At 34.3% G+C, this 72,089-nt stretch overlaps 3 protein-coding genes across 8 annotated transcripts in view; 2 read left to right on the plus strand and 1 right to left on the minus strand.

The window, feature by feature from the left end:
* Positions 1 to 12,374: 12,374 nt before the first annotated feature.
* LOC143257284 (uncharacterized) lies at positions 12,375 to 41,282 on the plus strand. The gene is made up of 2 exons (XM_076515725.1): positions 12,375 to 13,876; positions 37,243 to 41,282. The coding sequence occupies exons 1-2, from the start codon at positions 13,720 to 13,722 to the stop codon at positions 37,929 to 37,931; spliced, it is 846 nt and encodes a 281-aa protein (XP_076371840.1). The 5' UTR covers positions 12,375 to 13,719; the 3' UTR covers positions 37,932 to 41,282.
* Positions 38,041 to 41,282, plus strand: LOC143257292 (uncharacterized). The gene has a single exon (XM_076515739.1). The coding sequence runs from the start codon at positions 38,183 to 38,185 to the stop codon at positions 38,483 to 38,485; it is 303 nt and encodes a 100-aa protein (XP_076371854.1). The 5' UTR covers positions 38,041 to 38,182; the 3' UTR covers positions 38,486 to 41,282.
* A 25,093-nt stretch (positions 41,283 to 66,375) lies between these two features.
* The window catches only part of LOC143257287 (uncharacterized), a 10,312-nt gene continuing 4,598 nt past the window's right edge, over positions 66,376 to 72,089 (minus strand). For 3 of the 6 annotated variants that reach the window (XM_076515733.1, XM_076515731.1, XM_076515729.1), the window contains exon 2: positions 66,376 to 67,468. In XM_076515733.1, coding sequence (XP_076371848.1) covers positions 66,811 to 67,437 — 627 coding nt within the window. In that variant the 5' untranslated portion in view covers positions 67,438 to 67,468 and the 3' untranslated portion in view covers positions 66,376 to 66,810. Of the gene's footprint in view, positions 67,469 to 68,420; positions 68,574 to 68,617; positions 68,817 to 72,089 lie in introns of those variants that run through there. The other 3 variants (XM_076515730.1, XM_076515734.1, XM_076515732.1) reach the window with 3 other exon arrangements.

Consider the following 72,089-nt stretch of genomic DNA (forward strand, 5'->3'; position numbering starts at 1 on the left):
TTTTTGAATTGAAAAATTACAATGTACTTTGATCCGTTATCTAAGGATGACATAAATTTAACTTATTAAATAAGTTGTACAGTTAATAAGTGAAGTTCATACTTATATATATATAAATGCATCGACAAATTAAACGCTTCAAACCGTTTCAAAGATGAATATTTGTAAAAAAAGACAATCTTCATATTTTTCTTCAACTTGAAACAAGATCACAGTGCGCTAAGCTGCAACCGATAATTCGTCTCACTTGTTTGACCGCCAGAGGGCAACAAGGTGTGTCAGTTAAAATGAGGCGATTTCGTTTGTTTTTGTTTTTCTAGTGTTGTGACGTATCTTAGTTCGTGAAACAGAACATCTGTCAAAAATAAAACTTTTCAGCCCATAGAAACATGAAAAAAAATCTAAAGTGTCTCTCTTTCCACGTCCTGATCTAGTTAGACATCTGCACAATGACTTGTTTGTTTTTAAGTGGAAGAAAACACTACTTAACTTTCACAGGTGGAAGGGAATGTGAAGTAGCAATAACCCTAAATAACCACAACTTAATCACCATCAGGCCATCTTAAATGTCGTTAAGTTTAAACTGAGACAAGACTCTTAGAACAATATGTGGCTAACAAAAATGAAAAACAATATGGCTCTCTTGTATAGGCCTGCTAAAAAGAATGGCCCGAAATGAATCCCTGAAAGTTAGAAGTTAGGGCTAACCTTGCAAATGGAATAACGAAAGCAAAACTACTGATATATGACGTATATATACATATTACGTTAAAGAGTGAGTTTAGAAACAAAACAGTTCATTAAGTACGTGGTTCTAAAAATGAGAAATAAAAATGTTTTATTGTTCTGAGTCAACAATCTTTATAGATTTTTAGAATCGCCCTTATGGAGGACATTATTCCAGTTGTTTGTTTCTAAGAGAAAACTGTACAATTACATTTCTGCTCTGCCTCCACCGTAAGGTATCGAACCATGAATCTTAACTAACTATGAGTCATTGGAAGATTTTTTAAATTATACAATTATAATTTTAAACAGAACTGCCTCATGAATTTTAAAATGGGATAATTATAAAGACGTAAATGTTTTGTAACTCGAAAGATAACTTCGCATTATGAAGGAACTTCTAATTTAGTTTGTTGTGTGATTTTAGTGCTTTTTTATTTTTAAATACTAAAACTTTTTGTTACAACTCTCCATCAGTCATAAGAGTAAAACCGTGTCACGGTTAATCTTACCTCACTTTTTCTATAGATCTATGTACGTGTCAAAATAAAGAACTAGTTAACAGGCTAATATCATACAATCTCAACAAGTCTCCACCTCTAGATAAGAGAGGCGAGTCTATTTGGTTACAAGGCGGTATTCAACTTGTTTCGCATAATTGTGCGCCAAATATGGTGACGAAAGAATGACGTCACAAATACAGGTGACATACCCGGGCAAGGCACCCAAACTGGAAAATTAAATCTGACATCTTCCGATACCTTACAAAGGTAGGGTTGAAGATTTGGCAAAATGCCAACACATGTTCAAATTAACATGTTTAATGTTACTACAGATAAAACCTTGGAGGTGTTTTTTTTTCACACAGCTTTTATATTAATATCCTGCTTTGATTGGTTTGAAACAAAGAAATTGTTACACTGTATCACATTCATATGGATAAAACAGCAAAATATCTCACGATTAGAACTTTTTATAAACAGATTTCTACAGTAACGAAACATCTGTTGATGGGTCACGAAAAGTACTGATTGTTTCTAATCAGGTTTATACTGAACCTACTACATGTGTTGGTACTGAACCTACTATACATGGTAATACTGAACCTATTACACATGGTTGTATGAAACCTACTATATATGGTTGTACTGAACCTACTATACATGGTTCTACTAACCGTATTACACATGGTTATACTGAACCTACTACACATGGTTGTGCTGAACCTACTACACATGGTTGTACTGAACCTGCCACACATGGTTATATTGAATCTATTACTTATCGTTTGTAAACTGGATATTTGAATATAGGTTTAAGGCTTCGCTTGTACGAGAAAAACCAAACAATGGTGTTAGAGGTATCATGATATAAACTGTTTTAAACACCTGGTATCATGATATAAATTGTTTTGAACGTCTGGTATCATGATACAAACTATTTTAAACACCTTGTATCATGATATAAACTGTTTTAAACACCTGGTATCGTGATATAAACTGTTTTAAACACCTGGTATCATGATATAAACTGTTTTAAGCACCTTGACCACTAACGCGGTTAATATGACCAGTGTTATACATATCTGAATCTTTACAATAGAAACTTTTAGTAATACTTGAAAGAAAATAGAAAAAAACAACAACACATTATACAACGTATTATATATGGACAACTTATGGGTAAAGGTTAGAGGTCAAGGTAAAGTAAGTTCAAGTTATTTATAAAATTACTGTGTCTGACCAAAGTCCAGCATTTCACCAGGGTGATCATTGTTTTTTCTTCTATAGATAGACTTGGCGTAACTTGCAGATTTATGTTTCGAGGATTTGAAAGTAGGTGGCAATAAATTTAATTTTTCGGATGGTCTTATCCATGCGTGAATGAAAAGGACTATAATCAAACATTCTGTTGGCCAAGGGAAGAAATCACGATTCATCTTTCATCGCTGTTCGTTTGCTGGTACACTCATCTTTATTAAAGCCATCTTCCATGTTTTACTTTTTAGGTGTGTACATTTTGTTGAATACAAAGAAAAAAACATAACTTATCAGCCATGATTTCGATGAACAGTTCAACCGCAGTAGTGACGAATAAGGAGATATCTGATGAACGTTTGGAATAATCTCTCTAGCTTAAAAAAAACAAACTTATCTTGTTTTAATTCTTTCTCATTGGCTGTGCAGATACATTTACTACTGTCCTTATAAATATTTATGTTAGTACATTAACTTCTGTTTACCTTGTCTGTAATTCTAATTTTGTGTTTACTATATAGATTTGTTGAAGATAGAATGTGTATATTCCGTAACTTTGGTGGCAGTATTGAATACCATTAGACGAGGTTTCCGCCTTACGAATCTGTCGTTAGTGTATTATACAATAGTATTTAGGGTAGTGTTACACAATGGTGGTATTTAGGGTACTGTTATACAGTGGTATTTAAGGTACGTTATACAATGGTATTTAGGGTACTGTTATGTAATGGTATTTAGGGAACTGTTATACAATAACATTAAACCTACTTTTCTAATATTTTTCGGTATTCCCATTAGATGTTACATCAGTTTTCGAGTATGTGTTTCTTTTAGTAAAACCACACTGGGCTGTTTACTCTTGCCACTGAGGGGAATCGAACCTCTGATTAGAAATCTGTAAAGTTACCGCTATGTTGGAAATGAATATGTTATTGTTGTTATTACATATAACTTTGAAAAAGTACTCATGTAGGTTAATGTGCCATATAATGAATGATAACAAAGCAGGTGATAAACATATTTTACACCTAACCAGAAATACTAAACAAAGATCCCCCGTGGGATTTGTTGCACTTAGCCAACTGCCGTTACATAATATTTTTTTTTCCTTATGGTAAGACTGATTTGTAGTTTTTATTATTCAATCTACAGTTGAACGAAGATTTCCAGTTTCTTATTATTTATGTGTTGTTGGTGTTTTTCTTGTATGGCGTACAGTTTTCCTTAATTTTGAGCTGACAATGTGTGTGGATGTGTTTTCCTATCGAAAAGTCACTTAGAGATCTCTGCTGTGTCCACCGATGGGAATCAAACCCTCTAAAGACTTGCCGCTGTCTCACGAGGGAACAAAGCTAACCGACTAGTCATCTCCACCCATCACCATCTATTATTGTCTGACTGAATAAGAGGGTTTGACAGTTACTCTTATAACACACCTACAGACCCAAAGTGTGAAGTACGTTCATGCGTTGCTCCTCGAATTCACACTGGATTAATTAATTTATAATTGTTGTGATCGGAATTAATTTTATTATGCCTGGTGTTGGTGTGACTTCGGTCTTTACATTCAGTATTTATAATGTTGAATGAAGTTGTTTTTATTATAAACTTAGTTATTGTGTCTAGCACATTTTCATCTTTACAACTGAATCATAGGAATATTTTAAAAACATGTATATTTTTGATTGTTTCTTGAATTTCGCGCAAAGCTACATGATGGCTATCTGTGTTAGCCACCCTAATTTAACATTGTAAGACTAGAGTGAAGGCAGCTAGTCATCACCACCCACCGCCAACTCTTGGGCTACTTTTTACCAACGAATAGTGGGATTGACTGTAACATTATAACGCCCCCACAGCTGAAAGGGCGAACATGTTTGGTGTGACGGGGATTCGAATCTGCGACCATCAAATTGCGAGTCGAGTGGCTTAACCACCTGGTCATACCGAAGCCTGATATTTTGAGAAAAATAAGTCACTAAATAAGTATTGCTACAACATATGACAGTTTCTGTTTGATAACTACAACAGAAAAGATATAGTTGGAATATTTAAAAACACAATAAAAAGAACTGTTTATATTCATATAGGAAGAAAGATTTAGTAAGAAAACCATATTTTAAATCACAAGGTTTGTTAGGTCATCCATTAATCTTTCATCGACTTCTTTACTAACATATTCCTCTAATTTCGATAAATAAAATCCGTTCAGTTTCTTAAAGGTCAGCGGTTTAATTTATTAGTCATGACTGTTTAAGATCGTTTGACCTCTTGAAATTTGCTGCCCGTGCCATTGCAGTCAAACGCTCATGTAATATCCATTATTATTTTATTTTTGAACTTGTCTCACTAAAGTTAAATATCGTTAAAAGTCTTACCTGTAGCTATTTCTCAAATAGCAAATTTCTAAAACTTCCGCTGTGCGCGTGCCTCCCTCCTCGCGCGTCACCCACGCGTTGCACACAAGCCTGACGTTACACGCTCGTTGAATGGAAGCTACCTTCACGCTTCTCCCACACCAACGCAAATGCCGCGCGCGCACATCTCAAATTATTAAGTAGCTCAGTCGATCATTTGTTCAGTGGTCTATACCTGGTATGAGTTCATCAAGACATTTTTCATCTTACGCTTGCCGAACACTTATAGATTTCGTTTCACCAGCTAGAGCTAACCTGACTCGACCCGCGTGCTTATTACCATAAGTGTGATCTCAACGATGTTCATCACCGTCTCGAGTGACGAAAGTCTCTAGCATGGCCTTGAAAGCCTCACAACCAATGAAACAAGCTTTTTTTAAAGCGCTGTTTATTGCGCGGGACAGCTATCAACATACTACTGACAACCTAACACATGCCTTTTGCCCTTTTCCACACCGTTTCGAAGAATCTACCCACGTGCCCTCGTGCTGTCAAGTCGACACATTAAGACCTCGGTAAGTTACCTTTCGTGAGGAGTGAAACAGGTCAAATGGCACTAATGTAATAAACTTTGACCAAAACCTACTGTTAGATGTTCATAGGTTTGAAATGAACGAAACGAGTGATTTACAGCGAAACAGGAAACACATGACAGTATCTTTGTCAAATATTGTTAGGAACGTTTCGTTATTTCCTAACAGACAGACATTAGTGCCTTTGTAAAAATACAGTAACGAACGTTCCATTATTTCCCAATAAGCAGACAATATATTCTTAAAATACAGTAATGAACGTTCCATTATTTCCTAACAAACAGACAATAGATTTGTAAAATGCAGTAACGAACGTTCCATTATTTCCGAACATACAGACAATATATTCGTAAAATACAGTAACGAACGTTCCATTATTTCCCAATAGGCAGACAATATATTCTTAAAATACAGTAATGAACGTTCCATTATTTCCTAACAAACAGACAATAGATTTGTAAAATACAGTAACGAACGTTCCATTATTTCCGAACATACAGACAATATATTCGTAAAATACAGTAACGAACGTTCCATTATTTCCCAATAGGCAGACAATATATTCTTAAAATACAGTAATGAACGTTCCATTATTTCCGAACAGACAGACAATAGGCTTGTAAAATACAGAAACGAACGTTCCATTATTTCCGAACATACAGACAATATATTCGTAAAATATAGTAATGAACGTTCTATTATTTCCGAACAGACAGAGAGTGGTTGTAATTCAGATGTTAAGTAAATCTAATGTATAAACTACTAATTTGTGTACATGTAAAATACTAGTTTAATTGTTGTTAAACACTTCTCAGTAAACAGTGTGTAAACTTCACACTATAAAGATTGTTGTGCTTATTGGATTAGATGTCGAGCTGTCAATTCGAGGGATAACGGTAAACTTCCCGTTGATAAAAAGCGCGTTCCGAACTTTGTGGCCTAAGGTGCGTTACAAGACTGACAGTCAGGTTTCAATATTCGACCAGGGTGGCTAGACTCAGACCAGTTATATCTCTATCACTTTAAAAATGGTTAACACACTAGGCCTTGTGAACAAACATCATTGTTGACTCGATAGAATTCTTTCTTTATTTATATGTCCGCCTATAAAATATGATTAAATTTGTCTTACTACTATTAAATATAAATTATCATATTATATACAGCGATTAAAATGTGATAACGACATTTGTAATACCTTCTGTTATTTCAACTTGTCCAGGAACTTTCTTCGAAGTAAACCTCTTGATTTTTATATTTTCCATGGAAAATGTGTCCAACCTGAGCGTGACCAACACGTGAGCGCACCTGAGACATAAAATACTTCATATAGATTCTAAATAATTCGAAATAAACTCCTTACAACAGAATAACTGGAAAAGTTTGACTTGGTTAAAATCCAGCAGCGACCAAAATCATCAACGAACGGCCTTACTGGTCATCAGAACTGTCTTTAATATAACTCCTTTATGACTATACTAATTATATAAGTCTAAGAATTTTTTATAACCAAGTTCGTATCACCAACACACCTTTCTCTTCATTTATAATCCTATCATTATATGACAACAACATTGTGATTGTTCCGTAGATATATCGAACTTTGCTGATCTATATAAAACTTACTAGAAAACTGTAGTCTTTCGTTTACTTTTCAAAAACCAATAAATATTTGCTTTGTCTTATACGTATCTTATCATATTTGTTTTTAGGTTCTACACTTTGTAATACTCTAAATTCCAAATGATTTAGTCTTTAGTTAAACTTGAATTGGATGTGCCTTAGTGATTGCGTGTAAATTTGTGAATCCGAGAGTTCACGGTTCGCGTCCCGTGTCATAAAATTGCGCTCATAAAATTTGAGTTGTGGATAGATGTCAGTGCCAGTATTGGACTAAACTAACCTAAGAGGTGGAGGTAAGTGCTGGTTACATCTCCTCTAGCTTATGAGATATTAAGAAGGAAAAACTAGCGCGAATAACCTTCGTGTTGTATCAAAACTCATTTCGAGTTTTCAGCACAACGCCGTATTCCGAAACGAATGAGTCTTTGTCATCACGATTAGTAGCCTATATGATCACAAAAGTGTAATCAGTAAGTTAATGATTAATTCAAACGGACTAATGATTAGTAGTTAAAGAGACAGATATTACTAATTAGGTTTAATAACTATACCGATTAATATAGTACATTTTATAGTGAACACTTAAAGGATATTTCTTTGTTTGTTTTACTTCAAAGCTACATAATGTATTGTCTGAATTCTGTTCTCCACGAGTTTCACCACCAGAATTAAACATTTATACCTGACCACACTAGTGGACATTCACTTTAGAAGTTAGAAAAGTGTTTTTTAGATATTCAGTGATTTTCATAAATGATCGTTTAGTAACTTAGTATTTTGAGAGTATTTTTCATGCCCTCGTAATTGTATAAATCATTTCTCTGACTTAGCAATTTTTTGAAATATTATAAAAGATGCTATTGCTCAACAAAATAATCAAATACTCAGTAATGATAAAAATAATTTTACTGCCCTAATATTTTTAAAAAGTAATCTTCAATGATCAGCTACCTTATCCTCTTTTTAAGGGACTCGATGTTTATAAAAAAGTGATATAATAACTTGAGATAAATTTATTTGGCGACTTCTATATATTATATTCAAAGGAACGTAACTTTGGTGTCAATTAGGGTTAAGATTAAAAGTACAGTTATCTGAACAACCAGGATATGTTAAGTGTCACGTTAATACGTATGCCAGCCAATAAAAAAGAACATCGTTCTGAGTACACTTTATTAAATCTGTCATCTTAACGACAACACGTGATCGTTTCTTTAAACAACGAAATAGATGATTCTAGATTCGTGAGGACCGACGGGTCCAGAATGTTTTTCCTGGCCTTTGAATGGTCCAAGCACGCCGTGTAATTCATTGTGTGCCAACATATCGATTAAACAATATTTACTTATTCTAGAAATATTAGCTGTCGAACATAAATATGTTAGAAACTCCAAAGACAATAGAATAATTTCCTGAAAGATTAAAAATATATAATGTTTATCAAGAGCATTGTTCAAATGTTTTACAAAAGTACGAACCGTAAAAAAATTACAAACTACCACAGAGGTTAAACTTAACCATTATGTCTCACTTGGATACGGACACTAATAGCTGCTGTCGTGGCCTTAAACTACCATGGCAACAACACTAAAATTAATTGGAATAACGGATTGGATTCATCTTCTGCAAGTGTAAAGCTCCGGAACTTCGTGTTAACGATGACATCCGAAGATCGTTCGGCAGCGCTCGCCTCAAAAAGGTACTGGCGTAGTTCGAGCACATGACGACATCATGACGTTTTACTTTCGGAAGACTTCGGTTCTCTCGCTACCATATATGGGCAATGCGTAGCGTGAAGTTTATAGTTTGTTAAAACGACGTGTTTCTGGAGTTTTAATTGCAGTGGTAAATATTAACTAAATTCTCCACATTGATGGTTTCTAATTTATAGAACAGATGGTTTAAGTTTTGGACTACTTTTCTCATTAAATCCAGCGATATCCTAAGCATGTGCAGTGTAGATGTGAAAGACGGCGTGCACTTAGCAAATAAAAAAAAAAAGGAAAGAAACGACGACTAATCAACGGCAGTTATCTTTTTTAGTTTCAACGTCATTTTGACGTCGACCAAACGTAGGCAGGCTGAAACTGGTATGATTGGCTGAGTGATAGGTTCCGGTTCCCAAATATGGAAGAGACCACGCAGCGACCTTCATTCATGTGGTTTGTTTCATTGATTTGACGTTTAACAAAGTACAACTAGAAACGAGGACAGAAGCAGACAGAGTCGGGCTTTCCACATGGTAACAGTTGAAATGGTGAATCCTCTTCTAGAGTCGATTGTCAAACAGCCTATTGACAAGTAAACAGCCGTTTCGGAAAGATAGGGGCACGTGCTGGTGTTTTTTTTACTAGTCCGGCTGTGGAGGTTTCCACGGAAACCCCTTGAGAAACTTAGCATGATTATGAACGTTTTGGATAGCCTCTCTCGTACAGTTGTGGACAGTCACTGTTTCCCTCACACTTACTTCTTAAAGCTGAATACTCCGAAGTCCGTAGCGGGTACAGACTCTCCCTGGAGATCTCCCGGCTCTTCTAGTGAGGCGATGCCGGATATTTTCAAAACTCCGATATCTACCGGAAACAGTTTCTTTCATCCCGAAGAACTAGCTCTCTACGCTCTTTCTACTCAGGTAAGATCACACTTAGAGTACTTCCTAACCCATTGGAGGTCATCAAATAACTGACCCAGAACAACCCGCAATTCTTCTCAGTTCAAGTTTTCTATTCGCTAGAAATTAAGTTTTCGTCTCAAAAAACGTAATACAACGGCAAGTTATAGTTGAAGAAGCCGTATACTGAACAGGTGGCAATTAGGATAGCATCAGTATTGCTCACTTCGTCCCACAGACTTTAGCGGAAAGTGAGGTTGGGCTGGGCTGCACTGAAACATAAGTGACCTACATTGTTTTGTCATTATCACTGAGTGACCATTCAGATGAAAAAAGTCTCAATTAAATTTACATTAACCTTGTCTCGATCGAGAAAATAAAGACGCGGATACGCCCTTAGGACTCCGGCATTGCCACGCGCAGTTCACGATCGCGTTAAAAGCGATGACGTAGAATCTGATGACGTTTCTGCGCAAATTAAATGCGCATGCTGGACAGAAATATTTTTCTCTTTATATATGACTGTATTTTATAAAAAAATATTAAACCATTAACAGTCCTATAATGAAATAAATTTTTAAATTTAAAAGTAAATCACCAGATTTTATTGTAGCAGTAAATCTATGATTCGATTCTCAACACTTTCCCTACAGCCCTGGTGTTTAGGCTTGGAACTAGTGTGCTACTAACCATTCTTGATTAAGGGGTGGAGATATAAAAGGATAGAAATGGAGGGAACGACATGCCCTAAGGATAGATAGCTTTCAACGTTACTGCTCCTAATTCTACAAAGGAGCTAGCTGTTTTTATAATCGAATTACTTTTCTCAAATGGTTTTACGTCTAAACATCCTTCGCGCCAGATGTTTTCTCTGTCGGCGTGTAAATTCTCTGAAGAAGAGATCACCATCGGTTTATCATATCTTAAAGCTGATGATACTAGTCATGTAATCTATCAGTTGATAATACTAGTCATGTAATCTTTCAGTTGATGATACTAGTCATGTAATCTATCAGTTGATATTACTAGTCATGTAATTTTTCAGTTGATGATACTAGTCATGTAATATACCAGTTGATGATTTTAGTCATGTCGATCTTCCAGTAAAAATTTCATCAGTTTTATTTATCCAAAGGATGTTTTTTTTTTTACGTTTTTCCAGTTCTCTAACATATCTAAACTATCAGAACACTACATTAATTATTTGTCTTTGATTGATATATTTACACGTTTATTATAAACTATCGATCATGCGTTTCTTTATTATCTTGTCGAAAGACAGGGCGGCAATGACCCTAGGGCTGAAATGAAGTAAAAGAGAAAAGATCTTAACATAAGTTTCTGTTTCTTTGTATAAATTAATGTTTTAGAGTTTTGTATTTAAAACTATGTTAATACGACACATCTTGATATAAGTATGTATTAAACTACTAACTGTGGACACGTACCCTGGACAGAAGTTATGTAAATTGATGACTAATGAACGATTATATTAGAACATGAAAAGTTGTTTCCTTTATATATAATTTAAAAAAACAAACCGTAAATTTACAAGCAATTTTGGTGAAGATCCATCCATACCTTCCGAAGTATTTACATGAACATGCAACAGACAGTACTATTATATTTATATTGGTGGCGCAAGTGTACTAGATACACGTGTGATGCATTCATGACGTCATATGCGTTTGTTTGTTTTGAATTTTGAGCAAAGCTACTTGAGGGCCATCTGCGCTAACCGTCCCTAATTTAGCAGTGTAAGACTAGAGGGAAGGCAGCTAGTCATCACCACTCACCGCCAATTCTTGGGATACTCTTTTACCAACGAATAGTGGGATTGACTGTAACATTATAACGCCCCCGTAGCTGAAAGGGCGAGCATGTTTGGTGTGACGAGGATTCGAACACACAACCCTCAGATTGCGAGTCGAGTGCCTTAACCACCTAGCCATGCCGAGCCCGTCATATGTGCATATGAATGGAGGAAAATAAAGTTCTCTTTGAAAAAAATGGAGGAGAAACAGGAAAATTGTGACCCCTATTGCAAATCTACATGCACACAGGATAAACATTTTGTAAAGTTGGGGGTTGCATATTGCATAATAAAAATGTTTTTCGAGTAGCATAAAAGCAAAAATTCCACGATTGCGTGATGTCAAAAAATAACAGCACAAGACTTATAAATATAAAGCTACGTTAAATCAGAAAATATAGTGACATTATGTGTATAAAATTACATTGAGAGACACTAAATTTATCCATTTAGGGCACTTAATTATCTTATAGTACGTTGAAGAGGCACTCACTATTATGGTTGATTATTTGAAGAGTTAAAAACCCGCACCCATCCATTCACCCACTCAACCACCTACCCACACCCACACACAGTGGCTCATTGCTATATATATCGACTTACAGCACTAAAAACTGGATTTAGAAACTCGTAGTGGCCGCAGCACAGATAGCTTCTTGGGTTATTTTGTGCTTAACAATAAAACAAATCGCGGAATAGTTTTACAACTACAGTGGAATCCCTCTAAGCGGCCACCCCTCAGATTCGGTCACCCCTTGAAGGCGGTCATTCAATCACAGTCCCTTTTTTTGTTTACATAATCCCTAATTATGTACAGTGGAACCCTCTAATCAGGCCAGTTTGTCTCAGTCCCGAAGGTGGCCGCTTCAGAGGGTTCCACTGTAATATACAATATTCGCTCTCTGTTTGGAGGTTGAAAGGCCACCCTTTTGGTTTCAAAGGCTTTAATTTATTTATCGAGCTCTTTCAATGTCCTCTTTACATCTAAAGGCTCCCCAAGATGCGGAAGGAGGCGAACGTGAAAAATAAAAAAAATGTTAATCCGAGATATCCGATTTCTCATGCCAAGTTTGATCCTACTAGTTCTATGAATATAATTTTTAAAATGGCGCCTCCAATATCATGAGGACATAAAATCCAATGCCAAATTCGAGTACATGGAGCCAGTAACTTACTGCTTTACTCCCTTTGAGCTCATGGCTCCTGGTAGCAGGTATGTCATACACGTAAATATTTATCTCTGATGTCCGCCTGTAAAGTTTGGTACTGCTAGCTGGTAACAGGGCGTGGGAATACAGTTTCAAAAATGGCACCTCCGAGATCATGAAATATGGAAAGAAACACATACTAGATCTTCAGTTTGCCTGGATAAATTTTCGGGATCGTTGTAGCTCCCTTGGTAATGAACATTGTTTTATAGATAAGGAGTCCCCTTGACCATCTGGAGTCCTGTGAAATTTGGCTCTAGAACCATCAACGAAGTTCGTGGATAAGCGTGCGTTGCTAAAGGATAAGACAGCAGGTTTACCTCATAGCCACAGCCGACAGGTGTCGCGGCGAGTTTACAGTGTAGCGTAACGTTAAAGTAGAATTCTTGAAATAAATTATTTCTAAAAGTTGGTTGATTGTTTGAATTATAGTAATAAATGTTCTCAGTCGCCCTTAAAGAACAACTCGCCAAGAAATTGGCGGCTTCGGAAGGTTGGCGATAACAATAATTATAATAACTTTAAATATTGTAAATAATTTAAGTTTACCGATTTTGACCAAACGTAGCGGAGTTAATAATGTACTTCGTGAGCTACAATCAACCTCTAAACAGTGGAAATCTGGTAGTGGAAACTACAGTTTTATGGCCATTTCGCGTGGCGATTATCATGTGAGGGCCTGACACGCAACATAAAGTTTAGTGTTAGTGCGTTACCAAACTAACAATGATCGAGTTTTGGTGTTTTCACTGCGATATGTGAAGAAACCATATTACCTTAATATTCTGGTTCATGTCTGTGTGTGACTGATTCAAAACAAGAGGCCACACTTTATAGAGTGACACTGTCGGGGAGGGGCCGCTGAGGAGTGAGGTGAACCACACGTAGTCCAGATATGTCAGTAATTATGTAACACGAGCTAGTGATTGGTTCGCGCAAACTTTTGGTTGACTTCACGAGGGATAGATTCTCAGTTGGACGTTGACTCCCACTGCTTCCGGCACATATTACTTTCACGGCCGGTCTACCGTATGCCTTACCTACGTCGTCCCACTCCTCCGACCCGAGAGGGGGCAATGTTTCCCCGTCCTGACTGTGTCTGGGAATCGCGCCGACAGTGTACCTGCAGGATGCGACCCTCAGCTGACTACTGGCTCCCGTTTCGGAACCGTTTTCGCAGGCATTATGGTAGGTTCAGAGAGTAAATGGTATTGATGTGTATCAAAACTATTAGGGCGCCACCTAGTAAATGAGTTCCATTAAACGTATTTTGTAAGTATGTGTGTATAGCTGACAACGATAGATAGCGGTACCAATGAACAAGTAGTAAGAATTATTTTGAATAACAAATCACAAAATTATCCAAATTTATTTTTTTATACCCCAAACATCCATAGGATTTTGTTTCATAAAACATCCAAAAAGTAAAGCTTTGATTTCACATCCTAAGGTGTTTTATTTTCTCTCAAAAATGTTTTATTTCAGTAAACTATTATGATAACTTCTCTCTCAGCTTTCATAAAAACTCTACATATTTTTTTATTGATGTTTGTTATAACACTCGATCTGTGTTTGTTATAACGCTTGATCTGTGTTTGTTATAACACTCGATCTGTGTTTGTTATAACGTTCGATCTAATAGCTAGATATTACTTTAACAGTTGCCCCAATTCTTCTACGTGATTCTACATTAAATGTGTGTTTGTTATAAAACTGGATCTGACAGCTAGATACTACTCTAGCAGTTGCTCCAATATCTCTACGTGATTCTATATTTATTGTGTGTTGGGATCTGATAGCCAGATACTACTCCAACTGATTGATGCTCTAGTACTTCCACATGACTCTAGATATGATATAATCTACATGAAATATCAAAGTAAAAATGAACTTGAAGCATAAATCAGAAGAGCCACAGAATAATAAAAAAATAATTACCTGAGATTTCGGATGAGTGATTATTCAGGGTGGACTGGTAGTAAGAAACGTATTTGTCGTTTAGCACATGAAGGTTCTGTTTTTACCGACATTAATACATTGTTTTTGTGTCGAACAATTCTTGAGATTATTTTACCAGCAACAATATTGTTTCACTAATAACATCATTGTTTTAATAAGAATAACATTATTTTATTAATAACAGCATTGTTTTAAGAATAATGACATTGTTTTACTTATAATATCATTGTTCAAATAACAACGACATTATTATACTAGCAACATCATTGTTTTATTAATAACATCATTGTTTTAAGAATAATGACATTGTTTTACTAATATCATTGTTCAAATATCAACGACATTATTATACTAGCAACATCATTGTTTTGCTAATAACATCATTGTTTTAAGAATAATGACATTGTTTTACTAATAATATCATTGTTCAAATAACAACGACATTATTATACTAGCAACATTATTGTTTTACTAATAACAACATTGTTTTAAGAATAATGACATAGTTTTACTAATAATATCATTGTTCAAATAACAACTACATTATTATACTAACAACATTATTGTTTTACTAATAACAACATTGTTTTAAGAATATTGACATTGTTTTACTTATAATATCATTGTTCAAATAACAACGACATCATTATACTAGCAACATCATTGTTTTTACTAATCACAACATTGTTTTAAGAATAATGACATTGTTTTACTTATAATATCATTGTTCAAATAACAACGACATTATTATACTAGCAACATCATTGTTTTACTAATCACAACATTGTTTTAAGAATAATGACATTGTTTTACTTATAATATCATTGTTCAAATAACAACGACATTATTATACTAGCAACATCATTGTTTTACTAATCACAACATTGTTTTAAGAATAATGACATTGTTTTACTTATAATATCATTGTTCAAATAACAACTACATTATTATACTAGCAACATCATTGTTTTACTAATAACATCATTGTTTTAAGAATAATGACATTGTTTTACTTATAATATCATTGTTCAAATAACAACGACATTATTATACTAGCAACATCATTGTTTTACTAATCACAACATTGTTTTACTAATAATATCATTGTTTAAATAACAAAGACATTATTTATGTAATAACAACATTGTTCTAATAACAATAACATCGGTTTTTTAATAAGGACATTGTCTTATTAATAGCAATATTGTTTTACTAACAACATTATTTTAGTAATAACATCATTGTTTGAGAAACAACAATATCATTTTACTGTTTGTTTGTTTGTTTTTTAATTTCGAACAAAACTACTCGAGGACTATATGTGCTAGCCGTCAGCATTTGTTTGAAGTCAGCAAGTCATCACCAACAACCGCCAACTCTAGGTCTACTCATTTACCAACGAATAGTGGGATTGACTGTCACTTATAACGCACCCAAGTCTGAAAGGACGAGCATGTTTACCGACGGGATGCGAACCCGCAACCCTAAGATTACGAGTCGCACTCCTTAACACGCTTGGCCATGTCGGTCCTATCGTTTTACCAACAACAACATTGTTTTATAAACAATAATATTATTTTACTAATAAAAAACAACATTGTTTTCTTAACAATAACATTATTCTACTAACGCCAACCGTCATACGGAATGACATAGTATTGTTTTCTCACTCAGAAAAAGTGGTGTGATATGCTTTTAAACGTCATACGGAATACCGTGTTATTGTTTTTTAACTTGTTACAAGTGATGAGCTATGGTTTTAACAGTCATACTGAATGACATGGTATTGTTATCTAACTTGTGACAAATAGAGTGCTTTGGATTTGAACATCATATTCAATAACGTGGTATTTTATTCAGAGTTATGACAAGTGATATGATATGGTTTTAACCACTATACTGAATGACATGGTATTGCTTTCTAACTAATGACAAACGATGTGATATGGTTTTAAAAGACATACTGAATGACATGGTATTGTTTTCTAACTAATAACAAGCGACGTGATATGGTTTTAACCGACATACTGAATGACATAGTATTGTTTTCTAACTAATAACAAGCGATGTGATATGGTTTTAACCAACATACTGAATGACATGGTATTGTTTTCTAATTAATGACAAGCAATGTGATATGGTTTTAATCGATATACTGAATGACGTGGCATTGTTTTCTAACTTATGACAATTGATATGATATGGTTTTAACCGACATACTGAATAACATGGTATTGTTATCTGACTTGAGACAAGTAGTGTGATATGGATTTGAACGTCATATTCAATAACGTGGTATTGTTTTAAGAGTTATGAGAAGTGATGTGATATGGTTTTAACCGTCGTACTGAATGGCATGGTATTGTTTAATAATTAATGACAAGTGGTGTTATTTGGTTTCAACAGACATATTGTATGATATCGTATAGTTCCTTTACAAATGACATGTGATGTGATATGGTTTTAACCTCATACTGAATAACATCGTGTTGTTGCTTTACTAATGACATGTGATGTCATAAAGTTTTAACCGACATACTCAATGATATGGTATAGTTTTCTAATTAGTGACAAATGATGTGATATTGTTTTAATTTCATACTGAAAGACATGGTGTTGCTTTCTGAGTAATGAAAATCGATGTGATATGGTTTAACCGACATACTGAATGACATGGTATTGTTTTCTAACTAATAACAATCGATGTGATATGGCTTTAACCGAAATACTAAATGACATGGTATTGCTCTCTAATTAATGACAAGCGATGTGATATGATTTTAATCGACATACTGAATAACATCGTATTGTTTCCTAACTAATGACAAGTGATGTGATATAGTTTTAACCGAAATACGGAATGACATGGTATTGTTATCTAACTTGTGACATGTAGTGTGATATGGATTTGAACGTCATATTCAATAACGTATTCAATATGGTATTGTATTCAGAGTTATGACAAGTGATATGATATAGTTTTAACCGTTATACTGAATGGCATGGTATTGCTTTCTAACTAATGACAAGCGATGTGATATGATTTTAATCGACATACTGAATAACATCGTATTGTTTCCTAACTAATGACAAGTGATGTGATATGGCTTTAACCGAAATACTAAATGACATGGAATTGCTCTCTAATTAATGACAAACGATGTGATATGGTTTTAAAAGACATACTGAATGACATGGTATTGTTTTCTAACTAATAACAAGCGATGTGATATGGTTTTAACCGACATACTGAATGACATGGTATTGTTTTCTAACTAATAACAAGCGATGTGATATGGTTTTAACATCATGCTGAATAACATCGTATTGTTCCTTTACTAATGACAAGTGATGTGATATGGTTTTAACAGTCATACTGAATGACATGGTATTGTTTTCTTAGTAATAACATGCGATGTGATATGGTTTTAACCGACATGCAGAATGAGATGGTATTGTTTTCTAATTAAAGACAAACGATGTGATATTGTTTTAATTTCATACTGAATTACATGTCATTGCTTTCTAACTAATGGCAAACGATGTGATATGGTTTTAACCGACATAATGAATGAAATGGTATGGTTTTCTAATCAATAACAAGCGATGTGACATGGTTTTAATCGATATTCTTAATGACGTGGCATTGTTTTCTAACTTATGACAATTGATGTGATATGGTTTTCACCTCATACTGAATAACATCGTGTTGTTGCTTTACTAATGACATGTGATGTCATAAAGTTTTAACCGACATACTCAACGATGTTATATTGTTTTAATTTCATACTGAATGACATGGTGTTGCTTTCTGAGTAATGAAAATCGATGTGATATGGTTTAACCGACATACTGAATGACATGGTATTGCTCTCTAATTAATGACAAGCGATGTGATATGGTTTTAAACGACATACTGAATGACATGGTATTGTTATCTTACTTGCGACAAGTAGTGTGATATGGATTTGAACGTCATATTCAATAACGTGGTATTGTTTTAAGAGTTATGAGGAGTGATGTGATATGGTTTTTAATGACATACTGAATGAAATTGTATTATTTTCTAATGAATGACAAGTTGTGTGATTTGGTTTTAACCGACATATTCAATGATATCGTATAGATCCATTACTTATGACTAGTGATGACATATGGTTTTAACCTCATACTGAATGACATGGTATTGTTTTTTAATTAATAACAAGCGATGTTATATGGTTTAACCGACATACTGAATGACATGTCATTGTTTTCTTATTACTGACAAGCGATGTGATGTCGTTTAACCGACATAATGAATGACATGGCATTATTTTCTAAATAATGACAAGCAAGGTGATATGGTTTTAACCGACATACTGAATGACATGGTATTGTTATCTGATTTGAGACAAGTAGTGTGATATGGATTTGAACGTTATATTCAAGAATGTGGTATTGTTCTAAGAGTTATGAGAAGTGATGTTATATGGTTACAACCGACATACTAAATGACATGGTATTGTTGCTTTACTAATCACAAGCGATGTGATATGGTTTTAACCGATGTACTGAATGACATGGTATTGTTTTCTGAGTAACGACAAACGATGTGATATTGTTTTAATTTCCTACTGAATTACATGGTATTGCTTTCTGACTAATGGCAAACGATGTAATATTGTTTTAACCGACATACTGAATGACATGGTATTGTTATCTGACTTGCAACAAGTAGTGTGATATGGATTTGAACGTCATATTCAAAAACGTGGTATTGTTTTAAGAGTTATGAGGAGTGATGTTATATGGTTTCAACCGACATACTGAATGACATGGTATTGTTGCTTTACTAATCATAAGCGATGTGATATGGTTTTAACCGATGTACTGAATGACATGGTATTGTTTTCTGAGTAAGGACAATCGATGTGATATGGTTTTGACCGACATACTGAATGACATGGTATTGTTATCCAACTTGGGACACGTAGTGTGATATGGATTTGAACGTCATATTCAATAACGTGGTATTATTTTCAAAGTTATGACAGGTGATATGATATGGTTTTAACCGTTACACTGAATGACATGGTATTTCTTTCTAACTATTGACAAACAATGTGATATGGTTTTAAACGACATACTGAATGCCATGGTATTGCTTTCTAACTACTGACAAACGATGTGACATTGTTTTAAACGACATGGTATTGTTTTATAACTAATGACAAGTGATGTGATATTGTTTTAAAAGTCACTCTGAATGACATCGTATTGTTTTCTCACTAATAAGAATTCATGTGATATGGTTTTAACCGTTGTACTGAATTACATGGTATTGTTTTCTAATTAATGACAAGTGGTGTAATTGGTTTTAACCGACATATTGAAAAACATCGTATTGTTTTGTTGCAAATAACAAGTGATGTGATATGGTATTAATCGACAAATTTAATAACATCGTATTGTTTTCATACTAATAACAAATGATGTGATATTGTTTTAACCGACATACTGAATGATATGGTATTGTTTTCTAACTAATGACAAGCGATGTGATATGATTTTAACCGACATACTGAATGATATGGTATTGTTTTCTAATTAAACAAGCGATGTGATATGGTTTTACCCGACATACAGAATAACATCTATTGTTCTTTTAGTAATGACATGTGATGTGATATGGTTTTAACAGTGATACTGAATGACATGGTATTGTTTTCTAGCTAATGACAAATTATGTGATATGATGTTAATCTCATACTGAATAACATCGTATTGTTCCTTTACTAATGACAAGTGATGTGATATGGTTTTAACCTCATACTGAATCACATGGCATTGTTTTCTAATTAATGACAAGCGATGTGATATGGTTTAAACCTCATACTGCATAACATCGTATTGTTCCTTTACTAATGACAAGTGATGTGATATGGTTTTAACCTCATACTGAATCACATGGAATTGTTTTCTAATTAAAGACAAACGATGTGATATTGTTTTAATTTCATACTGAATTACATGGCATTGCTTTCTAACTAATGGCAAACGATGTAATATGGTTTTAACCGACATAATGAATGAAATGGTATGGTTTTCTAATCAATAACAAGCGATGTGACATGGTTTTAATCGATATCTTAATGACGTGGCATTGTTTTCTAACTTATGACAATTGATGTGATATGGTTTCAACAAATATATTGAATGGCATGGTGTTGTTTAATAATTAATGACAAGTGGTGTTATTTGGTTTTAACAGACATACTGAATGATATGGTGTTGCTTTCTGACTGATGGTAAGCGATGTGATATGATTTTAACCACATACTGCATACCATCGTATTGTTTCTTTACTAATGACAAGCGATGTGATATGGTTTTAACCGACATACTGAATGACATGGTATTGTTATCTGACTTGAGACAAGTAGTGAGATATGGATTTGAACGTCATATTCAATAACGTGGTATTGTTTTAAGAGTTATGAGAAGTGATGTTATATGGTTTTAACCGTCGTACTGAATGGCATGGTATTGTTTAATAATTAATGACAAGTGGGGTTATTTGGTTTTAACGGACATATTGTATGTTATCGTATAGTTCCTTTACAAATGGCATGTGATGTGATATGGTTTTAACCTCATACTGAATAACATCGTGTTGTTGCTTTACTAATGACATGTGACGTCATAAAGTTTTAACCGACATACTCAATGATATGGTATAGTTTTCTAATTAGTGACAAACGATGTGATATTGTTTTAATTTCGTACTGAATGACATGGTGTTGCTTTCTAACTAATAACAATCGATGTATATGGCTTTAACCGAAATAATAAATGACATGGTATTGCTTTCTAATTAGTGACAAGCGATGTGATATGATTTTAACCGTCATACTGAACGATATGGTATTGTTTTCTAAGTAATGACAAGTGATGTAATATAGTTTTAACCGACCTACGGAATGACATGGTATTGTTATCTAACTTGTGACATGTAGTGTGATATGGATTTGAACGTCATATTCAATAACTTGGTATTGTTTTACGAGTTATGAGGAGTGATGTTATATGGTTTTAACCGTTATACTGAATGACATGGTATTGCTTTTAACTAATGACAAAGGATGTGATATGGTTTTTAATGACATACTGAATGAAATGGTATTGTTTTCTTACAAATAACAAGTGATGTGATATGGTATTAATCGACAAATTTAATAACATTGTATTGTTTTCTTACTAATAACATATGATGTGATATAGTTTTAACCGACATACTGAATGACATGGTATTGTTATGTTACTTGCGACAAGTAGTGTGATATGGATTTGAACGTCATATTCAATAACGTGGTATTGTTTTAAGAGTTATGAGGAATGATTTTATATCGTTTTAATTGTTGTACGGAATCACATGGTATTATTTTCTAATTCATGACAAGTGGTGTGATTTGGTTTTAACCGACATATTCAATGATATCGTATAAATCCATTACTTATGACTAGTGATGACATATGGTTTTAACCTCATACTGAATGACATGGTATTGTTTTTTAACTCATAACAAGTGATGTGATATGGTTTAACCGACATACTGAATGACATGTAATTGTTTTCTAATTAATGACAAGCGATGTGATATCGTTTAACCGACATAATGAATGACATGGCATTGTTTTCTGAATAATGACAAGCAAGGTTATATGGTTTTAACCGACATACTGAATGACATGATATTGCTATCTGATTTGAGACAAGTAGTGTGATATGGATTTGAACTTCATATTCAAGAATGTGGTATTGTTTTAAGAGTTATGAGAAGTGATGTTATATGGTTTCAGCCGGTATACTGAATGACATGGTATTGTTGCTTTACTAATCATAAGCGATGTGATATGGTTTTAACCGATGTACTGAATGACATGGTATTGTTTTCTGAGTAAGGACAATCGATGTGATATGATTTTGACCGACATACTGAATGACATGGTATTGTTATCCAACTTGTGATACGTAGTGTGATATGGATTTGAACGTCATATTCAATAACGTGGTATTACTTTCAAAGTTATGACAGGTGACATAATATGGTTTTAACCGTTACACTGAATGACATGGTATTTCTTTCTAAATATTGACAAACAATGTGATATGGTTTTAAACGACATACTGAATGACATGGTATAGTTTTTTACTAATGACAATTGATATAATATGGTTTTAAACGACAAATTTAATAACATCGTATTGTTTTCATAGTAATAACAAATGATGTGATATAATTTTAACCGACATACTGAATGATATGGTATTGTTTTCTAACTAATGACAAGCGATGTGATATGATTTTAACCGACATACTGAATGATATGGTGTCGCTTTCTAACTAGTAACAAGCCATGTGATATGGTTTTAAACGACATACAGAATGACATGGCATTGTTTTCTAACTAATGACAAGTGATGTTATATGGTTTTAACCTCATACTGCATAACGTCGTATTGTTTCTTTACTAATGACAAGTGATGTGATATGGTTTTAACCTCATACTGACACATGGCATTGTTTTCTTAGTAATAACATGCGATGTGATATGGTTTTAACTGACATGCAGAATGAGATGGTATTGTTTTCTAATTAAAGACAAACGATGTGATATTGTTTTAATTTCATACTGAATTACATGTCATTGCTTTCTAACTAATGGCAAACCATGTAATATGGTTTTAACCGACATAATGAATAAAATGGTATGGTTTTCTAATCAATAACAAGCGATGTGACATGGTTTTAATCGATATTCTTAATGACGTGGCATTGTTTTCGAACTTATGACAATTGATGTGATATGGTTTTAACCGACATACTGAGTGACATTGTATTGTTATCTGACTTGTGACAAGTGGTGTGATATGGATTTGAACGTCATATTCAATAACGTGGTATTGTTTTAAGAGTTATGAATAGTGATGTTATATGGTTTTAACCGTCACACTGATTCACAAGGTATTGCTTTCTAACTATTGACAAACAATGTGATATGGTTTTAAACGACATACTGAATGACATGGTTTTGTTTTTTACTAATGACAATTGATATGATATGGTTTTAACCGACATATTTAACAACATCGTATTGTTGCTTTACTAATGACAAGTGATGTGATATAGTTATGACCGAAATACTGTATGACCTAGTATTGTTTTTTAGCTTGAGACAAGCAATGTGATATGGATTTAACCGACATACTTAATGATATGGTATTGTTTTCTAAGTAATAATAAGCGATGTTATATCGCTTTAACCGACATGCAGAATGACATAGTATTGTTTAATAATTAATGACAAGTGGTATTATTTGATTTTAACAGAAATATTGTATGATATCGTATAGTTCCTTTACAAATGACAAGAGATGTGATATGGTTTTAACCTCATACTGAATAACATCGTGTTGTTCCTTTACTAATGACATGTGAGGTGATATGGTTTTAACAGTCATACTGAATGACATGGTATTGTTTTATAGCTAATGACAAATGATGTGATATGATGTTAAACTCATACTGAATAACATCGTATTGTTCCTTTACTAATGACAAGCGATGTGATATGATTTTAACCGAAATACTAAATGACATGGTATTGCTCTCTAATTAATGGCAAGCGATGTGATATGGTTTTAACCGACATACAGAATAACATCGTATTGTTCCTTTCCTAATGACATGTGATGTGATATGGTTTTAACAGTCATACTGAATGACATGGTATTGTTTTCTAGCTAATGACAAATGATGTGATATGATGTTAACCTCATACTGAATAACATCGTATTGTTCCTTTACTAATGACAAGTGATGTGATATGGTTCTAACAGTCATACTGAATGACATGGTATTGTTTTCTAACGAATGACAAATGATGTGATATGGTTTAAACCTCATACTGCATAACATCGTATTGTTCCTTTACTAATGACAAGTGATGTGATATGGTTTTAACCGACATATTGAATGACATGGTATTGCTTTCTAACTATTGACAAACAATGTGATATGGTTTCAAACGACATACTAAATGACATGGTATTGTTTTTTACTAATGACAATTGATATAATATAGTTTTAAACGAAAATTTAACAACATCGTATTGTTGCTTTATAATGACAAGTGATGTGATATAGTTATGACCGAAATACTGAATGACATGGTGTTGCTTTCTAACTAATCACAAGCGATGTGATATGCCTTTAACCGACGTACTGATAAACATGGTATTGTTTTCTAGGTAATAACAAGCGATGTGATATGGTTTTAACCGACATGCAGAATGACATGGTATTTCTAATAATTAATGACAAGTGGTGTTATTTGGTTTTATCAGACATATTGTACGATATCGTATAGTTCCTTTACAAATGACAAGAGATGTGATATGGTTTTAAACTCATACTGAATAACATCGTGTTGTTGCTTTACTAATGACATGTGATGTCATATAGTTTTAACCGACATACTGAATGACATGGTGTTGCTTTCTAACTAATCACAAGCGATGTGATATGTCTTTAACCGACGTACTGAATGACATGGTATTGTTTTCTTAGTAATAACATGCGATGTGATATGGTTTTAACCGACATGCAGAATGAGATGGTATTGTTTTCTAATTAAAGACAAACGATGTGATATTGTTTTTATTTCATACTGAATTACATGTCATTGCTTTCTAACTAATGGCAAACGATGTGATATGGTTTTAACCGACATAATGAATGAAATGGTATGGTTTTCTAATCAATAACAAGCGATGTGTCATGGTTTTAATCGATATTCTTAATGACGTGGCATTGTTTTCTAACTTATGACAATTGATGTGATATGGTTTTAACCTCATACTGAATGACATGGTATTGTTATCTTACTTGCGACAAGTAGTGTGATATGGATTTGAACGTCATATTCAATAACGAGGTATTGTTTTAAGAGTTATGAGGAGTGATGTGATATGGTTTTTAATGACATACTGAATGAAATTGTATTATTTTCTAATGAATGACAAGTTGTGTGATTTGGTTTTAACCGACATATTCAATGATATCGTATAGATCCATTACTTATGACTAGTGATGACATATGGTTTTAACCTCATACTGAATGACATTGCATAGTTTTTTAATTAATAACAAGCGATGTTATATGGTTTAACCGACATACTGAATGACATGTCATTGTTTTCTAATTACTGACAAGCGATGTGATATCGTTTAACCGACATAATGAATGACATGGCATTAATTTCTAAATAATGACAAGAAAGGTGATATGGTTTTAACCGACATACTGAATGACATGGTATTGTTATCTGATTTGAGACAAATAGTGTGATATGGATTTGAACGTTATATTCAAGAATGTGGTATTGTTCTAAGAGTTATGAGAAGTGATGTTATATGGTTACAACCGACATACTAAATGACATGGTATTGTTGCTTTACTAATCACAAGCGATGTGATATGGTTTTAACCGATGTACTGAATGACATGGTATTGTTTTCTGAGTAATGACAAACGATGTGATATTGTTTTAATTTCCTACTGAATTACATGGTATTGCTCTCTGACTAATGGCAAACGATGTAATATTGTTTTAACCGACATACTGAATGACATGGTATTGTTATCTGACTTGCAACAAGTAGTGTGATATGGATTTGAACGTCATATTCAATAACGTGGTATTATTTTCAAAGTTATGACAGGTGATATGATATGGTTTTAACCGTTACTCTGAATGACATGGTATTTCTTTCTAACTATTGACAAACAATGTGATATGGTTTTAAACGACATACTGAATGACATGGTATTGTTTTTTACTAATGACAATTGATATAATATGGTTTTAAACGACAAATTTAATAACATCGTGTTGTTTTCATACTAATAACAAATGATGTGATATAGTTTTAACCGACATACTGAATGATATGGTATTGTTTTCTAACTAATGACAAGCGATGTGATATGATTTTAACCGACATACTGAATGATATGGTGTTGCTTTCTAACTAATGACAAGTGATGTGATATGGTTTTAACCTCATACTGAATGACATGGTATTGTTTTTTAACTAATAACAAGCCATATGATATGGTTTTAAACGACATAGAGAATGACATGGCATTGTTTTCTAACTAATGACAAGTGATGTGATATGGTTTTAACCTCATACTGCATAACATCGTATTGTTTATTTACTAATGACAAGTAATGTGATATGGTTTTAACCTCATACTGAATGATATGGTATTGTTATCTGACTTGTGACAAGTGGTGTGATATGGATTTGAACGTCATATTCAATAACGTGGTATTGTTTTAAGAGTTATGAAGAGTGATGTTATATGGTTTTAACCGTCACACTGATTCACAAGGTATTGCTTTCTAACTATTGACAAACAATGTGATATGGTTTTAAACGACATACTGAATGACATGGTTTTGTTTTTTACTAATGACAATTGATATGATATGGTTTTAACCGACATATTTAACAACATCGTATTGTTGCTTTACTAATGACAAGTGATGTGATATAGTTATGACCGAAATACTGTATGACCTAGTATTGTTTTTTAGCTTGTGACAAGCAATGTGATATGGATTTAACCGAGATACTTAATGATATGGTATTGTTTTCTAAGTAATAATAAGCGATGTGATATCGCTTTAACCGACATGCAGAATGACATAGTATTGTTTAATAATTAATGACAAGTGGTATTATTTGATTTTAACAGAAATATTGTAGGATATCGTATAGTTCCTTTACAAATGACAAGAGATGTGATATGGTTTTAACCTCATACTGAATAACATCGTGTTGTTCCTTTACTAATGACATGTGATGTGATATGGTTTTAACAGTCATACTGAATGACATGGTATTGTTTTATACCTAATGACAAATGATGTGATATGATGTTAAACTCATACTGAATAACATCGTATTGTTCCTTTACTAATGACAAGCGATGTGATATGATTTTAACCGAAATACTAAATGACATGGTATTGCTCTCTAATTAATGGCAAGCGATGTGATATGGTTTTAACCGACATACAGAATAACATCGTATTGTTCCTTTCCTAATGACATGTGATGTGATATGGTTTGACAGTCATACTGAATGACATGGTATTGTTTTCTAGCTAATGACAAATGATGTGATATGATGTTAACCTCATACTGAATAACATCGTATTGTTCCTTTACTAATGACAAGTGATGTGATATGGTTCTAACAGTCATACTGAATGACATGGTATTGTTTTCTAACGAATGACAAATGATGTGATATGGTTTAAACCTCATACTGCATAACATCGTATTGTTCCTTTACTAATGACAAGTGATGTGATATGGTTTTAACCGACATATTGAATGACATGGTATTGCTTTCTAACTATTGACAAACAATGTGATATGGTTTTAAACGACATACTGAATGCCATGGTATTGCTTTCTAACTACTGACAAACGATGTGACATTGTTTTAAACGACATGGTATTGTTTTATAACTAATGACAAGTGATGTGATATTGTTTTAAAAGTCACTCTGAATGACATCGTATTGTTTTCTCACTAATAAGAATTCATGTGATATGGTTTTAACCGTTGTACTGAATTACATGGTATTGTTTTCTAATTAATGACAAGTGGTGTAATTGGTTTTAATTGACATATTGAAAAACATCGTATTGTTTTGTTGCAAATAACAAGTGATGTGATATGGTATTAATCGACAAATTTAATAACATCGTATTGTTTTCATACTAATAACAAATGATGTGATATAGTTTTAACCGACATACTGAATGATATGGTATTGTTTTCTAATTAAACAAGCGATGTGATATGGTTTTACCCGACATACAGAATAACATCTATTGTTCTTTTAGTAATGACATGTAATGTGATATGGTTTTAACAGTGATACTGAATGACATGGTATTGTTTTCTAGCTAATGACAAATTATGTGATATGATGTTAATCTCATACTGAATAACATCGTATTGTTGCTTTACTAATGACAAGTTATGTGATATAGTTATGACCGAAATACTGTATGATCTAGTATTGTTTTTTAGCTTGTGACAAGCAATGTGATATGGATTTAACCGACATACTTAATGATATGGTATTGTTTTCTAAGTAATAATAAGCGATGTGATATCATTTTAACCGACATACTGAATAACATGGTATTGTTTTCTAAGTAATAACAAGCGATGTGATATCGCTTTAACCGACATGCAGAATGACATAGTTTTGTTTAATAATTAACGACAAGTGGTATTATTTGGTTTTAATAGAAATATTGTATGATATCGTATAGTTCCTTTAGAAATGACAAGAGATGTGATATGGTTTTAACCTCATACTGAACAACATCGTCTTGTTCCTTTACTAATGACATGTGATGTGATATGGTTTTAACAATCATACTGAATGATATGGTATTGTTTTCTAGCTAATGACAAATGATGTGATATGATGTTAAACTCATACTGAATAACATCGTATTGTTCCTTTACTAATGTCATGCGATGTGAGATTTTAACCGAAATACTAAATGACATGGTATTGCTCTCTAATTAATGGCAAGCGATGTGATATGGTTTTAATTCACATACAGAATAACATCGTATTGTTCCTTTTCTAATGATATGTGATGTGATATTGTTTTGACAGTCATACTGTATGACATGGTATTGTTTTCTAGCTAATGACAAATGATGTGATATGATGTTAACCTCATACTGAATAACATCGTATTGTTCCTTTACTAATGACAAGTGATGTGATATGGTTTTAACAGTCATACTGAATGACATGGTATTGTTTTCTAACGAATGACAAATGATGTGATATGGTTTAAACCTCATACTGCATAACATCGTATTGTTCCTTTACTAATGACAAGTGATGTGATATGGTTTTAACCGACATATTGAATGACATGGTATTGCTTTCTAACTATTGACAAACAATGTGATATGGTTTTAAACAACATACTGAATGACATGGTATTGTTTTCTAAGTAATAACAAGCGATGGGATATGGTTTTAACCGACATGCAGAATGACATGGTATTTCTAATAATTAATGACAAGTGGTGTTATTTGGTTTTATCAGACATATTGTACGATATCGTATAGTTCCTTTACAAATGACAAGAGATGTGATATGGTTTTAACCTCATACTGAATAACATCGTGTTGTTGCTTTACTAATGACATGTGATGTCATATAGTTTTAACCGACATACTGAATGACATGGTATTGTTTTGTAATTAGTGACAAACGATGTGATATTGTTTTAATTTCATACTGAATGACATGGTGTTGCTTTTTAAGTAATGAAAATCGATGTGATATGGTTTAACCGACATACTGAATGACATGGTATTGTTTTCTAACTAATAACATTCGATGTGATATGGCTTGAACCGAAATACTAAATGACATGGTATTGTGTTCTAAGTAATAATCAGCGATGTGATATGATTTTAACCGACATACTGAAGGACATGGTATTGTTTTCTAATTAATGACAAGCGATGTGATATGGTTTTATCCGACATACTAAATAACATCGTATTGTTTTCTTACTAATAACAAATAATGTGATATGGTTTTAACAGTCATACTGAATGATATGGTATTGTTCTCTAACTAATGACAAATGATATGATATGATTTTAACCTCTATGAATAACATCGTAATGTTCCTTTACTAATGACAAGTGATGTGATATGTTTCTAAGTGACATCATAGATGACATGAAATTGTTATCTTACTTGTGACATGTAGTGTGATATGGATTTGAACGTCATATTCAATAACGTGGTATTATTTTCAAAGTTATGACAAGTGATATGATAGGGTTTAAACGTAGTACTGAATGACATGGTATTGGTTTCTAACTGTTGACAAACAATGTGACATTGTTTTAAACGACGTACTGAATGACATGGTATTGTTTTCTAATTAATGACAAGTGGTGTAATTGGTTTTAACCGACATACTGAAAAACATCGTATTTTTTTCTTACAAATAACAAGTGATGTGATATGGTTTTAACCGTCATACTGAACGATATGATATTTTTTTTTTAACTAATGACAACGAATGTGATATAGTATTAACCGAGATACTGAATGATATTGTATTGTTTTCTAACTAATGGCAAGCGATGTGATATGGTTTTAACCGACTAACAGAATAACATCGTATTGTTCCTTTACTAATGACAAGTGATGTTATATGGTTTCAACCAACATACTGAATGACATGGTATTGTTAGTTGACTTGTGACAAGTAGTGTGATATGGATTTGAACGTCATATTCAATAACGTGGTATTGTTTTAAGTGTTATGAGGAATGATGTTATATCGTTTTAACCGTCGTACGGAATGACTTGGTATTGTTTTTTAACTAAAAACAAGCGATGTGATATGGTTTTAACCGACATATAGAATAACATCGTATTGTTACTTTACTAATGACAAGTGATATGATATGGTTTTAACCGACATACTGAATGATATGGTATTGCTTTATCACTAATAACAATTCCTGTGATATGGTTTTAACCGTTGTACTGAATTACATGGTATAATTGCTAATTATTGAGAAGTGTTGTAATTGTTTTAACCGACGTACTGAAAAACATCGTATTGTTCTCGTACAAATAACAAGTGATGTGATATGGTTTTAATCGACCAATTTAATAACATTGTATTGTTGCTTTACTAATGACAAGTGATGTGATATAGTTATGACCGAAAAACTTGTGACAAGCAATGTGATATGAATTTTACTGACATACTGAATGATATGGTATTGTTTTCTACGTAATAATAAGCGATGTGATATGATTTTAACCGACATACTGAATGACATGGTGTTGCTTTCTAATTAAAGACAAACGATGTGATATTGTTTTAATTTCATACTGAATTACATAGCATTGCTTTCTAACTAATGGCAAACGATGTAATATGGTTTTAACCGACATAATGAATGAAATGGTATGGTTTTCTAATCAATAACAAGCGATGTGACATGGTTTTAATCGATATTCTTAATGACGTGGCATTGTTTTCTAACTTATGACAATTGATGTGATACGGTTTTAACCGACATACGGAGTGACATAGTATTGTTATCTGAATTGAGACAAGTAGTGTGATTGGGATTTGAACGTCATATTCAATAACGTGGTATTGTTTTAGGGGTTATGAGAAGTGATGTGATATGGTTTTAACTGTCGTACTGAATGGCATGGTATTGTTCTCTAATTAATGACAAGCGATGTGATATGGTTTTAACCGACATACTGAATGACATGTTATTGTTCTCTAACTAATAAGAAGCGTTGTGATATGGTTTTAACCGACATACTGAATGATATGGTATTGCTTTCTAACTAATGGCAAGCGATGTGATATGGTTTTCACCGACATAGAGAATAACATCGTATTGTTCCTTTACTAATAACCATCGATGTGATATGCCTTTAACCGACGTGCTGAATGTCATGGTACTGTTTTCTAATTAATGACAAACGATGTGATATTGTTTTAATTTCATACTGAATTACATGGTATTGCTCTCTAAATAATGGCAAACGATGTAATATGGTTTTAACCGACATACTGAATGAAATGGTGTGGTTTTCTAACCAATAACAAGCGATGGGATATGATTTTAAAAGACATACTGAATGACATGGTATTGTTTTTTACTTATGACAATTGATATAATATGGTTTTAAACGACAAATTTAACAACATCGTATTGTTGCTTTATAATGACAAGTGATGTGATATAATTATGACCGAAATACTGAATGACATGGTGTTGGTTTCTAACTAATCACAAGCGATGTGATATGCCTTTAACCGACGTACTAAATGACATGGTATTGTTTTCTAAGTGATAACAAGCGATGTGATATGGTTTTAACCGACATGCAGAATGACGTGGTATTGCACTCTAATTTATGACAAGCGATGTGATATGATTTTAATCGACATACTGAATAACATCGTATTGTTTTCTTACTAATAGCAAGTGATATGATATAGTTTTAACCGACATACGGAATGACATGGTATTGTTTTCTAACTTGTGACATGTAGTGTGATGTGGATTTGAACGTCATATTCAATAACGTGGTATTTTATTCAGAGTTATGACAAGTGATATGATATGGTTTTAACCGTTTTACAGAATCTCATAGTATTGCTTTTTATCTATTGACAAACGATGTCACATTGTTTTAAACGATATGGTATTGTTTTATAACTGATGACAAGTGATGTGATATGGTTTTAAAAGTCACTCTGAATGACATCGTATTGTTTTATCACTAATAACAATTCATGTGATATGGTTTTAACCGTTGTACTGAATTACATGGTATTGTTTTCTGATTAATAACAAGTGGTGTAATTGGTTTTAACCGACATACTGAAAAACATCGTAAATTTTTGTTGCAAATAACAAGTGATGTGATATGGTATTAATCGACAAATTTAATAACATCGTATTGTTTTCATACTAATAACAAATGATGTGATATTGTTTTAACCGACATACTGAATGATATGGTATTGTTTTCTAACTAATGACAAGCGATGTGATATGATTTTAACCGACATACTGAATGATATGGTGTTGCTTTCTAACTAATGGCAAGCGATGTGATATGATGTTAACCTCATACTGAATAACATCGTATTGTTTCTTTACTAATGACAAGTGATGTGATATGGTTTTAACAGTCATACTGAATGACATGGTATTGTTTTCTAACTAATGACAAATGATGTGATATGGTTTAAACCTCATACTGCATAACATCGTATTGTTCCTTTACTAATGACAAGTGATGTGATATGGTTTTAACCTCATACTGAATCACATGGCATTGTTTTCTAACTAATGGCAAACGATGTAATATGGTTTTAACCGACATAATGAATGAAATGGTATGGTTTTCTAATCAATAACAACCGATGTGACATGGTTTTAATCGATATTCTTAATGACGTGGCATTGTTTTCTAACTTATGACATGTAGTTTGATATGGATTTGAACGTCATATTCAATAACGTGGTATTATTTCCAAAGTTATGACAAGTGATATGATATGGTTTTAACCGTTATGCTGAATGACATGATATTGCTTTCTAACTATTGACAAACGATGTGACATTGTTTTAAACGACATACTGAATTACATGGTATTGTTTTCTAACTAATAAGAAGCGATGTAGTATGGATTAACCGACATACTGAATGACATGGTATTGTTATCTATCTTGTTACAAGTAATGTGATATAGATTTGAACGTTATATTCAATAACGTGGTATTGTATTCAGAGTTATGAGAAGTGATGTGATATGGTTTTATCCGACAAACTGTATGACGTGATATTGTCTTCTAATTAATGACAAGTGATGTGATTTCGTTTTAATCGACATACTGAATGACATCGTATTTTTCCTTTACTGATGACAAGTGATGTGATATGGTTTTAACTTCATACGTGGTATTGTTTTCAAATTAATGACAATCGATGTGATGTGCTTTTAACCGACACACTGAATAACATCGTATTTTTCCGTTACTAATGACAAGTGATGTGATATGGTTTTAACAGTCATACTGAATGACATGGTATTGCTTTTTAACTAATGACAAGCGATGTGATATGGTTTTAACCGACATATAGAATAACATCGTATTGTTCCTTTACTAATAACAAGTGATGTGTTATGGTTTAACCGTCATGCTGAATGACATGGGATTGTTTTACAGCTTATAACAAGTGATGTGATATTGTTTTAACTGTCATACAAAATTACATGGTATTATTTTCTAACTAATGAGATGTGATATTCTGTGGTTTTAACCGTCCTACGAAATGATGTAGTGTTGTTTTCTAACTAATGACAAGTGATGTGTTATGGTTTTAACCTTATACTGAATGACATGGTATTGCTTTCTAACTAATGACAAGTGATGTGATATGGTTTTAACCGACATACTGAGTGACGTGATGTTATCTTGTAGCTTATCACTAATGATGTGATGTGGTTTTAACCGACATATTGAATAACATCTTATTGTTGCTTTATTAATGACAAGTGATGTGATATGGTTTTAACAGTCATACGGAATGACAAACGATGTGATATGATTTTCACCGTCATAGTGGATGACATGGTATTTTTTTCTAGCTTATGACAAGTGATGTGATATGGTATTAACCGACGTACTGAATGACATCGTATTGTTTTCTTACTAATAAAAAGTGATGTGATATGATTTTAACCGACATACTGAATGACATGGTATTTTATCTAACTAGTGACAAGTATTGTGATATCGATTTGAACGTCATATTCAATAACGTGGTATTGTTTTCAGAGTTATTAGAAGTGATGTGATATGGTTTTAACCGTCGTACTGAATGACATGGTATTGTTTTCTATTAATCACAAGTGTTGTGATATGGTGTTAACCGACTTACTGAATAACATGGTATTGTTATCTAACTTGTGACAGGTAATGTAATATGGATTTGAACGTCATATTCAATAACGTGGTGTTGTTTTCAGTGTTAAGAGAAGTGATATGATATGGTTTTAACCGACAAACTGAATGACGTGATATTGTTTTCTAGCTTATGACAAGTGATATGATATGGTTTTAAACGACGTACTGAATGACATCGTATTGTTTTCTTACTAATGAGATGTGATATGATATGGTTTTAACCGACGTACTGAATGACATCGTATTGTTTTCTTACTAATGAGAAGTGATATTATGTGGTTTTAACTGTCCTACGAAATGATGTAGTGTTGTTTTCTAACTAATGACAAGTGATGTGTTGTGGTTTTATCCGTCATATCGAAGGACGTGGTATTGTTTTTAACTTGTAACAAGTTATATGATATGGTTTTACCGTCATACTAAATGACGTGGTATTGTTTTCATGTTAATGACAAGCAATGTGATGTGGTTTTAACCAACATACTGAATAACATCGTATTTTTCTTTACTGTTGACAAGTGATGTGATATGGTTTTAACAGTCATACTGAATGACATGGTATTGTTTTCTAACTTATGACAAGCGATGTGATATGATTTTAACCGTCATAGTGGATGACATGGTATTGTTTTCTAGCTTATGACAAGTTATGTGATATGGTTTTAACCGACGTACTGAATGACATCGTATTGTTTTCTTACTAATAAAAAGTGTTGTGTTATTGTTTTAACCGTCATAGTGAATGACATGGTATTGTTTTCTAACTAATGACAAGTGATGTGATATGTTTTTAACCGACATACTGAATGACGTGATATTGTTTTGTTTCTTATGACAAGTGATGTGATATAGTTTTCATAGTGACACTGAAAATTATCTGACTTGTGGTAACAACACAGGCCTGCAAGTTTAAACTTCATAAATAATATGAATGTGAAGTGTAGAATTTCCCTCCTGCTATCTTTTATATCAACGTGAAGAATAGATTTTCACTCCTGCTATCTTTATATCAATGTGTAGAATAGCATTTCTCTTCTGCTACCTTTGTTATTCATGTGAAGAATAGATGGTCCTTCCTTCTGTATTTATTATGAATGTGTATAATACCATTACTCTCCTGGTACATTTAAACTCAATGTGAAGAATAGTATTTCCGTCCTGCTATTTTTAATACCAGTGTGTAGAACATCTTCCAACTGCTTTTTTTTATATCAATGTGAAGGATATCATTTCCCTTCGTTTGCAAGATCGTGAGTATGAATATTGTTTAACGAACACACTATTGATCTCCACTTTCTTTTCATCACAGCTCTCTCTCTCTAAATACGATGAGGCCCAATTCAGTATTTTCTACAAGTTAGAAAAAAACATACACACACACAGTCTCAGTTTACACGTGAACTCCTGTAGGTGAAAGAGATGGAAATAGACTTGAACAATAACTTGCTAGAACGCGTGTGTGACGTACGATGTGGCTTCGGCACTAAAACGTTGTTTCTTGTGCGCGACGGGTATCTTCTCTCCAGAAATTATATAAATAACAAAATGAAGCGCTTTGCCTTCTTCTTTAGGGCCAAATCGTTACGCACGTCTATCACAAAGAACGCTTTTATATTTGTTTCTTATCTAAATGTGGATTTGTGCTTTTTATTTGCTTTGGTAAGTTCGTTCAAAATGTAAATAAAATATATATACTGGAAAAATAGCGGTAAAACTAGTTTTCCTAGGCTGATATAATCACTGTGTAAATGTGATTGGTTAACTGTACTCTTACGTAAAGAAGTGAGGGCGGAGTATTAATGGCGGCCAGGTACGCTCACCGACTTACGCACTGACGAAGTAAGTTGAAGAATCTCATTATATTAAATTGAATTCATATAAAAGTATGGATGCTTTTTAGCGCAGAGAAAATAATACAAATATTTGTTTGCTTTTTCCACAGCCGAGGCGGTGGTCCCCTCTACCGAGAAGCCTGATCAAGGGATGTTCCCCAGTAGCTCCCCACAGCAAACCGCCACATCACAAAGTCTTTCGTATAACCGTACCACCCCTCCCTCCCAGCAGAGAGGTCAGGGCCAGGTTCTAGGGTGGCTGGACCCTGAGAAATCTTCAGACTTCAGTCCTTTTCTAAATATATCCAGTCCGCACACGGTTCCTGCCACGTCGTCACCACCTCCTGGTCAGGATCTCGGAACAGCTTCTCCCGCTCCTTCCTCCCATTTCTCCTCCTCACCCACTCACGGAACGTTTGAGACGATCAGTGCACCGTCTCATTCTCTGGCAGAGACAATGGTTCAAGAACATTTCTTCATCAACCCTCAGAGCCAACAGGAACTGCTGCAGTTTGACACGAGTTGTCAAGGGTTTGTCGTGAAACAGTCATCTGCGTATAGCAGTTGCACCGGTCCTGAAGGGAACGTCGCAGCTCTCGTAGCAGCTGCTGGGGGAATGTCACCACAGTCCATGATCTTCCAACAAGGGATGGAGTTAGCGTCCACATCAGGACAGTGGACCACTCCGGTTTATAACACACCTGATTATGGACCTGTTCAGCTTGAAGCAGGTTCATCTGCTGTTTTCCAAAACCAGAACCTGTCCCTGAAGCCGGCTTTCTCCCTGGGCAAGGACTAGCAGAATACAACCAATCCACTAGCAAGGGGCACGAGATTCTCAGCCAGGCTTACCAGTCCAGCCCAGTTCCTTTCAAGTTGGTACCAGTGAAACAACGCAAGTACCCTAACAGACCTTGCAAGACGCCAGTCCACGAACGACCTTATGCTTGTCCATTAGAAGCTTGTGACCGGAGGTTCTCTCGCAGCGACGAACTGACCCGCCACATCCGAATCCACACTGGTCAAAAGCCGTTCCAATGCCGCATCTGTATGAGGTCATTCAGTAGGAGTGACCACTTAACTACACACATTCGCACACATACTGGTGAGAAACCATTTTCCTGTGATTTGTGCGGCCGCAGGTTCGCTAGAAGCGACGAGAAGAAGCGACACACCAAGGTTCACTTGAAGCAGAAACAGAAGAGATCGGCCACACAGTCTCAGGCCAGCGAGGATGCGGGCCCAAGTAGCAGAAGTGGACTTTCTCAAGATGACCCCTCCTCCAGTCTGGTTCCTATCAGCTCTTTCTCCCGGTCAGAAACTGTGTCCGTGACAACTTCCGCCTTACAGTAAACTTGACATTTAGACCAATTCATGCTTGATGACCGGTCGGGTTTTAACAAACAAGTATTTGACAGCTGGAAAGCCAGAGGCCAGAGCCCGAGGGTGCTCTTTCTGCCGCTGTAGCTAATAAGCATGAGTTTCCTTTAGGGGCCATATCTTGATTAAGCCACAACATGTGCCTCAGGCCCCTTCTTTACTATCAAATTTTTAACATTGGCTCAGTAAATACTTCTTGTTCAGAATTTGTAAAGAAAAGTCTTTACTGTTGTTTTGAGACAAATTATTCGTTGTATATAACTGTGTTAAATTTTGAAAAAAAAGTCTGATTCAATCGTTTTAAGTCATAAGACGTTTTTTGTTCAACTGTTGAAACATTGATATCTCGCACAATTTATCTGCCATCTTATGTTTTTAACATGAATTTGTAAATGTAATTAAAAGTAACAATTCTAACTGATTCTATGTGCAAAATGTATTAACATGACGGCCTGAAACAAACTTTTAGGTATCGATAACCTCATTTTTGTTTGAAAGATAGGATGTGCTACCAGCGTCATATCGAATAGTTGGTTTTAATATATTCAATTTGTTTGTTTCAATTTCAGAAGATGAATTTAATGAATACTAATCGTTATATCAATAATTTTGAAATAAGTCCATATAACCGTGAGAATGTGTATATTTTGTGTGTGCAAAACAATCTTTATATATTTTGAGAAAAACGTTTATTTCTGTACAGCTATGTTTGTAGTTACCTTAAAAACAAACAAACAAATAGTTCAAAGTCATCTGCTTCTAAGTGATTTCACGAACATAGTCCTGTACAAACGAAGAAACTCGAACTTGAAAGCGTTCCTTAGGAAATTGTTATCTACATTCTAAAGGCTAGTTGTTTTCAACATTATTTGTATGACAAATAACTTTGAAAACACAAAGAAAAGAAAGACATTTATTGTTGTTGCTTTTATACAGGCTCATAGTTTGTCAACTTTAGACAATATAAACAATAGTTTTAGATCTTCAAAATATTAAAACAAATTATTTATTAAAATAATTCTCTGTTTTAAATACAAATGTATACAAAAAGAAAACGTTTCTTCCGTTTCCAAAAAATAAATAAATAAATAAAAATATTTTTCTACTTTTATGACACTTCTACTCAAAATATTTGTCTGTGATCTTCGATTGTTTAAGCCTCATTCTGATTCCATCGCTTGTTTATGCCTCGGTCTGATTCCTCTCCTTTCATCTTTTAGCCAAGCGCGCACAAAGTCAATACCTTAATATATTTGTTCACTCTGAAAAATATCTTGAAACCATTTTTTCGTCGATGCAGATGAAAACATCTCATCACGTTAACAACTGTAAAATAGGCCTAAATCATCTTATGTTTGGCGTTGTTTATAGTAAGGCTTTTAAATGATGCGAATATGATGTTGCCTAGTGTTCATAGCCCTAAGCCTAAAATCAATTACAATGCTCGTGAGCACGAACGGTCCTGAGACAACGTAATCCTGTCATTTATGCTCATTTAAAGGTGATATGAAATAGGCTTAAAGCAACTTAAACCCAACATCAATTCAGTTTCGGCTGGTCTATTTTATGCTTGGCGATGTGACATCACCTTCCAGCGGTACATTCATAGGAAAATCTTTTTAGGGAAGGTACACTCTAGAAAGCTGCTATAAGCAAGTGGTTAACATAAAACTGTGTTATTGTTGTATTGTTAACTATAGTGTATATAATGTAAGCAAGTCTTGAAGCCTATATTTTTACTTGTAATTCCACATATTGACTATTATAAAATATTATTGTGTATAGGAAAGAAAATTTTGTCTAACCTAACTATACTCAAATTTGCATGTTTATATATGTTTGTGTTAATAAAGTAATGTGCTTTATTGTGTAATAATGGTAAGCGTTTGAACCGTCTTTCCATATGTGCCAGAAATATATTTTAGCTCAGAGTTCTGTCAAGTTATCCATTGCAATTTCAAGGCCAACTATGTATATAGTACTATTATGAGCATTTCCTCCGGAAACAGCTTCTAGAAACCTTCGCCATTTTTAAAAGAAATTTGTGATACCTTTAATACCGTTGTATTTTATTTTCAAGGTTTGGTGTTGTTTGATTTTATATTAAATACAATTATATGTCTAAATCTATTATTCTATTCCATAGTTCCTTCTCAATCTAAAAAAAAGCAAAACAAATTAAAAACTTGTGTTTGATGTCGTAGATTAATATGTGTAATGCCCCCTGGTGACGATGTCTATATGATTTGACTGAAAGACGGTTTCTGATTTAATGTTTTCTACGTAAGTACGTAACGTCTTGTCATGACCACTGGACCTTACCTGTTAATTAACCTTCATATCTTCTGTTTTAATACTTTTTTTTATGTAAGTGTTTAACATCTTGTCTTGATCACTGGACTTCACCTGTTGATGAACCTTGACATCTTCTGGTTTAACGTTTTTATGTAAGTGTCTGGATCGTTGATCACTGGACTTTGATCACTGATCACTGGACCTCACCTGTGAAATTTTGAGATCGATTAGTCTTGTATTTTGAAATCTCAAAATAGATTGAACGTATGAAATTTCGTGAGTTTCAAATATGTGACATCACACTGTTTTAATTATCTTATGTCAGTTTCAAGCGTTGTTTTGCAGGGAAGAAACTTTTTGTTACATGTTTTATTTCAAATAAGTAAATCTTTGCTCCTGTTTTTGTCTCAGACCTGTATGGAGGAAAATCTGTATATTTACTTATGTTTTGTCGAATTAAAATGTTGAAATTAAATTTGATCTTTAGGTCAGTTTATGGTCTGAATTGATTTAACTTTTATACTAGATATCAGGACAACCTTATATCTCAAGGACCTTCAGTAAAGATTGTGTAGCTCGTAACCACAAAAATTTTCTCATATTAAAGACGAAATATTTTGTAGAGCGTTGAACAAACAGTGACTGTGAACGTTGAACAGACTGTGATTGTGAATGTTGAACAGACAGTGACTGTGAATGTTGAGCATACAGTGACTGTTGAACAGATAGTGACTGTGAATGTTTAACAGACAGTGATTGTGAACATTGAAACAGAACGTTTAAAGAATGTTTTGTTATCATCTTAGTTAATAATTCAGTGAAAGTGTCACAAACAAACGTTTGTCTTGGTTGGGAAGATGCCACTGATGTCTTTCGGTACTGTATTCCTGTCTCGCCACATGCAAGATATCCGATTATAAAATATTTCTATTGTTTTGTAGTTAAAGACACAACGGCCTACCTACCCTTCAAGGTTCCAGTTTTGTAGTTAAATACCCAACAGTCTACCTACCCTCCAAGGATCCAGTTTTGTAGTTAAACACCCAACGGCCTATCTACCCTTCAAGGATCCAGTTTTGTAGTTAAACACCCAACGATCTATCTACCCTTCAAGGATCCAGTTTTGTAGTTAAACACCCAACGGTCTACCTACCCTTCAAGGATCCAGTTTTGTAGTTAAACACCCAACAGTCTACCTACTCTCCAAGGATCCAGTTTTGTAGTTAAACACATAACGGCCTTCAAGGATTCAACTTCAGATTTTAGTGTTATAAACTTGTCGCTGAGTAGTGAAATAATTAAAATAATTCTCACAAAGCTACAAAAGGACTGTCTCTGCACTAACCTTAATTTTGAACTATTAGAACTATAAGTAAAGCAGCTAGTAAACGACACACACCGTCAACTCTTAAGCTACTCTTTTCTAACCTAATAATGATATCTAACTGTCATTCCTATAACACTCCCTCTTTCCCAAAGCGCACTGGACTCAATCCTGTAACTTTTATAACACATAACTACACTTTGTAGAATATCTCGAAACCTGGTTCACTCGGTAGTTGTTTAAAGATTCAAATATTCTAAATTAGTGCAAACTGTTTATAATAAAAATTAAAGTTTTATGATTAATTATGTTATTTAATTACAATTTATAATTTTGATCAGGGTATTAATCATTTTGACTGTAAATTATGTCTGACGGTAGAATAAAATTTATTGAAGGCAAAGAGAAAACAAAACCAAAGACTTCTATTATCCATTTGAATATAGGACACGTTATAAAAATGTTTCGTTTAGAAGACAGTTATTAGAAATCGTAAAATGATTCATAACAACTTTAAATATGACCATATGGCTAGCATTCTTGTTAAAGGTTCGCAACCAATTTCCCCAAACAACAAAAATACACCATCCATATTAAGTTCGTGGGTGGATTATAAAAGTAGCTGTCAAATCCCACAGCACAATCAGACAAGAGTTGACCGCTAGAACTATTGACCAGTTGCCTTTCCCATAGCTTATCGAATCAAACTTAGGGCTAAGTAAGAACTAATAGCCCCAGTGAAACTTTTACACAGAAATTCTAACTTATGTGCACGGTTCATGATAACATAACGGGAAACGTTTCAGGCACACTTTGAGCGACAACTTGAAAAACAACAATTTATTAGAATCTCAAAACACAACAACATTATTTTAAAATGCTATGATGGAAACCATCAAGGACGTTTCGTCAAAACGTGGTTCATACAATTATTTGCCGTTCCTTTATTTCAAAATGTTACTACACGTAGCTACATATGTTTCATACGTAACGTCGGTTGTTACTACACCTATCTACATTTGTTTCATACTGTGACATCATATGGGTGTTACTACAGTCATCAACATTTATTTCACACTGCAACACAGGATGTCACTACGCCTATCTACATTTGTTTCATACTATAACATCATATGGGTGTTACTACAGTCATCAGCATTTATTTCACACTGCAACACAGGATGTTACTTCGCCTATCTACATTTGTTTCAAACTGCAACATCAGACGTTACTACACCGATCTATATTTGTTTCATACGTAAAATTGTATGGATGTTACTACAACTATCTATATTTATTTCAAAGTGTAGCATCATTTGTGACTACACCTATATACATTTGTTTCAAACTGTAATCTCATATGGATGTTGCTATACGTACCTATATCTGTATGAAACTGTAACATCAGATGTTACTAAATATATTCCGAAATCAATATGTGACTTAAGACAAGTGAGTAATTACGGTTATTATTATTAACAAATTTTGAGTTTTTATATACCTCAAGTGAATAATAACAGTTATCTAGAGTTTATTGTAAACAGATATGTAGTTTTTGTTTATGGTTTAAGTGAGTAACTATTTATATTTATTTAATATCAGTTCTTAATTTTCCAAGCCAGTTTTTTTTTTATTTAGAAATCGCAAATAACGTAATGATTTTACATTTACTCTTTTTGATATAATTATCTGACGATGAGTTAGTTGGTTGGTCATGATGTAAGTGCTTGAGCTAGATTGGTTGTAATAGTTCTGAAACTGGCAATGAATTGGGGGTTCCTTATTATCCCCTGCTGTAGTGTTTATTAGTACCACCTGTAGAATAAATCCACAAATTTCATTACATGTTATTAGTAAGGATTATAAGAGAAGGTTAGCCAAATTCTTTAGTCCAGTGGTTTTGTTGACTGAAATCTTATGAGTGTGTGACTTTGACGTCAGCTATTTTGTTTCATTGGTACTGTATTGTTTATAGTTTTAGAAGACTTTATTTCAGGTATTTACTTAAGCGCCATCTAGTACTGGGCTTTGCTAATAATTTTAAATAGTAATTTTGTACCGATTGATTTAACAGTCATGTTTACTTGTTTGATAAAGTTTGTCTAAAAAACAGCACAACATTTAACATCGTTATAAAACTAACGTCCAAGATTTAATAGAACGGTTTACCGATACATGTAGTGACAGTAAATAGAAGGTTATATAGTTTAAGATTTGCTTGCAGATGTCTGAATATATTAGTGAAAGCACGGAGGTATCTTGAATAAGTTCATGCTATTAGATGGTAAGTACATCAGAACTGAAATGACGTATGACAGTTACTGAGAATAAATAATTCAGGTTACTCTAGTGGTAATTATTTATATCTTTTATTAAATTTTTAATGTTTGATTTATTGTGGTTTCTCTCTTTATTTCATAATTTTCTTTCCTTGTTTTAATAGTAAAAGATGGGGGAAGTGTGCTGTGACCAAGCTATAGATTGACCCACAAGAGATGAATTGTGACCTCCAAACAAAAGAAAACATTAAGTTCAGATTACATAAAACTGAAAAACAACAGAAATTAGAAGCTTCCAAAATATTGTGGAATACTGAAGTGATTGACGTCAAAATCCGAGCAAGGCGGTAATTGTAGCTGACAGACCTACGAGTGTGTGTTTGTAGGGATTCCATTTTTACCATCTGGTGTTTGCACGGATGGAAGACTTACGTAACTTATTGTTCACATTTTTTTGTTATTTACTTGGGAAGTGAAAAATAAATTCGGCTTCAGTTATGATTCCATTAGGGTATTGAACATTTTACGGACTCGTACAACGAGAAGTCTAAATATAAAGCACCTGTTGTTCTGCCTAGGTTTAACCGTGATCTTCCAGTGTCTGGCTTCAACGACTACGTAAACGCTAATAGAGACCGAATGACGAAAACCACATAGAATAATCGACGCTGAAAAACCGTTTCTTCAAGGATACCACTTAAGGCACTGAAACACCGAAGGTGGGATCAGAAACGATAGATGTAGGAATCGAAGGAGCCGAAAAGGCACCTACCCTCTCCAAAAAACAAATAACTTGGAGGTGTGGTAAATAATTTCGCTCACCTGTTTTATCGGTGACAATTTTTATGTAATTTCCTTTGTCTACGCCATTAGCTAACGAAATTAAAGGAAATTAAAATTCTCTGGTAAATTCTATATTCTGTAACTGAATTCTTGTCCATCTATAGGTTGTGTAAACTGAAGGTTATTTATTTTCTATTTTTCCTGTTTATGTACGTTCAGTGTCGTACTTGTTAATCTATGAACTTGTACGTACAATATTTACAGCGTTTCTGTTAATAGATAGTTTTTATAGATATATTTACGTGCCTCCCGCTTACAGCGGTATGTTTACGGATTTACAATGCTAAAATCAGTGGTTCGAATTCCCTCTGTGGGCTCAGCAGATAGCCCGATGTGGCTATAAAAACACACACATGCTTATTTACATACAACCACCACACAGGATCTTACAGACCAACTGAAAGGACCATACTTCCCAGAAGTTAAACTGTTTACGTTCTTCAAACATAAAACTGATAAGGCAGTAAAAACTTACCAAACCTTCTAATCAGGTAGTAAAAACTTAAACCATATTTATGTATAATTATACATTGGTTATATCTCGACATCTTTATGACGTTTATATTTGAGGGTGAGAACGGTTTAAACTACTGTTCTAGTTATCGATGGAAGTAAAGCTAGTTGTATACAGAACAGAAATTTATCCATATATGACACTAAAAACATCTATTGTTCCCTTGTTTGCTTATTTATCTGTCGCGTTTACACTTTTCTCACCTGAAGGAGTGCTGAACTACAAGTTATTGTTGATATACGCGTCTGTGTTTGCTGCAGTGGTAATTTCATCGTTAAACATATTGTACGCAGACTTTTTCAGTAACTTTGATTAAAAAGTTATTTTAGAATATAACGTTATAGGCCTATTTGATTTTAGATTCTTAATCATACATTTATTAATACATAATATATTTAACTTCACATACAAAATAAATGTATGTACAGTTAGAATTTCGTGTACGAAAAAGCAAACAATAGGCCTAGCCTATATAATAAAATTACACTGACTACCATAAATTAGTCTACGTGATAAGAGTGAGGCTTAAATTATAATAGTGTGCACTGATAAAGTATAGACAGCGAATGTACATTTTCTCTCTCAATGTGGTTGGATACCTAGAACTGGAATTTTTCTTTTGATTCATTATAAAAGTACAATACTGTATTTTGTTTGTAGTATATTTCATACATTAATGACAAAATGAAAATACGGTTTCACATTTATTGTAATTTGGATATTTTTATGAAACAAATTCAACATAATATTACGTATTTGCGTTTTAAACTTCGAGGAATGGGGTCAATAGAACGAGGCTTATCGTATCTACTGGAACGGATATTCATACGTATGAAATAATGTAAAAGAAACTCATACTGAGAATATTATCTTTGTCAGGGAAGTAAAAAACAAACATCGTTCATAAAATAGCCATGATTTAAAGCAGAGTCGTGGTTTATTTTTAAAAATCAAATTTAAGGTGTGTTTTTTTTAAATTCACAAAATATTTACATATCTTAAAATGGAATGGAGAAACAGTAAGTTTGTTTTTTCGAAAACCCGGACAACGCCGAGTAATGTTGCTAGTCACCTATATTTAAGCATTTATAAAATGTCTGTCCTATACCGCGCGTACAAACACACACACACAGAGCTAGTCTGACATGTTCTGCTAAAAACATTTTCTTGTATTTAAATATTACGTCTCCAACAGATAAATCCTTTTAATTTAACTTACTAGATGGCAGCACCATCAGGACAAATTCATCTATCTCATCACCCGGTGAAACATTTTGTTTGTTTGTTTTTGAATTTCGCACAAAGCTACTCGAGGGCTATCTGTGCTAGCCGTCCCTAATTTAGCAGTGTAAGACTAGAGGGAAGGCAGCTAGTCATCACCACCCACCGCCAACTCTTGGGCTACTCTTTTACCAACGAATAGTGGGATTGACCGTCACGTTATAACGCCCCCACGGCTGGAAGGGCGAGCATCTTTGGCGCGACAGGGATGCGAACCCGCAACCCTCAGATTACGAGTTGCACGCCTTAACACGCTTAGCCATGCCGGGCCCCCGGTGAAACAGTCAGTAAAAGTCTGAGTTACAACGCTACATTAAGAGGTTCGATTCGCCTTCGTGGACACAGCAGATAACTGATGTCACTATTACAAAAACCTTTATATTCTGGTGGCTCCGTGGTTAGTCAAATGGCTTTTAACACTAAACATTTTGTTTCGATACCCGCAGTTACATTTTTAAAATTTCAGAAATCAGCTAACAATATTCCTTTTAAAAGATAAACAATTGCCATTTTAAAATAATGCAGACAAAACAAAAATCTACTAAATGATGGGTGAAGCGTATCGAAACATCTGAAACGATGTAGATTTTTTAATTCGTTCACGAACATAGAATGAAACGTGTTTGAGTAAATTAACTGTAAGCCAGCTCTCTAATAGTTTTACTGGAATTAGAGATCAGTTGTAGAGTTGGCTTATATTTATAAACGTTTCGCTGTGAATAAAACAGATAAGCATGTCAACACATACTCTACTTCTCTGAACGTTTTGCTGTAAACGAAACGGGCCTAATCTGGTCGAAAAGTATTCTAGACCTTTAATTGTTTCGCTACAAATGAAACATCTAAGCAGGATAAAACGTTTCGCTGTGACCAACGCCTGTTTGTTTTGGTGGAAAAACGATTTGCTTCTCGGTCTCTTGTCGGTTACGTCTTCAGTTACATCTACTTTAGGAATTAAAACATATCTAAAATATGGCCACTAACTTTTCAACTTTGACCCAGCCTGATAATAACAAGTGGATTTAAAATAAAAATGTGGATACATTGTGTAACTTCACTAAATTGTCTATTCCGCCATCTTGAAATTATAAACAAATAGTGCGTCAAGAAATGTTCGATATTTAACAAGTTATTGGTGTTATTAATCTATGATTTGTTAAACAGTTAATACGCAAAAAATATGTTTGGAATATACAAGGAGTTCTTGGAAAAGACGAAATTACGTATCTGCGATTTCTTTGAGAACGGCCATTTTTATCGTCTTTCTCTGACTTGTCTTACTCGGAAGAGAGAAACATTCGTCAAAGAGTAAGTAAAACAAATGTTTGTTCGTAACCTTGAGTTTCATGGAATTTAAAATTTGGATCAATTATTCACGGGGAAAGAATGCCTTAATACCTACACAAAAATTCCAACATATGAAGACAAAAATTTTCATGGGTGAGTTGAGTATTTCAATATTAAATTATTTGGTATTATTAATTTCAATAAACTTCTTTGCTTGTCTTCGACTATAACCGAGCCGACTTTGTCCTCACCTACCTCATTCTCAGCTGTGCACCAATAGGTAGGTAACGCTGTCTCTTTAGACAACTTGTAATAGTTCCAGTTAGCCTGTCACTTCATTGGACCAGGCCAATCACGTGACTGTTTTGCATGTGTGGGACATCACCTTAATTATGAAATACATTATTATTATTAAATGTTTTTATTCTGCACTATTATTACACACATTTATACACTGTTTCTAAGCATTTAGTTGGTTTACAATTCCTTAAGTTACCACAGATACGGATGTTTACTTTTAGCAGACAATCTTCAGGTATTTCCTTCTACATTTTAATATTATTTTTTTCTTTTAAATTTTAACATAATTCATTGCTGGAAGAATCAGCCACATCAGCAGCCACTTCATTAGGTACACCTGCTCTAACACAAATAGCCAAAGAAGTACAATTGTCGTTCGACCAAACATTAGAATGGGGAAGATGAGCAATCTAAGCGACTTTGACCGTGGAATGATTGTTGGTGCCAGACGTGGTGGTTCCAGCATTTGAAAAACTGGTGAACTTAAGATTTTCACACAATACAGTCTATTGAGTTTACAGAGAATGTGGCGAAAAACAAAAAAATATCAAGTCAACGGCAGTTCTGAGGGCGAAAACACCTTCTAAATGCATTGTCTGAAGCTACAACTCTGATTTAACAGGCATTCAAGCAACTTGACTTTGTTGTGCTAAAAATAACTTAATTTGAACAAAAATTCAAACAACTTGGTCGTACTGCAACTTAAATCTCTAGTAATTCAAACAGGCATTCAAACAAAACGTAGTTGTCTTAAAGCAAAACTGTCAAATGAAACTGGTATTCAAACAACTTAATTTGGATGTCCTGGAGCTAAAACTCTATTGGTTCAAACAGAGTTAAAACACTATTGTTCTTTTAGTGTAATGTAGAGTATGCAATATTATTTCTAGATCTACTAGTCTAAGATGTGTGGTTACTTAGCTAACAGACACTATTGTTATTTTAGTTTACTGATTTCCAGTTACAAATATTAATACTGGTCTGTTCTACTAGACTACTAGATGTGTGGTTAGTTAGTTAACAGACACTATTGTTATCTAGTTTACTGATGTCCAGTTGCAAACATTTATACTGGTCTGTTCTACTAGACTACTAGATGTGTAGTTACTCAGCTAACAAACACTATTGTTATCTTAGTTTACTGATGTCCAGTTGCAAACATTAAAACTGGTCTCTTCTACTAGACTACTAGATGTGTGGTTACTTAGTTAACAGACACTACTTTTATCTTAGTTTACCGATGTCCAGTTGCTAACACTAATACTGGTCTGTTCTACTAGACTACTAGATGTATGGTTACTTAGTTAACAGACACCATTGTTGTTTTAGTTGACGAATTTCGAGTAGCTAACCATAATACTAGACTATTCTACTAGACTGCTGGATGTGTGGTTACTACGTTAACAGACACTATTGTTATTTTAGTTGACGAATTTCCAATAGCCAACAATAATACTAGACTATTTTACTAGCTGCCCAGTTAAGTTAATAAACACTTGTTGTTTTAGTTTAGTAATTTTCACTTGCGATTATTAACATGAAGTTTTCTTGTAGTTTATTGGGTGTCCGTATTTGTCAATGTTTCTTTTATTAAAAACACCCAACAAGTTATCACGGGAGTTTCTGCTAGTGGGAGAATAATACATGCTGTAGGCAGGCGAGAGAAATGTTACCATTATTTTTGCGTGTTTTCTGTAATACACATTGGTGTATAAAACATACTTTATTGCTAGGAATAAACAACCTTAAAACCTTATTTTCGTTTAGTTGGACACTCAATATTTCGCTGTATCGCTTCTTAGGAGCTAAGAACAGAAATTGTAACTGAAGTTATAAAACTCCTGTAAATCAGTATTATGGTAATTATAATACACGATTGCATCGCACAGTACGTTTAATGCGTTAGAAAGACTACCGCATTGAATTTATCAGCACTGTTTTTTTGTTGTTTTTCTTAATTAAGCACAAAGCTACTCAATGGGCTATCTGTGCTCTGCCCACCACGGGTATGAAAACCCGGTTTTTAGCGTTGTAAGTCCGCACACATACCGCTGAGCCATTGGGGATATCAGCATTGGGGATATATAATAGTTTCAATAGAAAAAAATAATGATACCTGGGTATAAAAGAATTTCTTCATATTAGAAATAATTATACCTAATTAGTTAGAAAAAATAAACAGTGATGAAGTAAAATAAAAACGAAAATGATAAACTTTAGTTTGAAAAAAAAACTAAAAATTTACCGATTAAAGAAAAAAATCTACCCAATCTAAGCTGCACTATTTTGTTTGCGGAGTTCTCGGTAACATTGAATGACATCTTCTAGCGCTCTTCGGGTATTGATATTGCTCTCTTTGTCTGGATTATTGTTCATAATTAAGTCTTAAACAGTTTCCGCTGCCCTAAACTTTTAAGTTCCCGTAATGGAAATTTTTTTTCTGCTCTTCACTAGCACCATCGTTACACTGTGGACTTTTCTTGTTTTTCCTCATATGCCCAATCTTGGTATAAATTAAGGAGCGTATCATTGTCGAGAACTTGAGAATGTGCGTCAATGCACTCTCAAACATCAGCCACTTCCAAGTACTCGAATCCAAGATGGAGTCTAATTTTGACGACGTCTTTGGAAACGTCTCTAATTTCGGACTCAAAACTACAGGAATCGCTTGTGCAATGAGGAAAATCGTGCTTCCACACTGCTCTCATGTTACTCTCGTTCGAGTCGTGTTTCGTAGTTGTTTTCGATAGCATTTCTGATGCTCTAATTTTTCCAGAAATCAGTCAAAAAATAATGCAGCTTCTCTAGTTGTAACCTATATTGCTTGAGAGAAAGTTCGCCTCAAATAATAAGCTTTAAACGTCACAATGACACCTTGATGTTGTATTGAGTGGAAGAAAATGAGTTTTGATTTTTTCATTAAAGTCACAAAAGTCCCCTTAGATGGTCTGGTACATTATTTAAGGACAAAAATTTAAAGCCCATGCTATTTTCTTTGCAGTAACGTTCAACTGCAGAACAAAAATAATGTTTTAACTAGGTTTAAAACAAAGTTTTCGTGATCCCAGCTTTTTTTTTATTTTATTTAGTTGCCAAACAACTGAGAGGGTCTTTGCACAGCTTATAAGTGCTTGGGGGGGCGGGGTTCCGTACGATACACAAGCATGGGTTTTAATTTAAAATTGCCGGTTATGTTTCCGATAAACAAAAGTGTCAAACGATCTTTTGATGCCTTATAACCTGGCCGAGGTTTTTCATTTTCTGATGGGAAAGTTCTAGAAGGTAATTTTAATAAACCCGTTTCATCAACATTAAAATTTGGCTATACTTATATCCACCTTCCTTTTTCAGTAATTTCTATAAATTAATTTTAGTAGTATCTTTGTCTGCTCTTCATCTTTCGCCTACAATATGTACCTTTTGAATCCTCGAGCGTTTTTTAAAACGAAAGAACCAATCACGACTTGCTTAGCTACCCCTCCGTCATTTTCTTCTGTTACGTTTTCTTTAAAAGCGTTGAAAGCTTTTCTTTGAATTTTCATTTGATTTAAAGGAATTTGTTTCTGATTGCAATTTTCTGTCCATATTGATGACAGGCGATCCATATTCACCATTAAAAAACTCTTTTTCTTTACGACTGTTTTCGAGGCAAAATAGATGGTCGCCATTCCATACTCTTTGTATGGATTATTTTCTTTTACAGTTCTTCTGACACATGATTCATTTATTCCTTTGTCTCGTGCGAGTTTGGTAAACGAAGCGCCTTCTTCATGGCAGTTGATGATTTCAAGTTTCTCTTCTAATATCAGCCATTTACGTTTCTTTGGCTCCGTATCATCACGCTTTGTTTTCTCACTCATAATAACGCGACCTCTGTACTAAAAAAAAAAAGAAAAAAAGAAGAAAGATCTAGAACAGGGGTGGGCAACTTTATGGCCACTGGCCACATGTGGTCAGTGGATAGTACAATTGTGGCCAGCTCGAGTTTAGAAATCAACTTTTTACATCATATATTTTGATCGAAAATTTGGCAATCAGCAACTGCACTGCCTCACGTCATCGCTAATGTCGCGCGCTTCATCACTGCCACAGACTCCGCCTATTTTGTAACGTCAGTCTGGTTTAGGTGTTTGTTATCGAGGGTGCGTTGTTTTGCATGCGCTTGCACAGATATTTTTATTGTGAAAATTTCAAGTGTTTAAATATATTTTGTTTTAATCCTATGATATAAATAAGTGGATAATTCGAAAACGAAAGAATCCAGATGATGGTGAACACTCAGAAAATAAAGACAAAGTAATTGATTCTGTCATTACTGCAGAAACGAGAATGTCACGTGAATCGAGAATTTAATGAAAGTTGGAAGTTGAAATTTGTAGTGATTGAAGTGAATAATAAACCAATGTGTCTTCTGTGTAAAAAAATTGATATCAAAAATCGTATGAATGAAATTATCCGTCTGAAAGCACAACTTGATAAACAAAAGGGAGACCAAAAGATTTTATCATCAATAGAACTAGTTACATTATCTAGCTATAAATAACTTGGATTCTAGCTCAAGACAAGAAATTATTTTCTAATGCTGAATTAGTAAAAGAAATATTGATTGTGGTCATTGAGACTCTTTTGAGAATTATGATTCAAAAATAAAAGATGATATTCTTCAAAAGGTAAATAATTTACAATTAAGTCAAAGAACAATTGTCCACAGAATGTTGGAGTTAGTAAAGACATAGAAAATCAGTTGCTTGAGCAACTAAAAGACTGTTTGTATTTTTCCTTAGCACTAGATGAGTTGACAGATGCTAGTGACATTACACAGTTGATATGTTCGATATGTAACTCAGATCTTCAAGTGAGGGAAGAAATGGTTGGTCTTTGTGGATTACGAGATCGAACGTGTGGAAAAATCATCTTTGAAAAATTTCTTGAAATGTCAAAACAATTCAACCTGGATTTTAATGAATCTGGTTTTTGTTACAACAGATGGCGCTCCTGCCATAACTGGGGTGAAATTAGAATGTTTCTCTTTTGAAGTAGCATTTAATTGAAAATAATGTGAAGTCCACGCTGCCATCTTTCCATTGCATTTTGCATCAGGAAAATTTATGTGCTCAGATGTCTAAAAGTGATGAATTAAAAAATTTTGATGGACATTGGTGTAAAAGTTGTGAATTATATTAGAAGTGGAAGCTCTCTCATCTATCGACAGTTTGTTGAGTCTTTGAAGAAAAGCAGTGACTGTAGTTTTGATGATTTTACTAATTTTGCAAACGTAAGATGGTTAAGTAGAGGAAAAGTCTTGGAACGATTTACTTCCTTATTTCTTCAAATAAAAGAGTATCTTGTTGAAAAAGGTAAGACTGAAAATTTCCCTGAAATTGAAACTTTGTCATAGCAGTGTGATTTACACTTTCTGTGCAACATGATGGCTCACTTGAATAATTTTGAATGCAAAGCTTCAAGGGAGAGGTAATATAATAAGCGAACAATCACAGTCTATTCATGAATTTCAATTAAAGCTAAACATCCTTGTGAAACAATTACAAAAGAATGATTTGCCACATTTTGCAAAGCTGAATAGTTTTCTAGAAAATATTAAGGACTATGATTACTCTGATGCTAATGATGATCTCTATGTAAAGTGGATCAAAATCTATCTCAAAAATTTGAATCACGTTTCTTCAAATTTAAAAAATTAAAATTGATATTTGAATTTTTGCATGATCGATTTCAGTTTGACATAGGATATTTCAGTAAGGAAATTACATCTTTTTTGTCTTTGGATAAGTGTGGCTTTGAAGACAAGATGATTACCCTGCAAAGTGTAGTACGCAAAAGGGTAAACAAAAATGTTCTATCAGAGAGATGTGGCTCACTATTCTGATAATAGAGAGTCTTTCAAACTTAAAAATACCAATTTCAAAACTATTTTCCATGTTGGAGCCATATAGATGTGTCAATCAACATTTTCTACGCTATAGTTTCTCAAGTCTAGATACAGATCTCCGCTTACTGACATAAATTTAGAAGCAGAGCTAAGATGCTCATTGAGCACAGATATTAAGTCAAATTTCATGAAACTTGTTGATGAAACCCCCATCAATTTTCACATTGAAGGTTAGTTGAAATGCAATTATTTTGATTAAACTAATACCTTTAAATTTTTTTTATAGTGTGGTCAATGTTGTTTTCATTAGCCACAATTGTGGCCATTATGAAAAATAAGTTGCCTTCCACTGATCTAGAATAAGCGAGTGACACAAATTCGTGGAGATCATTCTAGACTTATACGTATATAAATATAACCGCATTGTAGTGAATCATTCAGTATCAATTGAATCATCATTAGTCGCAAATTATAAAACGCACTATAGTGAATCCCGTACTGATTGAAGCCGCACTGTGCGAGGTACTGCTGTATTTTATTGGTATTCAAATATTGCTGTTTTGTAAGGAAACAATACCAATGGTACTTTTGTTGCAAAAATACTTATAACACCTTTGGTGGGAATGTTTTGAAAGAGATAATCCAATAAAACCAAAGATTTTAAAGGTTTGCAAGCGAGATGTATCGTGCAATATTGTAAAGTGGTGTTGCGTTGAATGTTTTTCTGAAGTGCCCTCTGAAAGTTTGCTAAAGTAAATTTAAACTTGAAATTAAGTGAAATCAATATCGCATCAAATAAGATACAGTTTATTTATCTTCAGTATCTAAGAAGGCCACATATGACTTACAAAATTACCTTTTGTTTTGACAGTCAGAAAGTTATGGTTCTTTAACAAACTTTGATAAAATGCTGTTTTGACTTATTCAAGTTTTTAATTATTCAAATATGTCATTGTTAAATGTAAAGCTTATATACGAGTGAACATCTAAATGTTTCAAAGGTAAATAATTTAGGACAAGAAAATATTCTCAAACACAAAGCATTCTCGGGATTGGATTATTAATTTTAGTATTATACCACCTATAGGCTTAGGCTTAACCACGACAAAGCAGCAATAGCTCTTTTTCAATGTTTCGTTATCAGACACAAATCACTGGCAACTAAAAATAATCGCGCAATCGACTTTAATAAAACTGTTTTAAACACAACGTTTGCCGGACATTATAGAAACATTTACTATAGTGTGAAGGCTGTTTACGCTTTGCTTTATATCTCAGACACTTTGGGGGATTGAGGATTTATTTTAAATTTATACCTCCAGCTTTGTGTTTACCTAGCATATAGGGTTCTTTATACTTACCCGACTCATAAGGTTCTTTATTCATATTTAACCTTCAGATTTATACTTACCTAGCTCATAAGGTTCTTCATTCATATGTAACCTTCAGATTTATACTTACCTAACTCATAAGGTTCTTTATTCATATTTAACCTTCAGATTCATACTCACCTAACTCATAAGGTTCTTTATTCATATGTAACTTTCAGATTTATACTTACCTAACTCATAAGGTTCTTTATTCATATGTAACCTTCAGATTTATACTTACCTAACTCATAAGGTTCTTTATTCATATGTAACCTTCAGATTTATACTCACCTAACTCATAAGGTTCTTTATTCATATGTAACCTTCAGATTTATACTTACCTAATTCATAAGGTTCTTTATTCATATGTAACCTTCAGATTTATACTTACCTAACTCATAAGGTTCTTCATTCATATGTAACCTTCAGATTTATACTTACCTAACTCATAAGGTTCTTTATTCATATTGAACCTTCAGATTTATACTCACCTAACTCATAAGGTTCTTTATTCATATGTAACCTTCAGATTTATACTTACCTAACTCATAAGGTTCTTTATTCATATGTAACCTTCAGATTTATACTCACCTAACTCATAAGGTTCTTTATTCATATGTAACCTTCAGATTTATACTTACCTAACTCATAAGGTTCTTTATTCATATGTAATCTTCAGATTTATACTTACCTAACTCATAAGGTTCTTTATTGATACTGTGATCGCCAAGTCTGTATTTACTATGTTTACAAAGTCCCTGTTGACAACATGAAAACTGTCATCTCTTCGTTCATTTCTTACTTTATCATTTTGCAGCTTGAGGCATACGTCTCTCCGTCGCTTCCACAAAAGGATCTTTCTTCCCCACACACGGAGTTGGGTGGAAGACATTCCTCGTTCGACATTTGAGCTTACTCCATGGTATCCGTACTTTGTGGAAACTCATTTTTGTCTCAAAGTTGTCCTTCAACCTGATCATAGAGGAAGCAGTATCTACAGAAGCCCTTAACCACTCCATCCTAACAGTTGGTGGGAAATAAGCAAGACACATGGCTTCACTCTTTCTTGTATCTGGAAGCTGTAATAACCAAAAGATCCAGAATAAGGGAGATTTTTACTATCGTCGGCTTCATACCTGAATTCCACGATCGTTGCTAACACAATGAAATTAATGTTTCCGTGCAACCTGGTCTGTGGGTTGGATGAAAGAAAGCACACCTAAAGCTGTACACTGACCCGGTTGGAGGAGTTATTGGGACACACTGAAGAGGATGGCTTCAGTTTTCCTGTCGCCTGTAAGAGCTAATAACAAAGAAAGATTTTATCTCAAAGTTTTTATTTAAACAATATTGCCTGCATATAACGTTGCGTAACCATAATTTTTAGTTTATATTACACAATGTGGGCGGCTTCTGTCGTAGGCTAGTTTGCACCTCCTAGTCATCAATTAAAAAATAGGAATGGTTATGTTTGATTCTGATCAGGCCCGTTCAGTCCACATATCTTATAAATACTGCAATACTCAGAATACTGGGTTTCTATGGAAACGTTAAGGAGTCTGTGTACATGTTGTGATGTTTAAGAAAGGTTGTTAAGACAACGTCAATAACTCATGAGTTATTTAAAGTTGTTTATTATTTAAAACTAGAGTTACGTGGTGGATGAAGTTTGTATTTACCAAACCAAACTTTGTTCTGCGATGTTTGTTTGTTTTGGAATTTCGCACAAAGCTACTCGAGGGCTACCTGTGCTAGCCGTCCCTAATTTAGCAGTGTAAGACTAGAGGGAAGGCAGCTAGTCATCACCACCCACCGCCAACTCTGGGGCTACTCTTTTACCAACGAAAGTGGGATTGATCGTCACATTATAACGCCCCACGGCTGGGAGGGCGAGCATGTTTTATGCGACTCGGGCGCGAACCCGCGACCCTCAGATTACGAAGTGCACGCCTTAAAGCGCTAGGCCATGCCGGGCCATTTTGCGATGTAAAGACCTAAAATTAATTTATAATTTTTTTTTCCAGGACGCGACACACACAAAAAATAAAAAACAAATATTTTGAGATTTAAGAAACGGAATTAACAAAGCATCTTATAAAGTTATTAGTGTGTAACACACTTAGGAAACCACTGGCTTATTCAGTTTACAAACGTCGATATGTTTATAAAAGATTTTATCTCTTTTAGAATTACACACACACTTCTCACCCCTGTAGCTCAGTGGCAAGTCTGAGGATCTTATGCGATAAAAAGCGGATTTCGCTATTCCCGGTGGGAACAGCACAGATAACCCATAGCGTAGTTTTATATTTATGTGTAAAGAAACAATAATTACAAGTAAACAATGGTACACTACACCTAGAGATGACAACAGTGACGTAACTTCCGTTTCTGAATGTTTCTAGAGCTACTGCAGTGCATACCAGAAAGTAATGATGTCTTATGACAACAAACAGCTAGTGTACAATGAAAAGAGGCATGTAAAGTCACGTGAAACATGTCTGGACCACAGTGACGGGTCAGGATGATAGAAGTATAGCAAGTAACTGGTCAAATTGATAGAAATAAAGTGACTAGTCAGATTGATAGAAGTACAGTGACTAGTCAGGTTGAAACAAGTACAGTGACCAGTCTGATTGATAGAAGTACAGTGACTTCTCAGGTTGATAGAAGTACAGTGACTAGTTAGATTGATAGAAGTACAGTGACTACTCAGGTTGATAGAAGTACAGTGACTAGTTAGATTGATAGAAGTACAGTGACTAATCAGATTGATAGAAGTACAGTGACTAGTTAGATTGATAGAAGTACAGTGACTAGTTAGATTGATAGAAGTACAGTGACTAGTCAGGTTGAAACTAGTACAGTGACCAGTCTGATTGATAGGAGTACAGTGACTTCTCAGGTTGATAGAAGTACAGTGGCTAGTTAGATTGATAGAAGTACAGTGACTACTCAAGTTGACAGAAGTACGATGACTAGTCAGGTTTAAACAAGTAGAGTGACTAGTCAGATTGATAAAAGTACAGTGATTTCTTAGGTTGATGGAAGTGCAGTGACTACTCAGGATGATAAAAGTACGGTAATTAGTCAGGTTGAAACTAGTAAAGTGACTAGTCAGATTGATAAAAGTACAGTGATTAGTCAGGACGATACAGGTATAGTGACTAGTCAAACTGATAAAAGTACAGTGACTACTCATGTTGATAAAAGTACAGTGACTAGTGATGACGAGAAACCCACTTGTTGAGAAATTTATATGCAAAAACGTGACCTGACGATGACCGAAGAAGGTCGAAACGTTGTTCGCTCTTCTATGTAAAGTGTTTTCTCAGCCCAAACGAGCCGTTTTTGCATATAAAAAGTACAGTGACTAGTTAGGTTGATAGAAATACAGTGACTAGTCCGATCGAAACAAGTACAATGGCTTGTCAGGACAATACAAGAACAGTGACTAGTCAGGTTGGTAGAAGTACAGCTACTGGTCAGGTTGAAACAAATACAGTGACTGGTCAGGTTGATAGAAGTGCAACTGCAGTTCATCCCATTAATGAGGGCGGTGTACCGAGATCCGACCTCCTCTTGTAGTATAAAAACAAAGAAATAATTTTACGGTTTCTCGACAAAAGGCTTTATTTGTTTGTTTCATTTTGAGAACGAAGCCGCTATGGACACTTGCTGTGTTTATGATAAATTTACCGTTGTCTCAGTCGTGTGTTTATCGATTCATTTCAACAGTTAAACGTTTCGGTTTTTCAACTACATTTATCATTTATTGACTCATTTTCTAATAACAGGAATATATTTTCTAATATCTTTTCTAGTATTAAGGCCTGATGACAAGGATACTCGATTTTCAATCTACGAGTGGCGATTTCGAATCACGTCCAGGAATATGTCTTTTCAGTCTTGGGGGCGTTATAAGGTTACTATCACTCCCACTATTTGTTGGTAAATAGCAGGCCAAGGAGATGGCGGTGAGCGTTGTTGATTAGCTGCTTTCCCTTCAACATTAGGAACAACTAGCACAAATAGGCCTTGTGCAGATTTGTGCAAACTTCAACGAACAAACAAACTTTTCCAGTTTACTAATTAATATGGGCCCGGCATGGCCAAGCGTGTTAAGGAGTTCGACTCGTAATCCGAGGGTCGCGGGTTCGAATCCCGATCGCACCAAACATACCCGCCCTTTCAGTCGTGGAGGCGTTATAATGTAACGGTCAATCCCACTATTCGTTGGTAAAAGAGTAGCCCAAAAGTTGGCGGTGGGTGGTGATGACTAGCTGCCTTCCCTCTAGTCTTACACTGCTAAATTAGGGACGGCTAGCGCAGATAGCCCTCGAGTAGCTTTACGCGAAATTTAAAACAAACAAATAAACTAATTAATATCACTAATTAATGATTTAATTCTCGACTGATTTAATTTTCCTATCATTAATTGTACTAATGAGTTAATTTGTTCGAGTTTTGTGATTGTTAATGTGTCGTGACTTCCCAGTTTTGACTTTACACAAGGCTTAGTTGTGTTCTTTTTTTAATTATTTGTTTCGGATATTTTCTAAGCTTCGTAAGGCTTAACTACATTCAATTTGTTTGTTTATTGCGATAGTTTGCTTTAATTTTCACAATTGTTTGTTTTTTGATTGGATGTTAGTTAAGCCTTGTTAATTTTGGAAAAAAATGAGTTTAGCAGTGACCAAATTTGAATTGATATGCTAGAGAGAAGTCAATTGGTTATTAGTAACCATTGTCAACGTTTAAACTACTCTGATCGAATAGCGGGTTTTAACTGGCATTCTTATGACACATCCACAACCCAGAGGGTGAATGCGAAAACTATTGTGTTATTTCACTTGTACTGAAAATTAGAATTGTGTTAATGTGTGTGTTTATGTTTAGCCGGAAACCAAAACATACCATATTTGAATCTTGAAATACATGTTTATGAAATTTACCAACAATAAACATGAACAATATCTCCTTTACCTGTAGAGTTCCTTCCCAGCATTCATGGGTCACAGTTAGTTTATAATCACATCAATTTCATTATTGCAACAGCCCTTTAAAATTTCTTGTAAGTACTCTACCATCGTTCAAAAAACAAATTAATTTCACTCGGCACGATATAATTCCTGGAACAAAAGCTCTCTCCTTGACAGGATGGTCGCGGGTACCAGTCCCCGTCACACACCAAACATGCTCGTACTTTCAGCCGTGGGGAAGTTATAAGTGACAGTCAATCCCACTATTTGTTAGCAAAAGAGAAACCCAAGAGTTGGCGGTTGATGATGATGACTAGCTGCCTTCCCTCTAGTCTTACACTGCTAAATTAGGGACGGCTATTGCAGATAGCACTCGAGTAGCTTTGCGCGAAATTCAAAAACAAAAACAAAATTACGCCGATGTTAGCGATGAAAGTCAACGAAAATGGAAATGGGTTAGTAGAAAAGAAAATGTTATAAGTTAGAAGAGAAAGTGTTATAAGTTAGAAGAGAAAAATGTTATAAGTTAGAAAAGAAAGTGTTATAAGTTAGAAGAGAAAATGTTATATAAGTTAGAAGAGAAAGTGTTATAAGTTAGAAGAGAAAATGTTATATAAGTTAGAAGAGAAAGTGTTATAAGTTAGAAGAGAAAATGTTATAAGTTAGAAGAAAAAGTGTTATAAGTTAGAAGAGAAAATGTTATAAGTTAGAAGAGAAAGTGTTATAAAATAGAAGAGAAAGTGTTACAAGTTAGAAGAGAAAGTGTTACAAAATAGAAGAGAAAATGTTATATAAGTTAGAAGAGAAAGTGTTATAAGTTAGAAGAGAAAGTGTTATAAGTTAGAAGAGAAAATGTTATAAGTTAGAAGAGAAAGTGTTATAAAATAGAAGAGAAAATGTTATATAAGTTAGAAGAGAAAGTGTTATAAGTTAGAAGAGAAAATGTTATAAGTTAGAAGAGAAAGTGTTATAAGGGAATAAGTGGAATTGGACTCGTGTTACTAACTCATGAAATATGGAGAAATCGAGCATGACCGACTAACACTTGACTTTTATAATTATGATAGACAAAGATGTTATTAGGTTTTCAACGTATCATTTATCTTCTAAAGATAACACTAGGTGTCATGAAAACTTACGTAGAGAATCGTTTCACGTGCTTATAGAAATATTTAAATATTCGGCGAAACCGAGAGCTTTTCTCCTTATCATTATTGAAGATACTTCAACTGGGCGCAGATAGTCTGGTTGCTTTGCACCATTAAACGCCAAACCAACCAGCCAACCACTTCAGCTGTACGTACGAGGATTAACGCTTGCTGTACTTAGATAAGCTCACAACATTTACTACACAGCACTTTATTATTTGGCCTATTTTGTTTGACAAAAAAGAAGAAAAAAGCCAACACAAAAGTTATTTATGGACACAAATTATATTTGCTTTCAATATCTTACCTCTGTTGTGGACAGCTAGTTCTTCACAGAAACCTGCGATTCTTGTCATTGTAAGAGGTGTAATAGATCGTCCTTAAAACATAAAGAACTGTTTCACCTGACATGCGTAACAAGTAGTAGAAATATGGTCGGCGATGAAGAAATTAATCTGTGATGTTCCGGAGGTTCAGAACAGGTTAAATGCCTGGATCATTAGTGTGTGATGTTTCGGATATCAGAGTCCGGATTATTTGAGAAATCTGATGGGTCCATATTGGAATATTAACACAGAGTGGAACCAGTATTGTTTATTTTACATAGCTCCTATCAACTGGTCAAACAAACGACTTCAAGTAATTTTGGGAAAATCTCTGTTTTTCAAGTGTATTTCAGATAAGGTTTAGTGGGTTGTGACAAAATACACAAAAGTACAACCGACAAAAGTTTATCCGAGATTGACTAAATTATTCTAGACGTTACAACAAAGACTCGCGCAATCTCAACTATCTAACTCACATCCACCATCCAGAGAAATTTATCACACCCACCACATTTCCTAACCGACACTTGTCATGCAGAAGATACGAATAGAAGGCAGACATGCCAGACGATATATGTACTATTATCTTACATCAACCTAGAATTCCGCCATCTTGATCTATAAGATAGATTTACTCCGTTTTGAAACAAGGGTTTCCTGCGAACAAAGTGACATGAATCTTTTCCCTACATACAAACCACAACTAGTGCATTAGATACAAATCTAATATTTACCTCTAGAGCACTAGCGTTACCATAGCGACAGTAATGGTTGGTTTAAGACATATTTCTGACAGGAATTTCCTGAACTTTTATGAAGCCTAAACATTTACAGAGAAACAAAGTAAAGTCATAGAATAGTTTTAAAAAACACGATTTTAGTTTTACCAGAAAATAAAACATTTCGTACCTGTTTTATATTTAAATAAATACGTTATGCTGATAGTATTATATGTTCGTAAAGTTAAGGTAGGTGAGATTATGTCGTCAGACTACATTAATGGGTCACAGCCTTGGTTAAAGACTTACACTGAGGAAAACCATTTACAAAACTTTTCACGAGAAATGTTAACAGTGACTGATCGTAGCTTAGTGTGTTTACATGTGTTTAATCTTGAGGGTTTTCAATCGTTTCTGTTTTATTGTGAAAGTTTCGCTTGAAGTGAATTTTACACTCGGCAAATACAGGCAGTACGACTTCCAGCTGGTTTCATCTATCGATGAAATAACGTACTTCTCAAAATCAGGGTGTCAACAGGCCCCGTATCGTTTAATACAACGTTTCTCAAAGTGTAGTACCTGACAGGAACAAAAATAAACGGGTACACTCTCTACAAAATTTTTCCCTCGGTCCGAAATCGTCTTATTGACGTGGAACCACATCTTTGTCTAATCTCGTCGACATCTAGCCAGATATCCCTGTCCTACTGTCTGATCACAAGCCAGATACCCCTGTCCTACTGTCTGATCACAAGCCAGATACCCCTGTCCTACTGTTTGATCACAAGCCAGATACCCCAGTCCTACTGTCTGATCACAACCCAGATACCCACGTCCTACTGTCTGATCACACGCCAGATACCCTGTCCTACTGTCTGATCACAGGCCAGATACCCACGTCCTTCTGTCTGATCACAAGCCAGATACCCACGTCCTACTGTCTGATCACAAGCCAGATACCCTGTCCTACTGTCTGATCACAGGCCAGATACCCACGTCCTTCTGTCTGATCACAACCCAGATACCCACGTCCTACTGTCTGATCACAAGTCAGATACCCCTGTCCTACTGTCTGATCACAAGCCTGATATTCCTCTCCTACTATCTGATCACATTAAACAGTCATCAACTTGTTTATTTCCAGATATATATATAAATTTGAATGCAATTTTTATTACTTTATAATAACATAAGTATACAATATTAATAAAGTCCATAAGCTTCTGTGCATATTGTATTTCTATTATTGTAAATTATATTGTGAGTATCCTGTTTTATCGGACACCAGTTGGACATCGTTGTCTATCCCCCTCCCCGTCTCAAAAGTGGCACACTGATGCATAAAGGTTGGGAAACTGGTTTAATATGCAACTTTCTATTGTTGTCCTTCGGCCCTAACTCCTAGCATAAGGTTAAGAAAACCTAGACACAAGAAAAGGGCTGAGATCAAATTTTGTGATGAAACCACAATATCTCATATTGTGTCTAAAAAAAACATGAAAACTTGACATTTTGTATTCTCGACAGTTATCTGACACGTGATTTTTTACTTGTTTGCAATTGAGGCTTAACGTAACTTCCATCGTTAATTTTGTTTACTTTTCCCCGATTACAACAATTTCAGAGCACAAAACAAGTTATCTATTGAAAAAGTAATCATTTATAGACAATACAATCATGACTGACGTCACAAAGTGGACGAGCTTTGATGTTAACAAATTATCTTTAAATATGCTTTTCTGTGGCAACGTTTTAAGGAATTGTTTCGTGACAAGGACAAGAAACACAAATATCATATTAATAACAAGATATATTAATTTATAAACGTTACAAATCAGAAACGTCTGTCTGAAAAGTAAAATTATATAAAGTGATAATTCAGCCTATTTGTAAGATTTATCTCTTATATCGAACACACGTGTTTTTAGATAAACTATGATTTAGTAGCCGTGATAAGATAATCTAGTAATAATTAACACTCGAAATACAACTAGTTTGAACTGAGGCTCACTCTTCAGTTGCTAGGAGACTGGGCCAAGGTCAGCTAAAGGAATCCTTTTTTTTTTTTTTTAGTGTTATTAAATGAAGGGTGTTCACCTATAATACTACCTTATTAACACGTGTAACCTATAATCAAAGACAGTTAATTTAGCCTTTCTAGTTAACGGCGCACGTTCTTTGTACTTTCTCAAAGACATACTCAGAATTATTCGAGGTTTCTGGTAGGCATATATGTACTTATTATTTTCTAGTATACACGTAAGTAATATATGTGTGTGTTAATTATCAACAGCAAGTGTGCAGAGAGAGAATTACACATGCATAAGTTTTAGGACACGTAGTGTGTGACGTTCGTTCATCCAAAACATATGGGTTAGTGTAATAGTTTGTTTGTTTTTTGGAATTTTGCACAAAGCTACTCGAGGGCTATCTGTGCTAGCCGTCCCTAATTTAGCAGTGTAAGACAAGAGGGAAGGCAGCTAGTCATCACCGCCAACTCTTGGGCTACTCTTTTACCAACGAATAGTGGGATTGACCGTAACATTATAACGCCCCCATGGCTGAAAGGGCGAGCATGTTTGGCGCAATGGGGATGCGAACCCGCGACCCTCAGATTACGAGTCGCACGCTTAAATACGCTTGGCCAAGCTGGGCCTAGTGTAATAGATAAGATAATAAACCACAACAGAACTAATACTTCTAATCGTGATATTAGAGGTTTGAATGTAATAACACATTAGAAACAATGTAATTCGTATTCGTTATTTTTACCGTATATATATACGGTGACAATAGTGTTTGATTAAATTCCCAGGACTTTTATTTTCAGAAACTGAAAACAAAACGTTCACCGTTCTTATGGAATACTCATTAACAGATCTACAGGGTGGCCCGTAAGTCCCTACCCATTCATGTGTTATTATGTTATATTCAATTACGCATGTATTATAAATTTGTTTCTTTTTTTCAGAGAAATATGGCCGATGTAAGCCCATTTACACTTGAAGAGCGTATTGTGACAAGTACAACATATGATAACTCTCTTTGGGGATATATAAAGGACATTGTGTCTAAACAACGTTATAATACAAATGATGAGTTGAAGGCAGCTGTTACCGCGGCATTTGGAACAATAACCCCTGCTATTGAGGGAAAATGTCTCACAGAACATGGCGTCGCATAATATTATGCAGCGAGAATGAGGGATAGCACACAGATACCCTGGATACATGAGATATATGGATGGGTAGAAACTTACGGGCTACCCTGTATATATAAACAGATCTAATTAAAACACTACAGCGTTTTTCTGTCGAAGACCTTTATTCTGATATCTTTAAAATACAGAGTAAATATCAACTACAATAATTCTATCCAACATTTTGAAACGAAACAAAATTTCAAACTTTAATGCGGAATGAAACAAGTTACAAAAAAAAAAACGATAAAATCGCGTGCGTAACCCAACCTTGTCAAAAGGTGTTAAATCAAAGCTCTTAAGATTCATTTAATAACAGAACAGCACTTCATTACCACAGCAACATGTTTCATAGTCACTTTTCTCATCACTGTTCCCTTGTGAATATTCTACTACACCAGTTGAACCCTCTCTTTAACGGTACGTTAACGAAATACCAGCAAGTAAGTCAAGCCTATCCATCAGCCAGCTGATGAAAGACATTTTTACACCGATACTTTAAACTAAGTGCTTTCGTTGCTTGTTGTTTTAAACCTCTATCTTATACCGAATGCTTTCTTGGAATCCAAACGTCGTCTTCGCTGGTGCAAGAACTCTGTGACGATGTCGACATGCGTGACGAGTGGGTAGACGACCGGTAATTCATCCAATCAAATTCCTGGTTGAGATGAGCTGGTGACCTCTGGTGGAAAGGACCGTCAACAACACATTCCTGGACAGTACCCGAAAGTACACCGACGTCAGAAAAAGCCTCGTGGATCTCGAAGAACTTCTGGTGTGATCTACGCATGCGTAAACTACCATATACTGGAAGCGAGATTCGTCTTGAGGAGGTGACGTCACCAGTCTTCCGACCGCTTGAAAGAGATGTCAGTGTGGATGAAGCGCTTATTACTGGAGAATAAACGTCGTTATGTAAATTTAGACCTTCCACAGTTAGTTCCAAGTCGCTGTTGTTAAGTACACGTGACGTCTTTCGACAAGTAATGGGCAAAATAGGCTTTCTCCTTCTTGAAAACTTTTCCGACGTTGATGTCATAATGGGACAGCTCTTCCTAAAATTCTGATTTCTTATGAAGCCTGGACTTTCATCCAACTGCTTGCTAAGTTTGCCTTCTTCTATCTTGTACCTCAGCCGCTCCACCCCTGGCAGTCGGGGACTTCTCATCTCCGCCACGATTCTGTCTGAACAATATATCCTGAAATTAAAAAGAAATTACCTAAACACGTGAACAGAAATGAATTACATCGTTCTTGGAAATAAGAACAAAACTTTTGTTGTTAACTATAAAAGTTTACATTTTTTCAACGAGAACTTGGTTTTTTTTCAACACCAAAACCTTTCATCCTTAAGATGAAAAATGATAGTTTGTAACTGAAAACCAACTTTTGAGATTTCGACAGGTTTAAAATGTCATATTTTATTAAAGATAGTCCATATTTTGGAGTTTTACAGGTTTAGAATGTCACATCTTATTAAAGGTAGTCCACTTGTTGGAGTTCAAAGGGTTTAGAATGTCTTATATTATTAAAGATAGTTCACCTGTTGGAGTTCAAAGGGTTTAATAATATAGGACATTCTAAACCTTTTGAACTCCAACAGGTGGACTACCTTTAATAAGATAGGACATTCTAAACATTCTAATTTCATAGTGTTCACATTTTCCTATTAAATGCTAAAAAGTTTTTTATTTTTATTTTCCCTTTTCTTATTTTCATGTTTTGAAGCTCTGCTCAAATAAATGGTTGAGACTAACAACGCAAAATGCATATTTTTTCTTTATGTTCATTGGCCTTAAGATTTTGGCCAGCAGTGTATCTTATTAAAGGTAGTCCATCTGTTGGAGTTCAACGGGCTTAAAATGTCATATCTTATCAAAGATAGTCCATCTGTTGGAGCTCAACGGATTTAGAGTGTCCCATCACAAGTAGTCCATTGTTTCGTTTATTTTGTTGTAAATCCGTCTTATTGAATTCCCTTAGAGTCTAAATTCACCTTTGTTCTTGTTCACACTTCCAGAGTTTTAAGAAAAATTCTGCCATTCAAAAACAGTTATTCATATTAATTTAAACTTTTATTTGTTTTTGCTCAGAGCAGAGTTACACAATGGACCAGTTGTGCTGCGTCCATTACGTATATCTAAAACTAACCTTTAGCGTTAAATGCCTTGAAATCAACTAGTTAACACCGCTGAGTTGGGAGATATAACTTAACATTGCTATCGTCAAAAATATTCCTGTTTACATTGGTTTCCAAGAGCTTTTAGTAACACTAACAATCAATACAATTCAATAAATACACTGATATTCAAGAAACTACACTACATTAATGATAAAAATATTTATACCAGAGAATAATTTATCACAACGATCATGATAAGTAAATAAAGCAGTGTTACCGAATTTCCTCGACTCTGTGCATACAACGGACTAATCCGTTTTAAACATTACCAATCGATGACACGTAGACCTATCGTGTCTTTCAAATGATAAGGCTATTAAACTATCGGCTTGAACTGGTCACGTAACTCACGATTAGAACTGACACATGATTCACTTCTATTTTCACTGTACAACAATGTTATCTTCGACCAGATAAGACTTTTACCACGATAGTTCCCGTTTTCTGAAAGATATTTGTTAGGCCTAACGTAATTTCAAGGACTAACCTCAATGTTTTTTGTTTTTTCTCTAATTTACTTGGAAATTTCATTTCGACATAAAAATATAACTGACTCAACGAGAAAAACATGTGGAATTACTAACCATATGAAAACTTATGCTATACAATGAAAAGTCCACGCAGAAAAAAAAAACCGACAAAAATATAATTATTTCTATCACGCAGTCCTGGGCCTAATGTTTTCCTTAATAATTTCAACACTTCCATTTTACCAATACTTTAGTATACAATTTTTGTTTACATTGTTCAGCAGTTCAATCGAATAATGCAGATCAGTTGAAATATACTGTATCTAAAATGAATTATCATTGTGTCTCATAAATTATTAACACTACCCATTTGCCACAGTTTTGGCGAAGGCTATTCTCGTGTAACGCCCAGGAAACAAATCTAGTTTCAACCAGTATCTAGGACTAAAAGGCATTAAAGTGTGACTGTTCACTTTTTCTTTTTATGTGTTCTATTGCTTTCCTAGTGGAAACGTATTTTAGCCTGTACAAAATACGTGCTTAAACAATCAAACCGTGTGATTAATATTTAATAAGTCACTGAATACGATTAGTTTCTATTCAATGTCGATTGAACCTGTCACGAAAGTCACACAAACTAGTTCAATCTTGAAAAAAAACAAAAACAAATGATAAAACACTAATAGTGAACTTAAATACAAAAATAAATTGTAACTGAAATCACTATCGAATATTATTGAAAGTGAATGATACAACAAGACTAGTTTTTGGTGAAAACAAATATAAAGTCACAGTTATCACTAAACGACTGGTACAAGATTGATGATGTATAACGATAAAAAGACAAAGATTCGTTTCTTTGCTTTTAAACACAAAACTACACCAAGGACGGTCTGTACTCACCACGGGTATCAAAACCCGATTTCTAGCGTTATTAGAATACAGACTTGCCGCTGTGCCACTATATGTGTGTGAGTATGAGAGAGTGTGTTTTTATTATAGCAAAGGAACATTGGACTATCTTCTGTGTCCACGGAGAGGAATCAACCCCCCCCCCTGATTTTAACATCGTTATTCTGTAAACGTACCGCTGTGACACTGAGGTTAGCATCGTCATTCTTTACCGCTGTGACACCGAGGTTAGCATCGTCATTCTGTAAACGTACCGCTGTGGCACTGAGGTTAGCATCGTCATTCTGTAAACGTACCGCTGTGGCACTGAGGTTAGCATCGTCATTCTGTAAACGTACCGCTGTGACACCGAGGTTAGCATCGTCATTCTGTAAACGTACCGCTGTGGCACTGAGGTTAGCATCGTCATTCTGTAAACGTACCGCTGTGACACTGAGGTTAGCATCGTTATTCTGTAAACGTACCGCTGTGACACTGAGGTTAGCATCGTCATTCTGTAAACGCAACGCTGTGACACTGAGGGGCAAATAAATGTTGATTTTAATCAGGTGGGTTAAGACTCGTAATCTGAGGATCGCGGGTTCGAATCCTCGTCGCACCAAACATGGTCGCCCTTTCAGCCATGGGAGCATTATAATATGACGATCAATCCCCACTATTTGTTGGTAAAAAGTAGCCGAAGAGTTAGAGGTGGGTGGTGATGACTAGCTGCCTTCCCTCTAGTCTTACACTGCTAGCGCAGATAGTCCTCGAGTAGCTTTGAGCGAAATTCAAAATACACAAACAAGCACAATGAAGCACTGTAATAAACACATAGAAAAAATGATAAGAAATAAACTTTCACATATCAAACATTAAAGATTTCGGACTTCGCATCATTGTGGTTTACTAAGCTGATATCCGATTTATATTTACTCTTTAAATGTATTCCAAGCCAACTTGCATTAAAGAGCTCACTGAAATATACTTCGATTCCCCTTGGTGGTCTCAGCAGATGGTTTGGTTTGTTTTGGTGGACTTGGCAGATGGTCTGATGTGGCTTTGTTGTCATAAAAACACACATACTAAAATATAAGTTATAAGCTAGAATAAAACTAAAATATAATATTATAACTTAAATAATAGAATACTACAGAGGTTAAATCTCTGTAGTATAGAAGTCAAATACTGCATAACTTGCTTTACAACTTACCAAAGTCGCCAATATTAATTATAGAAACATTAAACAAAAATATGAAATTTACACGAAAGTAAAATGGTTGTTAGGCAGAACCTAAAGGTTGTTAGGTAGAACCTAAGGGTTGTTAGGCAAATCCTAAGGGTTGTTTGGCAGAACCTAAGGGTTGTTAGGCATATTAGGCAGAACCGAAAATATATGATGAAATGTTTACCGAATTAGAAAGACTATTATACAAAGTTGGAATTTCCACAAAATTATTTACCCAATTTTTAAGTGTAAAGACGCCAAAATGTTGTAATTCAGTTTAGAGCTTGAAATCGGGTAAAACTGTTTTTGCTTCACGAGTTTAAATTTGGAAATGAGGTAAGGCTTAATCATTGATTTCGAAATTGCTTTATTATGAAACACAAGGTTTCGCTGCAGTCGGTACCTAAATTTAGAGAATGACACCATCTTACCCAAAAACAAACTAATACTTTCTTTTTTATATTTACTTTATCCATAAGATATAAATTGTATTAAGTTATGTTAAAAAATTCTATCAAACTTTAAAGTCCTCAAAAATTATCGAGGCAAAACGTACAAGAAAATGGTCACGCGCTGTTTTAAGCGGCGAAAGGAGCAAACAAAAAATATCATGATTAATATTTTACTAAAAGGTCACTAACAACAGGAAATGCTCACAAGATGGCGATCCTATCTTCTAATTTGCAATGTTAAAATTGATATCACGAGAAGCCTAATGAACGCCCCATAGTTTAAGACTTATTTTTTATGCTTGAACAATAGGGAACATAGAACTTCAAGAATTAATTATTAAGTTCCAGCACAAAAGTGAATAGTTACCAAAGCAATTGGAGTTTCTCTGAATCATGTTATAAATATACGGTATTCGTTAGAAGTTTTTATGTTAAAGTCTCATTTAGCAAATGAAAAAAAAAAAGCACTTATCTGTAATTATAGCCTAAAGACACAAATACAGATCCAAACGTACGCCCGTGTTTTCTTTTAGAAAAGCCAAATCGGAATATCTGCTGAGTCTCCCGAACCACTGATCTTAGCGTTATAAATCCATA

The sequence above is a fragment of the Tachypleus tridentatus genome, chromosome 7, assembly GCF_004210375.1.
Source record: "Tachypleus tridentatus isolate NWPU-2018 chromosome 7, ASM421037v1, whole genome shotgun sequence".
NCBI lineage: Eukaryota > Metazoa > Arthropoda > Merostomata > Xiphosura > Limulidae > Tachypleus > Tachypleus tridentatus.

Coding starts and splice junctions, on each gene's coding strand:
- LOC143257284 (XM_076515725.1), top strand. CDS start 13,720: ATGCCTTACCTACGTCGTCCCACTCCTCCGACCCGAGAGGGGGCAATG. Junction 13,877..37,242: donor CCGTTTTCGCAGGCATTATG/GTAGGTTCAGAG, acceptor CTTTTTCCACAG/CCGAGGCGGTGGTCCCCTCT.
- LOC143257292 (XM_076515739.1), top strand. CDS start 38,183: ATGAGGTCATTCAGTAGGAGTGACCACTTAACTACACACATTCGCACA.